The sequence below is a fragment of the Oreochromis niloticus genome, linkage group LG3 (assembly GCF_001858045.2).
Source record: "Oreochromis niloticus isolate F11D_XX linkage group LG3, O_niloticus_UMD_NMBU, whole genome shotgun sequence".
In the NCBI taxonomy this organism is placed as follows: Eukaryota; Metazoa; Chordata; class Actinopteri; order Cichliformes; family Cichlidae; genus Oreochromis; species Oreochromis niloticus.
In genome coordinates, this window is record NC_031967.2 from 78,845,793 (window position 1) to 78,917,881 (window position 72,089).

Sequence of the window (72,089 nt, forward strand, 5' to 3'; positions counted from 1 at the left end):
GGACAACTGCTGCCCAGGCGAAAACCTGTAGTGATCCCCATATGTGTCAGGAGTATCAGAACAGTTGAGACGCATTTTTTTCTAAACACCGGGTCTCTGTGGCTTTTAAACCCTGAGCTCCGACAGGTCAAGAAGACGCAGCTGAGTTTCCGCGGACATAAGGCGAGGTGGCCCGAGTTGGAGGAAAGACTCGAGCAGTGGATCATCGACCAAAGAACGAGTGGGAGAAGCGTTTCGATGGTCACCATTCGACTAAAAGCAGTAACGCTAGCAGAAGAAATGAAAATTGAACATTTCCAAGGAGGTCTGTCTTGGTGCTTTCGTTTCATGAAACGGTGCCATTTTTCCATCCGGACCAGGACTATGGTAGCGCAGCAACTTCCAGCGGATTATAATGAAAAGCTGGCCATCTTCCGCTCCTACTTTTTTTTTTTTTTTTTTTTTTTTTTTTTAAAAGCCTTTATTTTCAAAATTCATGGCAAATTTCACAAGCAAACAACACTTAAAACCTTTGCAAACAAATATATAGCAATACACATAGTAATTTACAATAGATACATAGATATAAAATTTAAATAAACTCCGCCCTCAAAAAAAAAAGAAAAAAAAAAGAAAAAAAAAGAAGGTATTCAAGACATTGAACATTAGTTATATCTTCAAAAGATCCCAAGGTAAAGGGCTATTCTTTTTTTGTTCTAAAGTTTTCCTCCTTCTCAGGTCTGTAAGGATATTCTTGCACACAGCCACACTATCTATCATTTTTTGCTCGATGACCACTTTGGCTCTGGTTTTCCAAATGTGAGTGTTAATGACACACATGATAAGCCAAAAGAGGCGTCTTTTACTGTCGTACATTTTTTCTTTAAACAGACCATATTTTATAGCTTGTATGTTGTTATCAATTTCAAACCCTACTTTAGTCATTTGTCGTCTGATCTCTACTGTTCTATAACAGGATAACAGTAGATGTTCAAGGGTTTCGTCTTCGGCACACCGTGACATAGGACATTCTTTGGTGGTAACATAACAGCTCCACTGAACCACGGCTCTAACAGGGAGACGTCCAACAGAAATTAACCAGACCGTATCTCTCATATTTTCAGAGATTAATTTGTCATAAACATTTTTAACTATTAACGGGTATTCTTCTACGCCCACGCCCTTATATTTTATCTCTCCTTCCGCTCCTACTGCAGCAAACACATCGCCGACAAACACATCCAGCCCAGCCACATCACTAACATGGACGAGGTGCCGCTCACTTTCGACATCCCGGTGAGTCACACTGTGGAGAAGAAGGGGACCAGCACGGTAGCGATACGCACAACGGGGTACGAAAAGTCTTCTTTTACTGTTGTGCTTGGCTGCCATGCTAATGGACAGAAACTGCCGCCTATGGTGATTTTTAAGAGAAAGACTTTGCCTAAAGAGAAGTTTCCAGCAGGAATCATCATTAAGGCAAATGAAAAGGGCTGGATGGATGAGGAAATGATGAAAGAGTGGCTGAGGGAGGTGTATGTAAGGAGACCAGGTGGTTTTTTCCACGCATCACCATCGCTGTTGATTTGTGACTCTATGCGTGCCCATCTCACAGCCGATGTGAAAAAACAAGTGAAGCAAATGAACTGTGAACTTGCTGTCATTCCGGAGGCCTGACAAAGGAACTCCAACCGCTGGACATCGGTGTGAACCGGCCGTTCAAAGTAAGGCTGCGAGCGGTGTGGGAGCGATGGATGACTAATGGAGACCACAGTTTCACTAAGAGTGGAAGGCAGCGCCGGGCAAGTTACGCCACAATTTGCAAATGGATTGTAGATGCTTGGGCTAACATGTCTGCTGGCACTGTTATTCGAGCTTTCGCAAAAGCTGGCATCATTTCCGAGGAGCCACACGGCACGGAAAGTGACTCTGACAGTGAAGAAAGTGAACCTGGAATGTTTGATGGAGATTTAGCGCAGCTGTTCAATTCAGAAACAGAGGATGAGGACTTCGATGGGTTTGATTGATGACGATTACCGGTAATAAAAATGTGAATACCAAACTCTGTTTTGCTCCCACTTTATTTTTAAATACGCATACTTGTATGCTTGTGTGTGTTGTTGTTGTAAGGCGGACGTAGCAGAGGACACCATGAGAACGTTAAAGGGGGTGAAAAGTGTGGGCGTAGATTGTATATAAAACCCGCGCCCTATAATCAGGTGCGCCTTATGTGTGTGTTAAATACAGTAATGGCACACATAACTGAGACTGCGCCTTTTAGTATGGTGCGTCTTATGGTCGTGAAAATACGGTATTAAGTGACCCCTCTTCAAATACTTAGACACAAGACAAAGATCATCTTTCATAGCAACTCTGCATTGATTTTATGACTCCTTTCCCTTTGACAAGTGGACCCTAACGTGGCAGCAAAGTGCAACGTCTCTCTGTTTAGGGGGTCAAGATTTTAGGGTATGCCTTTAATTTCTTGCCTGTCTGTAAATGACAGTGTAATGGTATGAATAATCCTTCAAATTTTAGCAGTAAAAAGACAAAACAATTACATCATCTCATTGGTGCAACCTAAAACACTCCTCTTATGGCTAGACTTTGCACATCATAACAACACAGAACAAAAGAAAGCAATTCATTCTCAATATCTGTTAATTTCAGGCAATTTTTTAAACATGTTTTAGTTCAAATGAGCCAAAGGAAAACCTCATCAACGTTGGAGTAAAAACTTGATGCTTTTATTGTATATACACTGATAATGCTTAATGTCGTGTAACTGTAAACCAGTAAAAATAAATAAATAACACTTTGGGATTCTGCTGAAGACCATAGTCAACAGCTGAGGCATCAGGTTTGGAGGCAAAGGGGCTGGAAAAATCACCTGATAAAGAAAAGACACAACAGACTGAATGAAAATCAGAAGTCTCCTTCATTGCACATTTTAGACCAATCACAAATCTCTTTTATTCACGCTAGACTTTTGACCAATCACCATTTAGGATGAACTGCATATATGGTTCATACTGCAGATGGACCATATGGTCCATCCCCTTTCACCAGCTTGCCTTCTTTCAGTAGTGTATTCTGGTGCCAGTAGTTCCCAAGGTAAGCGATGCCCACACACTTGAATATCCACTTCCTGCAAAAGAAACAAGAAGCATTCATCAGACCTCTCAGAAAGTTGATTCTATTCACTCTGGACATAGCGTTTTCAGTGGGAGAAACGTTTCATCTCTCATCCAAGTAACTTCTTCAGTGTCAGCTGACTACAGGTTTCCCCAACCATATAAACAGTACATTTACACAATGACTTAAACTAGCCCACTGAAGAAACAATGGGCTTTGAGGTCAGTTCCTTGATCATTAATATGCAAATTGTTATGACCACTGATGAACAACCACTGATCGAAGACCACTGATCAATGGCCATGAGTACCATTCACAGAGAGCTGGGAAATGGCTGCAATCACAGCAAGTAAGTGAGATGATGAAAGATGTACCCTTAGGCTTGATTCAGAGATGGTCTTTCCCTTTTCACGTAAATGGCCTCCTTGACTCTGTGCTCAAACCAGCCTTCCTCCCTATCCAGGATGTGTACATCCTAATCATTGAAAGAGTGTCCACTGGCCTGTAGGTGTAAATAGACTGCAGAGTCCTGGCCTGACGAGTTAGCTCTTTTAGAAGAGAACCTGGAGGATTGAGCATGCATCAAGACATTCATCAGACCTGACCACTTTCTTCTACTACTCCGTGGTCCAGTTCTCTAATTGCCCTTGGTAGTGGGCAAAGGTCAGCATGGAAACCCTAAATCGTCCACAAGTATGCAGCCCATATAAAACTTACTGCAATGCATGTTGGTGCAGTGATTAGCATGTGTGAGTCACAGAAAGAGGGTCCTGCATTTGACTCAACAATCTGGACGGGGCGTTTCTGTGTGGAGTTTGGGCTGTGGGAGGAAGCTGGAGTGACCAGAAAGAACATCCATAGGCATGCAGTTAATGGGGTTAGGTCAACTGTTGAATCTACATTTCCCATAGGTGTGAATGTAAGTGGCCTGGGAGCTTGAGGGTCCTGCGCAGTATCTTAGCTGTTTATAGGACTGCGCTGTTCAGGTCAGATATCTCGGATCTGGTCTTTGGGATCTGCTGGAGCCACTCGACTGGCTTGGGAGTCACTGCACCTAGTGCTCTGATTACAAATGGGACCACTGTTACCTTCACCCTCCACATCTTCTTGAGCTGTTCTCTGAATCATTGGCACTTCTTCAGCTTCTTGCGTACCTTCTTCCTAATGTTGTCGTCATTTGGTATCGCTACGTCTATCACTACAGCCATCTTACTCTACTTGCATGTAGTTAAGGACGCCATGTGAAAAGGGAACAATCATACCAAGGAAGAGGGCTTGCAGACATTCCCCAACACTCCTGGCCAATTATCAGTGGTCCTAACAGTTTCCATATTCATGATCATGAAATTGATCTTACAGCCCAATGTAAGTCAATGGTGCTTGTGACAAAAGGACCCAAAGCACACAGCGTTGAAAGTCGAATGATATTTTATTTACAGTGTACTTCAACTGATGAAACCACGCCACAGTGCTAAATGTATTGTCTAGCATTTATGTGTATTACATTGCATCCTACAATCACACAACAATTAGGAAATTGCATTCAGACTTACAGATCAAAAGTTGCACTATCAAACTCTAAAGAAAAAAAAAGGGAAAAAATTTGAGGCAACAATACAGGAGAACTAAACATTAAACCAGAACAGCGTGCACATTTGTAACATCAAATATTAACTCAAAATAATATTTATTAGAATTCTGAAATACATTTTCTTTAAATGCCGATGTTCTTTTCACATGCTGTATACCCATGATATAGTACAGACTCACAATGGAAATAAAAGATTGCAACAGTTATGTAAGTTAGAGAAATTATGTTTTAGTAGTGTTTTTCTGTTATACATCAAATGAAATTGCTCATAAACTGACCCTGTGAATAACCAGTACTTACATTATTAAATTATTTGAAAGTTGTTTTCATGGTATTCAACTAGTGATTAGTCCTGTTGTGGATGGATCTTCTAAAAAGGTTTTTTTTAAAAAACATTTTTCATTTCCATTTCATAAAATGTAAGAAACCAGTCCATCACAATCACCCCGAGCTTAGAGCAAAGCCTTCGGACAACAGTCCAAATTTCTTATTGGCATTTCTGGTTTGAGTGCTTCAAAGCACTTCGAGTGCTCAAGTAGGGCAGAAAAGTGCTATATAAGAAACTTTTACCATTTGTGTAAGTTAAAAAAAACAATGACTACATAAAACACATCTTCACAATGTATTTTTACTAACTATCTTTGGTAAATGACTAATCAAGAGACTGACATAATTTATTAATGAATTAATTGCTATTATGGTTTTACATGCCAGAACTAGCATCTATAGTACTAAGATAAATGTATTACAGTAAAAAGTATTTTCATGCTCAGTGGTAGATATAATATAATTTTTGTATGATCACTTAGGAATGTCTATTTTCTGGAAGAATTGCATGTTTGTTTTTGTTTGTATTTAATATAATTAAACAAATTAAAAAGGTTCATTCATTGTCATTTTAGCTCCTGTTAAATCAAGGTACAAGTACAGTTTCCTCAAATCTAAAGTACTGTACTTGAGGGAATTGAATGAGTTTAAAACCTTTTGTAACAGAATAAGTTCCTTCGTAGTTTGCAGTCTGTTATTTGGAAAGATGTTGTGCCTCTTTTCTCCAGGATGCCACAGAAGCCATTAGTCGGGCAGGTTGGAATATTCTTATATTGCATCTGTTTTCCACTCACCCACAGCCACTCACCAGCTGGGCTACACAAGCCTCTCCACACCTGCCAACATTGAAAAGATATTTACATATAATCACAATTATTAGTCTCTCACCAACACAAATACACTGTAGACAACTGCCCAACCTCATCAGTGGTAGCCTCTTGTGCTCTGTCTTGTGCATACGTGTGGTCATATGGAGTGATCAGGGTTGCCAGGTCACCTTCACCAAAATCAGCTCATCATAACACATGAAAGAGTGATTGACATCACAACTGTCTGTCTCCCATTTGTCATAAAACTTCCATGCACAGTGTTTATCTGTCTGTGGTTCTGCAAGAAGCAAGATAAAAAGAGCCCAGATGACACCTGGACGATTTTCAAATAAAGCCTGCAATTATAACCTACTGTCCTGCAACTGGGAGCATAATGTTGGTGCCTACAGTGTTTAAATTTAATCCACGTCTGACATAAATTTCTTATTTTCAGGATAATGTGAACCAGGACACATCTAGCAAAACTTCCCTTCTAAAGTTGCAGTCAGATGCAACTTACCTTTAGTGTCCCAGTTGGTGTAGTTAGCCAGCTCGTTTCCTCTGGACCATTTCCATATACTTGATCCACTTGCGCGATGTAGTCCAAGCCAGCCATAGCCACTGAAAATCCCATTCTCTTGTTCATTTCTAATTGTGGCCAGGTCAGTGTGGTGGTCTCTACAGAATGCCTGTGCATTTTCCCAGGTTGTCATCTCAGAGTCAGTGTAAAGTGTATACCTCAGCAGATACCTATACGCAGGAGAAAGGAAAAGCAGCAGGGGGATGAGAATGCACATCTTCCTCATTATATCTTCCACAGGTGGAGACTGAAACAAAAGAGCCTGAAGACAAAGAATCGAGATGGAAAGAAATCATCATTGTATTGAGCCTGCTGTGCTGGTATAATGGTAAAACACAAAATGCAAGTTTGTACATGTTTATGAGAGTCCAGGCATGCGAGAGCAAGATTTAATAAAACACAGTTTTTGCTCAGCCCAGTACTGTACTCTCTTTACTCTTATGACTCTACACCAGTCTGTACTGTCAACTTCCTTATCAAGTTTTCACACACTGTGGTGGGACTCAACTCAGGAGGAGATGAGGGTGCTTACAGAGAAGAGGTCAAGAAACTGACATGATCAGAATCTTTATTGTCATTGTGCTTTAAGATCAATGAAAATTATCTGCAAGCCCGTTCAGTGCAAGGAAAAAGGCACGTTATTAAGAGAAAAAAAAGAATACATATACAATAAATTAAAAAATAAAATAAATAAAAATACTATATAGAAGATTCTATAAGAGTGAACAGTGAAAAATACGTTTGTCACACAGTAAAATAGTCTTTAGAATTATTGCACAGTTAAAAGAACATTACTCAGTTTTTTTTAACTGTGTAATGTTCTTACACATATAAGTTTAAACAGTTAAGTTTGTATTTTCACCGTCCTTTATCCCCCGAATGTGCAGGGTGGGATGTGTCCTTCAGGATGCTCCAGGCTTTTCTGTGGCAGCGGGACCTGTACAGCTCCTGTAGGGAGACAAGAGCGCAGCTGATGATTCTCTGTGCTGTGTTACTGACCCTCTGGAGTGATGCTCTTTCCTGAGCAGTACTGCTGGCAAACCACACTGGGATGCAGTATGTCAAGGTACTTTCAATGGAGCACCTGTAGGACACTAGCAGCTCCTTGGGTAAAGCGTTGTTCTTCAGGAGTGGAGTCGCTGCTGTGCCTTCTTGATCACAGCTGTGGTTTGTTTTACCACCATAGGTTACCATCCAGGTGCAGGCCCAGGAACTTGAGGTCAGAGACCCTCTCCACACATTCCCCACTAATGTGTATGGGCTGAGGGTCAGATTTGTTCCTTCTGAATCAACAAATATTTCTTTGTTTTTTGTGCTGTTGAGAACCAGGTTGTTTCGGCTGGACCGTGATGACAGTTTTTCCTCGTAGTCCCTGTATGCAGACTCATCTCCCCCGGTGATGAGCTCGATCACAGTTGTGTCATCAGCAAACTTCACAATGGTGTTGGACAGGTGGGTGGCGGTGCAGTCGTGAGTGTACAGCAGGGGACTCAGCGCAAATCCCAGAGTGGAGCTGGTGTTGAGGCTGAGTGTAATGAGTAGAGGCCTCTGACTGGTTGGGGGGAAGAAGCTCTTGCAGTGTCTGGTTTATGGTTTTGATGCTGCGAAACCGTCTGCCAGATGGAAGAAGGCAGAGCAGTGCATGTGAGGGGTGGAAAGTGTCCTTCACTATGTTGTTCGCATGTCAAATATCTGCTGAAGAGACTTCTTTTCAGCAAAAGTGCAGTTCCCGTACCAGATAGTGATGTAGCAGCAGAGAACGCTCTCAGTGGTTTCCTGGCAAAATGATGTGAGGCTGGAAGGAGGGAGACTGGCTTTCTTCAGTTTCCAAAGAAAGTGAAGATGTTGTTGGGCTTTCTTCATGATGGTGGTGGTGTTCAGGTTCCAGGAGAGGTCGTCTGATATGTGCACACCCAGGAACTTCACACTTTTGACCATCCCATCAGCAGACCCGTTGATGTGCAGTGGGGTGTGGGCCATTGAGCTCTACCTGAAGTTAACAACCATCTCTTTAGTCTTCTGAACATTTATAGACTGTTTATGGACTGTTATTCTGACAACAGTCCATGAGGTGCTGTACCTCTCCTCTGTATTCAGACTCATCGTTGTTGTTGATGAGACCCACCACTGTTGTGCCATTTGCAAACATGATGATGTGATTTGAGCTGTACTGTGCAGTACAGACATGTGATATCAGGGTGAACAGCAGTGGGCTAAGCCCTGCGGTGATCCTGTACTCAGTCTGAGAACTTTGGAGGTTTTATTTCCTATGGAGACAGACTGGGGCCTGTCAGTTAGGAAGTCCAAGATCCAGTTGCAGAGAGTGGTGTTTATTCCTAGGATGTCCAACTTCTTTACCAGCTCCTGGGGAATGACTGTATTGAATGCTAAGCTGAAGTCAGTAAACAGCATTCTAAGTGTCCTTTTTGTCGAGATGGGAGAGAGAAATGGTAAATGGCCTGTATTTATATAGCGCTTTTATGGTCCCTAAGGACCCCAAAGCGCTTTACATATCCAGTCATTCACCCATTCATACACTGGTGATAGCAAGCTACGTTGTAGCCACAGCCACCCTGGGGCGCACTGACAGAGGCGAGGCTGCCGGACACTGGCGCCACCGGGCCCTCTGACCACCACCAGTAGGCAACGGGTGAAGTGTCTTGCCCAAGGACACAACGACCGAGACTGTCCGAGCCGGGGCTCGAACCGGTAACCTTCCGATTACAAGGCGAACTCCCAACTCTTGAGCCACGATCGCCCCGAGGTGATCGCTCCAAGAAAGGTGAAGAGCAGATGAGTTGACATCATCTGTGGAGCAGTTTGGGTGGTAAGCAAAGTGTTAACTTACCAGGATACTCACCGCCCCTCCCTCAAAGCCAAACTCCACTCCAGCTACAAGTAAGCAAAATACCGGTTATACTCACCTCTCCGCTCCACCATCCTAACACCGTTTTCCTCTTTCTCAGATCAACCCTCAGACGTGTCTGCCACACTCTAGTTTCTTCTGTTAAGCCCTTTCCCCTTCTACACCCATCACCTTGCCACACTCTAGCATATTCTGTCTCAATATGACACGTCTGTATTTCCTCAATGAACACTGTTAAACATGCTTGTCATCTCTGCCGTGGTTCTCTACGTTTGAGTCCAGTTTTGACTCAATATCAATTTTTAAAAAGAGGAGTAGTAGTAGTAAATTATTAGTAAAAGTAAATCAACTCTAGGTTAATTTTATACCACAGTTCTTACCTTTGCTAATGGTAGCAGGGAACCTTTTAAACTCAGGACTGTGATGATGCTTCTCTATCTAATCTGTAAAGTAACCATGTCAAGTAACCATGTCAAACCCCTCATCTGTTCCATTTACTAAATTTCTTAACAGTTCTGCTCCTTTCCCTTAGCGCAGTCATTCTCAAACTGTGGTACTTGTACTCCCTCTAGTGGTATGCATGAAGTCTCAAAAAACTTTTTTCTTTAAAGATTAAATAATATACCGGTGGTCCCCAACCTTTTTTGCGCCACAGACCGGTTTATGTCTGACAATATTTTCACAGACCAGCGTTTCAGGTGTCGCAGATAAATATGACAAAGTAAAATCAGTACCAAGAAAAGGAAGATTTATTCATAACACACAGGAAAAGACCCAGAAAAACCGAGTAAACGATAAAAAAAGAAAAAAAAAGAAAAAGAAAAGATAAAACCCTAAACCATAAATTTCACACCCGAGCCTCAACTCTCGCGGCCCAGTACCAAACAACTCACAGACCGGTACTGGTCCGTGGGCCGGGGGTTGGGGACTGCTGTAATATACCATGTTCTGACTGAGGGATTTCTGAAAAATGTAAACATACAGCTCTCACTTCTGGCATAAATGAATCTGGAAAACTAAACAGCAGTGATGTTTTCAGGGTTACTGAAGTAGGGCTAGCTGGTATATAATGATGTACTACGTGGTGGCTAGCTACACAGCTGTGGTTAGCATAATACTGTATAGACAGTGAAGCTGGGGTATGAACTTTATTCCACTCGATGAGCAACACGTTCTCACTCCCAACTCGTCAAATGTGTGACGCATGGTCAGGCTCCCTCTGTTTCACTTATCGACGCGCAGGGTACCCCCCTCGCGTCGAGAATTGACGTGCAGGGTCCTCCTATTGAATACTATGCTGCTCCCTAATCGTTGTTTATTGACGACAAGAGATTTCCGCGGAAGAGCCTGTTGTTCGTATATTTATATATTTCCGAAATCACATTGTAGTGACGTATACTGAACAGAATATATTATATAATGTAAACAACTACCTGAGAAACAGCAGATACAGCAGATAAATTAATTATAGGCCATTACTTTTGCATTTATGGAGGGAGAGGTGTATGCTGGGTAATGGCACAGCTAGCGACCGGGTGACTATTCACCCGCTTCGGCTGTTATCAGTCCATCAGGCGTTATTAGCACAAATCAGTCCCATAGATGTGGGCCATCTCCACCTGCTAGATTGTTCAGAAGGTTGTTATCATCCATCCAGATGGAGGATCAGTAACAGGAGCGTGGAAGACTCCAGAATCCACTCTGGCTGGAATCCGGTGGATACAGCAGTGTTACAGGTGAGACCATTTAAACGGACGGCATTTATAGAATGACTATTAAAAGTCAGCGAGGGTCAATAATGTTAATGTGCTTATGTTAGTAATACACCGAGTGCTAATATAACAGCTTTAAGATGCATTTGTAGATATTATTACGTGTTTTACCGTCTTTATGGTGCTAGCTTAAAGTTACGGTGTAAACGTTAGCTTATATTGTAGTAAAGCTGTTACTGTTTAAACGATGTTAGCACAGAAATATTAGCTTCTGTCATGACTGATGAAGTTACTAGTTAATAAAGTTTCCAGTAAAGTGATTAATCGCAGCCACAGATTGACAGTAAATATCCCGATTAGCTTCAATGCATCTGTTATAAATATGTGCAAGTTTCAGTGCTTCGTTTAAACTGTATGATACTTATACTGACCCAGGGTCAGTGTAAAATACAATCCTAGCTGTGTGAACAAAGCCTGGCTCCTTTAATCCTGCATGACAAACCTCAGGATGCAGGTTATTATTACTCTTTCCTGCTGGCACACCTGTCACACCTGAGAGTCAGCTAAAACTTACAGTGACGTGGACATCATGCAAAGACTGCCAGACTCTGTAATACTGTAAATGATCAGTGACTCAGGTTAACACTAAACTTTAAACAGTCCCTCTGTGTCTCTGTGTGTGCTGAACATCTGGAATCAGATTGAGTCAGGCTGCATCAGCTGAATCTGTTATTTGTAAATATCAATATTTTTTATTCAGGTGTGGGGATAATATGTAAGACTGCAGTGAAGCGATGTACCAGATTAATCCCTGGCCAAAGGTAACGTACTTAAATCAGACTACTGATCCAGCCACATCAGCCTTTTGTCTGTTTAAAGTAGACTTAAAATGAACTGCAGGTTCCTGAGAGGTGGACTGTGAGCACAGGAACACATGTTCATACATACAGCTGCAGCAAGCTTACATTAATTTTAAATAGATTTGTTACTCTGATGTCTGTCTCTCTGTTAGTCCTCTGACAGACTGGTACCTGTCCAGGTGTGCTCTACCTATGACTACTGGGACAGGCTCTAATAGAAAGTTTCTATTATTCTCATTTAAAGTATTTAAGTGCTTATGCATATGCTTAGTTGTGACACTGTTATAGACTGATCAGTGAAAGTTTCTAAAACTAGATGAACTTACTTCAGCATCAGCAGTTTGAGAAAACAACTCCCTTTACAGGTGCTGATAAGGCCAAGGGCACAAAACAGCATAACCATTGATCCGTTAGGTTTCATAGCGAGACGTGTGAAGTGTGGTAGGATCAGTTTGTAACTTCCTCTCTCTTCCTTGGAATGCATAAAGGAGTAGGAGCACGACTTCTGTGGCAGAGCTGACATGACTGTGAACTGTGATGTTTGATGTGTGTTGGCTCTCCTGCACGCAGTAATAAATAGCTTGATCACAGCTCTTTCTGTGTTGCAGACTTTATTTACAAACTTCCACAACACCCCCACCCCCACCCTCCCACTGTGAACCTGAATTGAATATTCAGAAGAAAATGAATGGATAGACTGACATTTGTTTAAATAGTTCTAGAAATCTGAGCTGTTGGTGTGGTAATAATATTAGAGCTGGCAATCTTTCTTACTGAATCTCTACTCTGAGTCATGTTACCTGAGATTAATTCTATGTTTACCTGACAGCCTGGACAAATGTGCTGTGTGAAGGATGTAAATCAAATCAGATCTTAACTGCTTACATTTAAGGAGCCTGGTCATATTTAATTGTAATATGAACCAATGATTTTCTGATTGTTGATTCTAAGAGAGTCTTTGTGGAAATTTGGCTTTTTGTCATTTTAATTCTCTTTTCTGTTTTCCAGAACAGTTCTCCACAGTCGCTGTCCACATGGGTCAGTGGGACCAAGAAGCACTCTGCTAATGTGAGACTCTGACCAGCAACATCCAGCAAGACCCAGACAGCGTTTTCTATCTCCCAGCTGGAGTTTTTTGTTTGTCTGTGACTGGAGAGTCAGATTTTTGTTGACGCTGGAGGAACAGAGAGGTAAGTCAGTTTGTAGAGATCCCTCCCACCCTGGCTTTTATGTGGCAGATTCCTTATCTGAAACAGTAATATTTCAGTGACTGCTGCTTATACCACAGGTTAATACATGCTACTGATCCCTGATGGGAGAATCATCACCTCTGCCAACAAAGAAGCCTGGTGGATGTTTGTTTGCAGTCTGATGATGGGACATCATGCTCTGCATCTTCAAAGTTTGTCTCTTGATTATTATTCATACACAGTAATGTGAAGTATGCTCATATCTAGTATAACTGGACCAACCTGGTGCTCTTCATTTATGGAGGCTGTTGAGTCTGAATGTTGGATGTTGTGTATCTCGTGTTCTCTGGGCTTTGTTGTCCTCAGTCTTTTTGCAGGATCAGAAAACAAAACCAGGAGGCGCATAAATGTTTCTTCTCCAATTGGATGATGATAAGACTGTGACACGGGATGCCACCTTTAGTCTTGTGATGAAGCAAAGCTCAGGAAGAAGTGTGATTAAATGGTACCCACATGTCGGCACCTGCAGCCAAATCCAAGCCTCCTCAGGTTAGTTGTAGTTGCAGAATGCTTTAGGACCGAGACAGCTGAGGCATCAAATGTTTGATTAAACGGATGAAAAAGAGAAGTTTCTTCCCTGTAATTATCGCTTTTTAAAATCTGTAGCAACTTCAGGTCTGTCAGCGTGCTGAGGTCAGAGAAACAAGAAAAGAAGCTTCAGAGTGTTGTTTACAGTTTTCTGACATCATGATCTCCCCTGAAGTTTATCACTATTATACAAGCAGTAAGTCCACAATACTGTAATGATGATTCTGACTTTGGTCACGGTTGCATAATATTTTAATAATATACAATTATTTTTTGTAATTCATATTTTTTCTGTTAATCAAAAATTTACTTTGTGAAATTTGTATTTGAGAATGCAGAATGTGACAATATATTATTGTTCAATATTTAATTTCTTTCAGTTGCAATTGTTAAATCAAAAATAAATAAAAATATATTCTAATTTAGCAAACTAATTTATCAAATATATATATACATATATCTGTATTAGTTTTTATACATTAATTTGACACCTGTATTGAAAATACCATATTGTATTCATACAGAATCAGTTTGGTATCATTGTTTGTCTGATTGCTGAAACTAAGAGCTAGTTTTGGTCTAAAGTATCCAAAGTTGAGCTCTAATGTTTCTTCACCCTTGTGTGTGTGATATGTGATTTCCTACATGCTGACAGAGCAGAGCAGCAGTTTGTGCTCACAGATGGTGACGGTGTGGAGAGACGGTGGTGTTTCCTCAGAAGAACTAGCAGAGTCACAAAGGACATGAGTCCATCTCACCACCTTGACTTGTTGATCAGTGGATACACTTGTCTCCCCTTTAAAGGAGACACTCTTAGAGAGAGACGATCCGAGTCATCCTTAAATGTTAGTGCTTTCAAATACACAAACATTTTTAAAGGACAAAAACGAACATCCAACTTTGACTGTAACACAATTAAATCTTTGCATGTATGTTTTCAAACTCTCAGATGGGCAGGATATCACTATTGGACTGTCTAACCTGCTGGAGCAGCACTGAATAACCACCACACATGATCAGTTCCTGCAACATTCAGCAGCTCTGCTTTTGGTAAGTAGAGTTACCTAACTACAGTAACTATAAACACATGCCATCCATTTCTAACAGCCTGGTTACTTCCTGTCAGTTATTTTAGAAACCATGTGGTCACCTGACCTAACACTGTTTCTTCTTCTTCCCCTTAATGTTGAAGTGTCAAATGTCAACCAGCTGGAGAGGAAACTACACCAGTGTACTGGGATGTTTCATCAACACGTGCCAGACGCTGTTCCTTCATGGTGACATCACCAGAGACGGCCCCGCCCACCTCATGACCTCGCCATTGATCATGATGATTTTAATGATGACAGCGAGCGGAACTAAGACTGTAAAAATCAGAATGTTTAGATGCTTTCTATTTATTCATGAATACTGAGAGCCTCTTTCTGTGTTTTGTCTGTTTTGTTTTTTTTTACCTCATTTGTTACTAACAAAGTTCACCAAACTCACACAGTTTACATTCTGTATGTTTCCATCTTTACCAGCCACACTCTTAACTGCAATTAAGCAAATAATCCTTAGAAATCGTCGTTTTTCTCTTTTGTAATTGATGATAATTCAGTGAATATACTGCGCTGCTTCCTTTAATTGCGTCACACATTGCTTTAAGTTTTTCCAGTGTCCAGTTATTTTTTACTGTTGTTTGAATTCTCTGCATGTTTGACCCTGTAGACTGTTTGATGGACTGCTTGTCTTCCTGTTTGTAACCGCTGCCTGTTTTTGACTAAAGATTTGGATTTCTGACTTTAACACAGCCTCTGCGTGTCCTTCCTTTGTGTCCTCTTCCTCTGTGAATGTGTTGCATGTGTCACAGATTCATTTTATTAACAGCTTTCCCACAGTGAGTTGCATCAGCATTCATTCACAGCACATTTCAGAAGGATTCAGATTAACACAGTGATCTTATAGTCAGAATTATCCTGACAGACTGCCACTGTAAATTATCTTTCATCAGGTCAATTTTAAAGTTCAGTATTTCAAAGCAGGCGTTATGAAGAATCATATTGGCATTAGGACTGTAACAATATGTACTAACAAAGTCAAAGTTTTTAATTATGCTAGAATATTGGAAGACAATCAACTTTTAGTGTTTTCTGCATATTAATTATAGTGAAATAGAGATGGTGACCATAACTGTACAGAAGCACTAAACAACTGACAATCTAACAAACATTATTGGCCTGAGCCATCATGCACAGTGAGTCTGATCCTGTGCTGTGAGAGTCTGACAAGCATGTTTCTGGTCAGTTTGGAAGAAATAACATCACAATCTTGATCTTTTTTTAATATTCCTTTTACAACATAAACTGTGATCAAAGCTACTTATGTTCACAGCATGTAATAATACTGACAGTCCAGGGCATTGTGGTCTGTTGAGCTAGGGTTAGGGTTAGCAATTCAGACATATGTAATCAATCTCTTGCTGGATATAACAAACACCTAGGAATTCATATTATAATTTGATTTTCATGAAATATTTATATTCAGTATCAGTCATTTTATATTATAACCATGTATCCACCCAGGCTCATGGTGGGGCAGGGCTCTGTCCTGGGATTCTTGAGTGAAAGGTAATGTACACCCTGACCAGGTATCCAGTCTGTCAGAATTGTTTTCAATATTTGGTTCTAAAATATGAGTGAAAACAAAAATCCAACTAGGATTCTTGCGTATGACGAATGAAGTCTGTCTTTGATTGTATTGTCCAGCTGATCCATCAAACCCCCAGCAGGTGAACCTTATCATGACACAACACAGTAACAATGTAAAAAATTAAACAGCAACAGTCTAAATGTAAAGTGCATTCTAAACTCCTCTTCAATAAATTATATGGATGTGCAGAGAGTCATTCAGGACTGTAAAACGTGAACTACAGAACCCAGAGTCTTCATCATTAAATCTCTGGTTGCTTCATTTTTCTATCCTATCTCAGATACTTTAAAGGTTTTAGTAAAGTTGCATTCTCATGGTGAGGCAAAGTGCTTTATGTGTGTGTGCGTGTGTGTCATGAACGGCTGTAAAAGCCCTTTAATTACAGAACAAAGCGGGGTTTGAGTTCGAGTTACGGCAGACTGGCGCTACTTCTAAACGGAACGCAGCCTTCCTACGGCGGACAGCTAATAACAGGAATCGGACGCGCGGTCCACCCTAGTCCACAGCAACCACCATAGCAACAGCCTAGCATGTCTTTAAAAACATATTCTGTCTTCATAACTATCAAAAACGTGAAATGATTTGCAAAGCATGAAAGTGTTACAGCTGCAGAGAGCTATGGCGGTATCTTTGGAAGCTGTTTGCACAGCTAATAATATACGATGTAACCATGGAGACAGTCAGTCACGTGAGCTAGCGGTGCATGTTTACTACAGTGAATAAGGTGATTGTGTGCACAGCGTCCACACGCTGCAGAGGGTAAAGACATTACTTCAGTATTGTTTTCTATTTATATATGTTTGCCTTCTGCTGACCATCACCTCAGGTTCACCATTACAGTTTCAGCATACAAATGTACACTGTTAAATATGAACACATTCAAAAAAAATCATGTCTCATAAATAACCACAGCTGTTCATGTTTGTCATTATAGTTTTATTTGTAAGAAAATTGTGAACTTCATATTGTGTATCAAGTCAAAGAACATTTGACAAGTCTGAGTCATTCCTTTGTCCTATGAGAGCTGGAATAAATATATATCCTGACAGTTACAGTTGAAACAGTAGAGACAGGTAGAAATGGGCTCAGATTAATCTTTGCTTAGTCAGACACGTCCTGTGTTGGCCTTAACCCAAATTTCCCTCGGGGTCAACCTTCAGGATCAATAAAGTTTTATTGAATTGAATTGAATCATATTAAAAAACAAACAATAGCACGATTTTGCATCCATTTCCAAATTGTAGTCAAGCAGCCCAGTCTCATAAATAGGTAACAGAAATGTCTCTAATGTAGACGTGTACAGTCTAGTGTAAGCATTAAAAGACCATAAAGGAAACACTAACATTTATGTGAAACTAATTGTAATAAAAAATGAGCAGGTGATTTACAGATTTATAAGAAAGAATCTGAAAACAACACTTTTTTGGTCTAAGTGGTCAAAGTAGAAAACAGAACTGATGTTCAAGAACAAACCGTAGCTGCACTGATATTACACATCTCCATTGTTGTGGTGAACAGATATGTTGCTTTTAAAACCACATGCAGTGTGTGACCATGACTGTCCACTGAGACCATGAACGCCACTTCGCTGAAGTCTTCTTCTTCTTCTTCTTCTTGCCATCAGAATGGAAGCAGACAGAGCACGAGCTGCTTTGATCTACTGAAAGGAAAAAGCAGAACATCTGAGCTGAAACTATTAAGATAGAAACAATCATTCAATGCAGTGTCTCAGGTAGCTTAGCCTGTTACAACTGTTGATACAAGCTCAGTACAGTTAACACAGTGTCGGGGAACTCCAGTGTGGGAACGAGTGGCTTTAGGTTTGTAGTCATTTAACTTTCATCCGTTCATTCATTTAATTCAGGAGGAAGAAATGTTAGGTTGGTGCAGGCTGGTTACATGCATTTGGTCCCATGCTGTCTTTAACTAAATGACTTGGTTCACTTTATGGCTGGGCTGTATGTGGGGTTATATCATGTTATTTGGGCAGGAGTACCTGTCCCCTGTTAGGCTTAGAAAGTTTCTCCAAGGGTTTCTCCATAAGCAGAGCTTCTAACTCTTATAGCTTTTAGCACATCTGTAGCTGTGCAGGCCGACAGGTTTTTGGTGGCTCTTTCTACCCCACACTGATTGTGAGTGTGTAAATAGCCCCACTAGTTCTTTTGGGTTGCAGTTTACTTGGGAGGAAGGGGTGGGTCTGCCAGGACTAGATGAATAAAAATGATCTGGGATACATAAATTTCATAATGCATGCATATATCTCTATCAATTAAACCTGGCCTGAGTGCTGCCATTTTTTACATTCAGTTATTTCTCTTAGAAACGTTGGATCTAAATAATGAATGTGTTACAGTTAAAGTGACACTGGTCAGTGTAAATGGCTCATTGGGACATAGAAACCTTTATATTAGATACCATCACCTGATATCGAGTGTCAAACAATATCAAAGCTGTAAAAGCTGTTTACAGTCAGAATTTATAAAAACTATGATTGTAAATAAATTCAAACAAGTGAGCTTTTCTCTTTGTGCTGAATATCAACACTGTCATTTCTCAGACTGTAAGATAGAATTTACTAAATGGTTGAAAACATGAAAAATATGTCCATAATCACAAATGACCAGGAGAGCCAGTAGAATTAATTCAACTGGACACTCAAAAGACGTCCTTAAATGCTCTTTAAGTGGCAGAACAAATGAACAAACAGTTAATCGCTTACTTGAGATGAAATCTGCTCAGCTACTTTGAAAACAGCTTCTAACTGGTTCCTCCTTTAACAGGATGACTGCTCAGGGGTAAGGCCATCATGCAGTCCAGCAACCTTTATGGTTCTGCTTTGATTCACCAGGAACTATTAGGGAAACCTTTCAGCGCCTCCTGTGAAAGACACAGGCATAAACACAAACATTTATTAACATGTTCCACAGTCTTCCAGTTTGATTTTCTCATCCTGTGGACAACAACGTACAGAGATGCAGGTTTATGTTAACTTTTGTAAGGTTTCTTTACTGAACACATCCAGCTGCAGCTCCACTGTGATCCTGAACTGGATAAGCACTTAAGAAAATATGTCAATAAATGGACAAACATCAACTTACTATATTTATCCAAACAGACGGGACCAATAATGCTTCACTGAGTTAGAGACTTTAACAGTCTCTTCTATGTAAGAATGTCTCGTGATAGACCTGCAAACTTGACAACAAAGGTTTTTCAGACTACATGTAGCTGTCCTCTATGTCAGCTCACACATTTACATTCATGTCACACTTATTTCTGCTTTCTCATTTTTATCATTATTACTTACATTTTGATTGGATACCTTGAGTTTGTAAAAGATCAGATTACATAATTGGGATACAATTCAATAAAATTCATGTATCCAATTCAGGGTTGCGGGAGGATGAAGCCTATCCCAGCTGATACAGGACAAAGACAGGCTGCCAGTTATCGCAGGGCTAAGACAATACGTGTAACAGAAAATCCACTTAGATGTTTGATATTTCTAATAATAATCATAATTATGACTATTATTTGAAATATTATTTAAAGGTTTCTCTATAAATACATTTGAATTTTTTATAACCCCTAGAATATAAACCTGAGCTGTTTCAGATTCTGACCTCTGACCTCAGTGACCAGGCTGTGTCCTCACTGCAGCTCCCTCTTGGAAGTACGTCTGCTTCTTGTCTTCCCCCAGTGATGACCGCCTGCCCTTAATATCACGTACAGTACCTGAGGAACAAAACAGGACAAACACTTGCCTTCATTTAAGAAGTACATTCATACAGAGGTAATCTATGGAAACACACTAGTTCACCCTTTGGGAGGAATCAGTTCCTGTGAAACATTTCTGTAAATCAACATCATGGAGAATGAAATGAGTTCTTCAGGTGACTCAGCAGTCCCACACTGACAAATGAAACTTCTGTGGAAGAAGAATCAGGATTTTTTTGATTTCCAATCAGGTTAAACTATTAAGGATGAAGTAGGAGTCCTCATCTTTGCTCTTCTGAAATCTTTGTTAAACAACAACAAACATAAATTAGTAACAAAAATACAGCTGAGTAGAGGCTTTACAAATCACCAGCAGCCATAAATTAATTAATTAATAAATAAATGTAAATTTTAATCGTCAAATGTTTCTGAGCCGTCTTCAACCTGCTTTTAACACATTAAAGTCCCACAGTCAATGCAGCCTGACTCAATCCTAAATGTTCAGCACACACAGAGGGACCGTTTAAAGTTTAGTGTTAACCTGAGTCACTGATCATTTACAGTATTACAGAGTCTGGCAGTCTTTGCATGATGTCCACGTCACTGTAAGTTTCTAGCTGACTCTCAGGTGTGACAGGTGTGCCAGCAGGAAAGAGTAATAATAACCTGCATCCTGAGGTTTGTCATGCAGGATTAAAGGAGCCAGGCTTTGTTCACACAGCTAGGATTGTATTTTACACTGACCCTGGGTCAGTATAAGTATCATACAGTTTAAACGAAGCACTGAAACTTGCACATATTTATTACAGATGCATTGAAGCTAATCGAGATATTTACTGTCAATCTGTGGCTGCGATTAATCACTTTACTGGAAACTTTATTAACTAGTAAGTTCATCAGTCATGACAGAAGCTAATATTTCTGTGCTAACATCGTTTAAACAGTAACAGCTTTACTACAATATAAGCTAACGTTTACACCCTAACTTTAAGCTAGCACCATAAAGACGGTAAAACACGTAATAATATCTACAAATGCATCTTAAAGCTGTTATATTAGCACTCGGTGTATTACTAACATAAGCACATTAACATTATTGACACTCGCTGACTTTTAATAGTCATTCTATAAATGCTGTCCGTTTAAATGGTCTTACCTGTAACACTGCTGTATCCACCGGATTCCAGCCAGAGTGGATTCTGGAGTCTTCCCACGCTCCTGTTAGTGATCCTCCATCTGGATGGATGAGAACAAGCTTCTGAACAATCTAGCAGGTGGAGATGGCCCATATCTATGGGACTGATTTCTGCTAATAACGCCCATTGTATGGACTGATAACAGCCGAAGCGGGTGAATAAAGTCACCCAGTCGCTAGCTGTGCCATTACCCAGCATACACTTCTCCCTCCATAAATGCAAAAGTAATAGCCTATAATTAATTTATCTGCTGTATCTGCTGTTTCTCAGGTAGTTGTTTACATTATATAATATATTCTGTTCAGTACACGTCACTACAATGTGATTTCGGAAATATATAAATATACGAACAACAGGCTCTTGCGCGGAAATCTCTTGTCGTCAATAAACAACGATTAGGGAGCTCTATAGTATTCAATAGGAGGACCCTGCACAATAGGAGGACCCTGCACGTCAATTCTCGACGCGAGGGGGGTACCCTGCGCGTCGATAAGTGAAGCAGAGGGAGCCTGACCATGCGTCACACATTTGACGAGTTGGGAGTGAGAACGTGTTGCGATGAGAGCTCGCCATGGTTAGGGACTAACTAGGGCATGCAAAATGGCTGTAAACAGACCAAATTTCAGTCAGGAGAACAATTGAGGTAATCCATCCACAATACGATGTTAGTCATTAACCCTTTAAGACCTACCATAGAACCAAGTCCGCCAGAGCTTATATTATATTTTTACATGTTGTAGTGCTCTTTTGGGAGCATTTCAAGTTGATATACATCAATACAACCATTATAAGCCAAATTTTAATAATATGTATGCATTAAGTGCATAGTAAGTACATAAATGGCAAAAAAGTGCAATAAACTACAAAAAAATTGAAAATCATTTTTGTTTTTTTAAACATATATTTCTAGTTAAAGAAATTTAAGAGGCTTATCCCTCAAAACTGTAAACACAAAAAAGTTGCACAAACTAGTTTTCCACCACAGGAAATTTATTTTAAGTGTCTTCATAGTTTTATTTTTGAAATACACCAATTTTCATATACTGCAGGAAAAACAAAAAAATAAATATTATAATGCAAATTTGCAGCGTTTTGTGTTCTGGTGATATTGGTTCTGTTCCTTCTGTTTAGTGTTTATTCTGTTCTGCCCATCTATTCCTGTGTTAAGTCTGCGTTTCCTAGTCTGTGTCCTTGTGTATGTGTTTCCTGTTTTATTGTGAAGGTCTGCGTCTTATGTGAATGTTTTCAGTTGCCTCCCTTGTCTCGTCACGTTAATCACTCCCAGCTGTGTCCCCCACCTGCGTGTAATCTTCCTGTGTTCTCTGAGTGTATTTTAGTCGTGTCTTTGTCGTTGCTGGTTCGTCTGTGTTGTTTCCCCTTGGTCTCCCTGCGTCTCTCCATGTGTATTTCCCCGGACCTCCCTGCGTCTTCGTTTCTGGTTTGTTTTGTTAGTTTTACCCAGTTTAGGTTTTCCTGTTCATATCACCCACCATTTCTGTTGATTTGTACTCCTGTCAATACTCACCTGCACCTGAGCTGCTGCTTCTGGTCCTAAATAATTCTACACGGCTTGCACCGGCAAACCGTGTAGAATTATATAGAATTATATATATGAAATATATAGAATTTTAATAAACCATGTAACTTGGATGGATTCGATGCCGGCGTGACCACAGTGCACACGTCTGATGTCGCTCACAGTGGTCCAAGGGATCGCTCAGGGAGTTTGTGTGTTCGCTCAGACACATGAAACATTAGAGGGAACATTGGTAATCATGCAAACAAAAATCCCCGGTTAGTCATAGTCATGTGACCTGAGCGCTTTCAAGTATTATTGGAATAAGTGTTTAGAAACATCTCAGGTCGACACAGTGTAGAAACGTCTGTTTCAAGCTTCCTGACTCTAGTTTTTTGTTGTTTTATCTCTTGGAAAACAGGAGCAGCAGAGAATTCCTGTTTCTGTGTTGTTAGACTAAAAAAGTTTGTACACCCCTCCAATAACCAAACCCATCTGTTCTCTGATTGGATTGTTAAATTTGTGATTGACGTGACATTGACCAATCAGATGAAAGGATGAAAAATGGGGTCAAAATTCCTACTTGTAACTTGAAACTTGAGTGCAGAGTGTCACACAAATCTTTTTTTACGCACACACAAATTCTTTTTACACGTACAAAACTGATTTACAAGTACAAAATATTTATGACCACAATTTGAACCCATAATGGCGCACCTCGCAAACGGAGGGGCGCTCTTATTCCCAGCAAATGGGCGGCAGAAAACCAACTAGTGACTGTGCTGTCCCCAAAATGCGCTGGCATGATGTCGGGGCAGCATGAGTATGAGCAACTTTTTTTTTTTTTTCCCCCCCCCCAATGCCTGTGATACCCCCGCACCACGATGCCACCCTGGGCAACTGCCCATGTCGCCCATATCAAAAACCGCTACTGCTTTTAATAGTGTGTAATATCTTTGTGTTTCATAGCTGAGCATCAGTAATTCTTCTAAGATTGATTATTAGACACATTTGTTTTGTTGTTGCTGTTTTGCAGCACCTTTCTTCTGAAACACCTGCCCTGTTCCTGCTGACCTCAGATCATTTTTACATGTAGACTGAGCTAATGTTTTCATATTTACTCTCTGACCCTGCTCCAGCGTGTCTTAGTGATGGAGAGTATGAACAGAACACACCTGAACACCTGGGCCCTGTTTCAGAAAGCCGGTTTAGAAATCTCAGAGTTAAAAATGATACTCAGGGTTGAGTAACCCCTAACTGTCCAACTCGGAATATTCGGTTTCAGAAAGGCTGATAACAATTAGTTCAATCAACGCGGAGTTGCTTTAACCCCAAGTTAAGCACGCGCATAAAGCCCTGATTAAGCACAGATTAAGCGAGTCACCATGGAGACGGAGGGAAAGAAGGCGCGGCCAATGTGTTTTACAGCGCTTGAGGCCGAAATTCTGATGGCAGCATATGCCGATAACATGCAAATTTTGCGGAAAAAAAGTAACACAGCCTCAGCTGCAAAAGAAAGGGAGCATGCATGGCAAAACATAGCCGACAGAGTCAATGCGTGAGTGTTAATTTAAACATTGATCGAGGGATTTCCACCCATTTAACACGTTATTTTATTATATTTCATTTTATTTTATACATTTTATTTTGTGATGTGATGTGAGCGCATGTGCAACCCAACAGGCCCCAAACGTTCCTGGCAGCAAGTAAAAATGAAATATAAAAAATGTAGAGGAAGAGGGTCCAGCCACTTCTCCAACAAACCTTTCCTCAGTAAGATGTTCAGCACTGATTTACAACCAACCTAAGTAGGCATGTACTATGAATGTCAATGCTATTTTCTGTGTTTCAATAGCTCCCTGTAAAGCAGCTGTACAAGACCTGTTTGATCAAGAAAATAAAAAAATGCTTTTTGGAAATGGAACACTTCGAGCAGCAGAATGGAATGTGAGTGCCATCTATACAGCCAATCACGCCTGGGAACCCTGAAAATAAATGTAAAATCTAAGTAGTAGTTCAAGTATCACCACATCATGAATTAAGTTTTGTTCATCCTGATACCTGCAATTTTGTGGAATCCCTCTTTGATAAATCTTGTGGGTCTATGACCGGGGAACACCACAAACGAGTACAGGAGACGTTTCAGTGCAACTGTAACATTCCTGACTGCCCGACAGACGGTAGCCTTGGAAACGTGCTCAGCGTCACCAGTATTATACAGAAAGCTCCCGTTTGCAAAAAAACGAAGTGCAATACAAATAATATGTACAGAACTGAGAGAATGTCCGCGATGTGTCACATGAGCAATATAAGGCCTGAGGATGTTATTCAAATAAATTATGGATTGTGCTGAAAAACAGTAACGTTCACACAGAAAATCATCAGGAAATGATAAAATGTCCAAACGCGCTCTAATCACTCTCTCCCGGTGGAGAGCTCTGCGGAGAATTTGGGCTTCAACATCTACTGGCTCTTCAAGGAAGGGGCACGCCATGTCTGACACTTCCTACAGTCAGGTTTCCGACAAAGAGGCGGAGAAGTTCAGGGTTAGTTGAAGTAAACCTGCTAGGGGGCAGGTTAGCTTCACGGAGTGTGTCGTCATAGTAACTCACTCAGAATTAATCTAAACTCGCTTTGTGAAACCGAAAACCCAGAGTTTTCGTTAACTCAGGGTATACTTACTCAGAGTTTGCACTAAACCGGCTTTCTGAAACAGGGCCCTGTTCAACCAACTCAGATTGTTTACTGTCAGATTTTGATGTTTTCATAGATTTTTAGTCAATGTCTGATTACATCTCTGAGGTTGGCACTCATAGCGATCATGTTCTGTGGGAGAAGAGTCACATGACCCATGAACTTCATACAAACTAACCTGTGTAGTGTCTTCAGATGTCCACTAGATGGAATCAGTCCTCAGAATACAGAAACAAAACCACGGCACTCCGGCTGCAGAAGGACAATAAAAACTGACACTAAACCTCTTTATCTTGGACAACATCCTCCTCTCTGACAGCACCTTAAAAGAGTCCAGCTCCATCCCCACAATATTACTGTCCTTGCGGATCAGTTTATTGAGTCTTTTGGCATCAGCAACCCCCAATCTGCTCCCCCAGGATGCAACAGCATAGAAGATTGCACTGGCCACAACAGACTCGTAGAAAATCCTGAGCATTGTCCGGCAGTTTTTTAAGGACCTCAGTCGCCTCAAAAGATAGAGGCGACTCTGGCCCTTCCTGTAAAGTGCTGTGGTTTTTTTTTTTTATCATCCCAGTCCAGTTTATTGTAAATGTATACTCTGAGGTATTTATAGTCACACACAATGTCTACATTACCGCCTGCATTGAAACAGGGGTCAAGTGTTTCTGAATTATATTCAAAGATCAGTAAATCTGCTGTAGACATAAAACCAGTTAAACTGTTATTTTAGTTTAATATTTTTGAATTATTTTAATTTTGTTTAGATTTGACCTTTCATTACTTTCCAGACTGGATTTTTTTGTTTTAGTTTAGTTTTTATTAGTGTCAGTGTTTTACTCTTTTTAATAGTTAGGATATTAGGATTTTGAAGATCTGTACGTATATTCCAATGAAAAGGGAACTCTTTGAAAGCACCGACTTACAGTGTAGTGGACAGAAAACACGTCCATCTAAAAGCCTGATGGTGTATTGTCACTACCCTCCTGGGCAGTCAGGGCACACGAACACCTAATGTTGTGAATGTGGAGTCAAGGAAAGACCCCACTCAGCCTCCGCCAGCGTCTAGCTGGACAATCAGACCTGCACTGATGCTGTGTTACTCCGCCTCCATTGTTAAAATTAGTTGGCTGCAACTTTGCTCACAAAGCAACGCGTCAACAGAAGGTTGGTGTTTTTGAAGTGTTTTCAGCTGTAACCTACAGCTGATATAGGTGAACTGAACTTTTAAGGGTCACTTCACTCAAAATAAAAAACTGTATTTCCTTTGAAATTTCCACTCCCCCAGTCAGGAGGGACTACATTAAAAGTGTGCATTAGAATGAGTGATACGACACACTGATATAAGGTGAGTATTCAAATCAGAGACACAAGTATGACAGAGAAACAGAAGCTTTATTCAGGGCAGACACATTTCATTGGTTCTCAGATTGCTGTATGAAGTCTTTCAGTTTGGCAGATGAGCACAAACTTTATCTTAATTTCATTCATGTGAGTTTAACACACAGATTTGGACTCTGAGAAATGCTTCACTGTTGTTCAGAGGTTCACACATTATCAGCTGCTGCTCAAAGAAACATGAACAGCAGAAACTCTCATGAAGTGAACGTGAGCTCGTACACTGACTTTGGTTGTTTGAAGGGAACAATGTTCAGAGGAGGTTCAAACCAATCAGAGCCCACTCTGGTGTTTTTTTAACCGCCTGTGTTTACATGAAATCAGCTTTAGCCTTAGTGACGGTGAGCACATCAGCCACAAACATGTGATCCAAACAGATTGAGGCACTGGGAATGCAGCAGTGGATTAGTGTTAGTCGCATTCACAAATGTGGTTTTGGTTTCTTAGATACTTTAAGTCTGAGGAAAAAGATGATTTAGCGAATGTTTCAGTGTCATTTTAGAGAAGAAGCTCATGTCACTTCATGAAGTCTGTTCTGCTGTCTCAGTTCTTGTTTCGCCTCCTCTTGTCTGTCACTGTTGGTTTATTTTTCTGTGTCCCTGCTTCTTTCTCTAATTCTATACCATAATCATTTATGTCATTCTCACAGTGAAGCCCATAGTATGGATAAATACACTGGCAAATTCCAAGGAACATGTCTTTCATTGGAACACAGCTTCCTCTGCCTTTTCCTTGCCCACAGTCCTGTTTGGCACACGGATCTTTTTCCATCATTTCTTCGTCACTTTTGATCAGAACCACAAACTTTCCATGCTTCACACCTGGAGATTTCTCACACTCCCCTGTGTAAATGTAAGGAGTCTGACCTGAAGGGTTTTCAGGAGCAGCATTGCTTTCATCTTCATCATCAGCTTGGTCTTCAACTTTAGCTTTAGGGTTAGCTTCCTTTGCCTCAATGCTTTGGTGAGCTTTTCTAGTATAGGCGTGGACTGCTGTGTAAGTCTGAGACATTGGAATTCCTGCCACCTTTTCCCCACATGTGCTGAGTGTCTTTGCCACCTTGTAACACAAAACCTTCTTATTAATACACTTCTCAATGGCTTTGCTGACCTCCTGTACTTTGCTGTGAGTCCCTTTCACCTGTCTGGATACGGCCACAGTAATGCGCTCTGTTGGCACATCCTGGAATCCTGTCAGCACGTGTTTGTTCAGGGTTTTAATTGTTTCATGGCTGGATTTTTTGGCTATAAATCCAACAACCATCCAGTCATACCTGTCATATGTCTTCTGCAGAAAATTCCAGACTTCCTTTGCCAAGTCATCACGTTTTTTAGATTTATCAATAAGTGGTTTCACGTCCTGTTTAACATAAGTCATACTGTTATCAATGCATTGTTTTTGGATTTCAAACATTGCTGTCATTGCTTCATATACATTCTTCTTCATCTCATCATCTCTCGCTTTAGACTGTATGTTCTTCAGTCTGTAGTAGAATTGATTCATCGTGTTGCCCTTGAAGATAAGTGTAAGAATGAGATAAGTATATTCTATGATTTCCTTCTCGTGACATTTAACATGTTCAGCCAGTTCATCCCCGAGGTTATTAATGAAGCTCTTTCCTGTTTTTTTCAGCAACTCTCCCATTTCCCGAGGAGCTTTCTCATATTTTGAGTAGGCTTCTATAAAGCTTTGTTCATGTCTTTTCTTTTCATCCTCATCTTTTGCCCCAGCGAGACTGCCCAGCAGTGTTTTGTATTCAGTCCAGGCAGTCCTAATTTTCATCTCTGGCTTAGAATAAGATGCAGCTGCCCAGATGTTCCACTTTAGTTCCCGATGATGCTTCTCAAGCTTAAGATCGATTTTTTCAAATTCTTCCTTGATATCTTTCAGTAATGATTTGTCATTAACATGTTCGACTATCACTATCACTATTGTCATTAGTAAGGAAAATGCAGTACCTACCACTGGCACAACATTAGCCACAGACATAGCAGATTTAAGAATATCATGATCAGTGCCTTTTACCGCCCTCCCAATGCCTGCGATTAAAGTTAGAAAAAGTTCACCAATTTTTTTGATGTCCTCCTTATTTTTTAAACCAGCCTTTAGTGCACTTTTGGCTATTTCTTTGCCTTGTTTTAGTTTCTCGAGAAGGGCTTTCTCATGTTCGCTTTGGTCAGCAGATGGAGATGTGGTCACACTGGAGATGATGAAAAAGGCTGACATCATCAGCAGGAGCAGCGGACCAACAGATGCCATGTCTGAAAATACACAAGACCAAAACACAAAGAGTTACATCATACTTTTTAAATGTAGTCATTTATTAGAGCTTTTATTAACACGTAACATAAAACAGTCAGGCTCTTAATTGAAAATGACCCTCCATGCACTCAAGATTAAAGTACTAACATTAAAGTCTGATTAAAGTCTGGACTCTACTTTGTCTACATTGCTGTTAAACTTGCTATGTACTGCTTTTTAAGGAGCTATCTGTATTCGGAATTTGCTAAATTTGTATTTAAATTTTCACCAATAGGTGGCAGTGTTTGACAGGAATGTGTAGCTGCTTCTGTAGAAAGAAACAAGAAATGCAGTATTTGGGCTGAGGTCCAACGTCTTTGTCAGCTGGAGGCTTTCTGAGTTTGTGTTCTACGGTTGTAAAAGACAAGCTTGTTATGCAAACTGGTGCCTTCAAATTGGCTGTAGCTATGAACATGATAGCAAAAAAATAGTTTACAGATTCTCTGAGAGCCTCCAGACAACAGTTCAATAGGTTTAAAGTGCTGACCACAGACAGCTGTTTGTACTGTGAGGTGCCACAGTAGCAAGGCACCTTTAATAAAAAGCTGCTATTAAACAAACGGGTCTGTAGTCGAGTGACTTGGTGTTTAAGTTTTGTTTATTCAGTGTTCTGGGATTTTGTGGGTTTTTCATGGTTTTGTCTTTTGTATTTCATGTTCGTTAGTTATTCTTTAGCACCTCTGTGATTTTTCAGCATTTAGGTTTTGTCTCTGTGCCTCCCTTGTGTTCCCCGTGTTGTGTCTTGTGTCCCTGGTTCGATGTTCATGTTATTTCCTGTTTTACTTTGACAGTCCTGTGTCCTCTGTCAGTGTGTCTAGTTTTGCGTCCTCCGTGTCTGTTATGTCTAATTGATCCCAGCTGTGTTTCACTGTTTCCTATTCCCTCATTACTCCTTGTACATTTAAGCTCGGTGTTTTCCTCATCGTACCTTCTCATGTGTATAAGTCTCGCTGCGTTTCTAGTTTCCTGGTGTTTGAGTTTTCATTTCTCAGTTTCTAGGTTTAGTTTAATTTTTCGGAGCTTATGTTTTGGACAATTTTTCCCAGCAATAAAGCTGCTGCCTTAAGTTCATCTTTTGTGTTTGAGTTCTGCATTTGGGTCCACCTCCTGCCTGCCTGCCACAGCTGCGTATGCCATTATAAGCCTACTGCTGTTCTGAATTAGGCATAAAATAATATATTTCCCCTCAAAAAATAAAATAAAATGAACTTAGAAATAAATAAAATGAATAAGGATCGGACATGAAAATAACTGTTTTTGCTGTCTGTCCATGTTTAGAAATATGTATTGATTTATCACAGCTAGTTGAATAAAGCTATTCATGGTCATAGTCAGCTAATATAATAATGTGTTCATTGTCTATTTTTAATAGATATGATGCAGTCAACAATTTTTCAAAACAGTGTTATCTAAAAAAAGGAAAAGACTGAGAAGTTTTAATTTTTAAAACTAGCATCTGAAAACACAACATTTGCCTTACTGTGTGTTTGTTCTTGTTCATCAGGAAAAGTCCTTCAAGAAAATTCATATTAAAAAAATTGACTGATAATGAAATCAATCACATATTACAATTCCCCAAGAACGAAACCCAAAGCTCTGTGATTAAGACTAAAAAATGAGCTGATATTTCTATAAGTAAATCCAGCACTTTTCTCTACACCTGAATGCTTTCTCTCTAACATTCACACTCCGATGAACACATCAGAGAGCAACTTGGGGTTCAGTATTGATCACGACACAGAAGGTTGAACCACCAACCTTCTGATTAGTGGATGAACTGCTATATTTCCTGAGCTACAGCGACCCCATAAGAGTGATCTTTAGCATCCACTTCTCTCAGTCCTTTATGCTTACAATGACCTTTTCTACTCAAAAAGGCACATTTCAATTTTGTAAATTAAATTTTGTAAATTGTTTTGAACAGAAAATGCAGACCTGTATGAGGTTTGGACAGGTGAAGATCCTGACACTGGGTTCAGAGAGAGGAGCTGTCAGCTTGGACCGTTGTTTTCTGGATGTGATGATGGAGTCTGAGGCGGCGGTCTGGATGCTCGTGTGTGTCAGAGAGAAGCAGACATTTTTATAAGACCCTGGAAAGCCACACCTCTGCTGCGATATTCATCCATATTTACTTTGCAGGAACATCAGAGAGTTTCACCTTTGGAGTCCAGGTGAGGGAGGGCTGATACCTTTGCATGTTGTCTTTGTGTGGATTCTCTTGTCCCCCTCCAACTCTAAAGATGTGCTGGTGCGCAGCATTGGTGGCTCTGAACTGGTTTTAGTGTGGAGTGAAAAAGGTTCTTAAAGCTCTGAATGCACAAACCATCAGCCCTGCTGTGTTCATTCAGCTGAGGGAATAATCTTTGTGTGTTTGTGTATGCGTGTGTATGTGTGCGTGTGTGCGTGTGTGCGTGTGTGTATGTGTGTGAATGTGTGTGTGTGTGTGTGTGTGTGCATGTTTAAGTAGGTAAATGTGACGGAGTCTCCTACACTAACAGCTGCTGTGGCTCTGATGAAGCTTCTGGGGGTGTCACTTTCAGAAATTTGAATCCTGAGAGAAATTGGACTAACGTTCAGCAGAATGACTAGAAATAATAATTCTGGCCTGTAATGTAATACTACTGCGACTTGTGCCACTACAGAGTAGAGTATTTATACAGTGAGAATAATCAGATTACAATAAAGACGGGAATGTAGAAAGAATACGTTACACACTGCGATATGCACAGAGCTCTGTGCTCAGAGCACTTTGAGTCTTTTTCACCCTCTTTTTTAAAAATGTTTTATTTTAAAGTTTTATAATTATGACAATCATCCACATATAAAACAAAAATCAACAACAAAAACAAACAAACAAAAAACAAACATAATACACACTGGCAATAACATGTTGGCACAGTGAAACCCTCAGATCTGCCCGGTCTGGGGGAGCTCCCGTCCACCTCTTTTCAGGTCCCATGTCGTCAGGTTTTTGCTACAGTCCATGCAGCTCCTGGTGATATTTCCAGTCTATTTTATGAGCTGTCTTCTGAAAACAGTGGTCACGGCCTTAGCGGGCTTTCCTTCTACCAGTGGTTGCGTGAAAATACTTAGCTAAGCTCTGGTTATATAACCCACCACCCCTCATCCCACATTACCACCTTCAACAAATCTCTCCCACTTCTTCCAGTTTTTATGAAATTGGTCCATTTTGAGGTTCAAAAAAGATGTAAGTTTTTCCATTCTATAAATTTCTTCCATTATTCCTATCCAATCTTCCTTTGTTGGGGGCTCTTTCTCCAGCCACCTCCTGGTAAGCGCTTTTTTGCCCGCTCCCAACAGGATGTTTATCAGATATTTGTCCCTTAAGGAGACTGTTGATGGGATATCGCCCAAATACACAGTAGAGAAATCCAAATTTAATTTGAGACCAGTCATCAAGTAAATTTGATTCGACCATTTCACTCCAATATGGTTGGATTATTGGGCATTTCCAAAATATGTGAAAATGATCTGTCATATTTTCCCCACAGTTTCTCCAGCAGTATCCATCTGTCGGTTGACCTTTTTGTTTGTATTTTATTTTGGGGGTTATAAAAAACCTAATAAAATTTTTCCATGTGAATTCCCTCCAATAACCCGAACTAATGGTTTCCATCTGTGTTCTACATATATTTAACCAACTGTCCACTGATATGTTGATTTTAGCCTCCATAAAAAAGTAATCTAAGCTGGAGTGTACTTACAGGGGTATGAGAAAAACATATAGCCCCTTTCCTTGGGCTGTAACTCCCTTCAAACATCTATTATATTTCCTTCTACAAGAAGCTTTTTAACTGTTTTGGTCTCTCGAGTCGTCTTTTTAGTTTTGTTGTTGGAATCTAAGTGGGGCTGTAGTTGTATATTCCAATCCCCACCACAGATAAGGGTTCCCTTAGTTCCGCGATCAGATGAAATAATTTCTTAATAAATTCCTGATCATTGCCTGGCGGCCTGTAAATATTTAACAGAGTCACTGGTTTATGATCAATTTGACTCACTACCATAACATATCGTCCTTTTCTATCCCCTATTTGTTGAATTAATTGAAAATTTATTTTATTGACAATCAGTATTGTAACCCCTCTTGCACACTTCTGTCTATATGATGAATAGTATAGGTGTTTGAACCCCAAGAGTTTTAACTGCTCATGGTCTGTATTGTTTAAATGGGTCTCCTGCCAAAATATCATGCCTTTTCTTTTTCCTCTTAATGGGGTTTTGAAGACCGTTAACATTCAATGATATTATCCTATACTCCTGGAATGACATGGTTTCTTCCTAAAATGCCATCTATGCGATAAACCCTTCACGCCCCGAGCGATCAGTCCTGAAAAAACCAACCTATGTCTTGAAAACCAACAGTTGAATTTACAAACTGAATATGACTTCCAAATAAGAAGTAAAAAACGAACTTTTACATCAGAGTCTTTTTCACCCCCACAGCTGGATGTGTCACTGATTTCCGAGCCGATTCCTGTCTCGAAATGACCTTTGACCTATTAATGGTCCTGAATCAGTCTGTGACTGGCTGAAATAAGCATGGAGGTCAAACTGAGTAAAGCGCAAAAGGACTCGTCTGCTGAGTGAAGATGGAACAAAGGCGAGTTGTGATAACAGAACATCCTGCTGGTGTATTTTAATAAAATCTACACTCGACAGCTGCAGCTTTGTCTTCATGTTTGAGCAGACAATCATATCTGATCTACAACAACTGCTGTGTGCCTGTGAGTATTACATAAGTGTGTCAGTGAGAGTTTTACTGTTTTACATAAGGATAAGCTTTTTAGTCCATTGCAGTTGCCTACACCCGAGATGACAGACCTAGATTACCATACATACAATATGCAAACTTACACTGGGGAGACAAGTCAGGCTCAACAAGTGAGTCATCATGAGGAGAAAGCACAAAAAACTCCATAGCACATGAAGAGCACAGATATCATCACACTATACGTGATGGGGGTATGTGGCGGGGTGTGTTCTGCGATGGAGCTGCAGCTTTGGTGGTGGTGATGTGTACGGCTGCCAGCGGGGGAGCTGCAGTCATTGAATGTACTGTTACAGCAACAGTGTGATTATTGTAAGAATAAATGATGCTGCGAAGCATGAAAATGCCATCGGGTCTGCCATGGTGGTTTATTTTTATTTTTTTGAAAAGTCTTAAGTACACGCAAACCAGTAAACAAATTAAAACAAACACTGTAACTATAATACAAAAATTACAATTAAAATTCTCAACAACAAAAACAACTGGTAAAAATATAATTAATATGTAAACAACTTAACAACCCCCAAAGTGTCTAAGTCATGTGACGTGACAGCGAGGAGGACACAGGAGCGGCGAGTGGCTGTTTCGTCTTTGCCGGAACCACAGCGTTGTAAACAAGCAAAACTCAAAGTAAAGAATCGATCTCACCAGGCTAGTATTGATCTTATACCAATGTCGACTTGGCATCGATACTATCGATACTTGGATCGATCCGCCCACCACTAGCTGACGTCACTGCTGTCTAAAAGAATGAAAGACCAAGGTTAATATTACTTTAATTATCCATAAAATCATCAGATTCTCTGTAAGATTAAGGTCGACTATTGAACGGCGTATATTTTACAGTAAAGGCTTTAAAACCAAGTTAACGCTGAAAGTACAAACATCACTAATGTCACATAACTTTGCAGACATGTGGCCAACACTAATGTTCTTCATTATTAAACATCAGAATCAATCAGAATCAGAATACTTTATTAATCCCGAAGAAAATTAATTAATAAACATATCATGGTCCTGTGTCGGTGACCCAGTGTTTTGAGTTTTGTATCATTATTGAATTTTGATTTTGTCATAGTTTATCTTTTCTAGTCTTTTGGTTTCAGTCTCTGTGTTCTATGGTCTGCTGTATTCCCTAGGCCAGTCCGTGTCTGTTATGTTTCCTGTCTTACTTTGAAAGTCTGTGTTTAATGTCAGTGTATTGAGTTTGGCTTCCCCTAGGTCTTGTGATGGCAGATTACTCCCAGCTGTGCTGTCCTTCTGTGTCTCATTTCCCTCGTTATCCCTCAGCGTATTTAAGCCCCGTGTTTCTCTTTGTCAGTGTCGCTTCGTCTGTGTTCCACACCCTATGTCATGTCAGGTTTCAAGTCTCTGTGACTCATGTTGCTTATTCTTATATTTCATAGTTCCTCCATGTTCTGGCACAGTCGTGTTCATGGTCTCACTGTTCTTAGTTTCTTCCCAGTTTAGGTTCCTGTTTAGTTGTTGTCCCTGATGGGCTCTCGTTTAGTTTAGTTCATGCACTCCAGCCTCAAATAAAGGCTCGCCTTTTGTCTAAAGTTAATTTTTGTCTGCTCATCTGTGTCCACACCTGGGTCCTCCAAACACTCTCCACACGGTCTGCCCCGCTGACAAAACATTTGCACATACAAAAGTGACTTAATATTCCAAACGGACTTTAACGTGTGTTTGAACGAGCTGACGGTTCACTCGTTAAGCTGAAAGAAAGATGCTTTAATCACAGGAGTCACACATGTGTCCACTGGACCATCTGGAACTCTTCTTGTTTAGCACTCGTAATAACACAAACACTAAATCCTCCTTCTCTTGTGCTGTTTTGTAGCAGTGTGTACACCTGAGACTGTCACCTGTCTGTCTGTCCTGCACTCTCTCTCTGTTTCTTTCTCTCTGATTGTGGAATAAAAGTATGAACATGTATTTATAAGTTACACTTGTGTTTGAATCCTGCAGCTTATCACACATTTGATTTCCATGTGTGACAACTGCAAGTGTCCAGAGTGAGGACAGACTGAGGGACCCACTGCTGCACATCATCTGTGAGGCTTTGCACCCCTGATGATCCACCAGGACAAACTCAGCAGTGTGTGAGGAAGAGGAGGAGGAAGAGCCAGCAGCAGCTGAGATGGAGAGAATAGACAGACTGTTCCCTGTTTGTGAAGGACTGCTAGGAAAGTTTAACATAACTAATTATCTGTTCTGAATCAGTCTTATTAGGTAATGTTCAAATAATGTTATCATCCCAGTGTTTTCAGTGTGGGAGAAAGTACTCAGGGCCTTCAAGTTACACACTATGAAAGGCAGCAACAAGTTTAATATTCAGAAACCTAAAGTATGTATCAGCAGCAGAATGGAGCTAAAAATAAATGTTTGTTTCAGTTCTATGAAGCTTTGAGTATTTTGGATTAGTAGCACTGCTGTGTTTGTTGCATCATGTTGCTGTAATTGTTTATATGCTTTATATATTCTGAGGTAAGTTGATCTATAGTGTTACATCATATTCTATAAGGATGTCATGTGTTTGTATACTTTCTGCCCAGTTTGACCCATTTAGCAGAAGTCAGCCTGTTTAAGGCTCTGATATCTATTCTGTATGACTTAAAGCAGTTATGACATGGTCTGATTTTCTCACCCAATAAAGGAATATTTAATATATCAGTCTACTCTTCATTGTATCAGAAACAGTTATCACAGCTCGTGCACCTGCAGCAACATTTCAACATTAAATACTTTTTATTCCAGCAGTGTGATCTTCAGAGTTCAGCTGTGAGTTTAACAAACTGCTGTTAAAAACTATAAATATAACAGGAGGTTATGGATGAAATGAAAAACATGATCTTCACAACTTAAAACTGTTTACATGAATGTTAGAAAGCCCACTGTTTATACGTTATTTGCTTGGTTGAAGTGTTGTGGTTTGTTTATAGATAGTGTTTGCGCTGTGGAAATTGATATGTCCTACGTCATTGAACTCACCATATCTATGCTTACGCTCCTTGAATGCACCACTCTGTGCCGTGTGCTGCTAGTCTGCCTTTGTAGCTGCTAATAGCCAGCTTTTTTCCTTGTGTCCTCTCACCAGCATCTCGTGGTTTTGGTTTATTGCTGTGTGTGAATGCCAGAAGGTGAGTTCTGTTTACATGATGTTGAGGATGTCAGCTGCTATTGTGTGTATTTGTTACCTCGTGACTATGCTAATGTTATTCTATGCTAATACGCTATGTAAGCTACTAAGCTAGTTAATGCTAATTATAATTCTTGTGTAATTGTTGAAGTTGTTATAGACGTGAGTGTTGAATACAGTTCCTTGTGCTATCTATGTGCTAGAATTATGTCTGGGCATGTTTAATGTTTTATGTGTGCTAAACTGATAGTTGCTTTATGTATGTTACTACAGACCACAGCTGAATAAATCACCTAAACTTGGAAGCTGCCTCCGTGTTCTTTAACGGGAACACATCCACCATACCTTGCCGCTCTAAATCAGCTAAACTCCTGGAGACAACATTCTCTCCATTTTAATGAATGGTTGAATGGTCCATCACAATGAATTGTGTGACAGTTTTATTCTACCCTCTTAAAAAGGATGGTCCAGTGATCTGTTACAAGATGCAGAAATGAGGCATAGAAGCTCATTTCTTTTTTTTTTAATATATATATTTATTGAGATTTTTTGATATAAGAAAAAACAAACAAACAAAACAAACGAAAAAACAACAGACAACACAACAGCAAGGGCTAAAACACACAAATAAGACAAAAGTTTACACTGCAACAACGAAAATATTGCTTCAACACTGGCAATAAACAAAAATAAAACGCTAAGGTGGAAGGCTAAGTTATTGGTAATCGATCAAATAGGACTTTGTTTTAATACATGATCTAAAAATGGTTGCCACACATCAAAGAAATTACTAAGTTTGTCTGCTAATATATACCTAATTCTCTCCATATGTAGTAGAGCAGTCAGTTCTGTGAGCCACATTTTGAATTGAGGTACAATATCCGTCTTCCAAAGAGTCAAAATAATTTTTTTAGCAATTACCATTCCGAACAAAACACTAAAGCTCATTTCTTTAGTGTTTGGAAAGTTATAACAGGTCTTATTAATGCCGCCACGCAGATACGCTTGGGTCACGTCTCTTGGTTAGGAAACAGAAAAAAATTAATATTGTGCTCTATGCTGCCACCTGCTGGCACTGCTTATTCAAAATCATAACAGTTTTCATCTGATTCACACTCACAAAGCGGACAAGGTGAGGAAGAGAGGAGTCAAGGGAACAACAAGTACCACATACATACCATAGTGTTACAAGGTTATAATAATAGCCTTGTATATAATAATAATAATAATAATAATAATGATGATGATAATAATAATAATGAGGAGGAGAAGGAGATGTTCACAGTTTTTCCATGTTTGTATATTTCAGCTGTGGCATCTTTTTATCTTTTAAAGGTTAAAACACTTTCAAAGGACACACCTGTGCATCCTCCTTCAGCCTTCTCTTTTGAAGCAAAGCTGCAAAACCAAACAGCAAGTAATGACCAAGATACAGAAAATTGATTTTTTAAAGGCAAAATTAAGTAATAAGGTTCATATTATTTTTAGTTTAAGAGTTTGAACACTGGTTTCTGTAGAATATTTATTAAAGTTCATCAATTTACGAGAATAAAAAATACAAATCTAACGTCCTCTTTCATCACAGATCCATTGACACACTACAGCCAGTAGGTGGCAGCACATCTCCTTTCTACTTCAACACTTCATCACAGTCACATCACTACTTACCTTAAAGCCTGTTTCAGGTTTTCATTTTAAAGAACAGGGGGAAGAAACAGGTTTTCAGGGGCCAATCTTCAGCTAGTGAAAACCTGAGATGAATGAACTGTTTGCATAACAAACACCAAAACCAAAAAACAGAACAGACAACTTTCATGAGTGCTGCTGACACAATCCTCCTCCACTGCCTGCAAAGGTGAGGAGTTCAAAACTGTAGCGAAGAATGAAAGATGTTTGATGAAGACAAAAAACACAGAAAACAAAACATCAATGCAGAGTTCAGTGTTAGCAAAGGTGAATATGAAGTTGAAAATTCTGGTGTGATTATCTAGACGAGGATAATTACAAAGGAATAAACACACAACAGCCTTCAGCCAACTTGTAGCAGGTTGCAGCTCATAACTTGCTGGTTGTTTCATGCGCAGACACTAAAGCAGTCTAAAGCAGAATGTCATGCTAAAAAAGGATGATTCTTTTAAATACAAGGGGGAGCAAGTGAGTCAGATACCAAGGCACAGAGATGAAACAGGTCTGATTGGAAATACTTTATGAACATGTAGTATACTCACTGATGTGAGTAGACCACATGTTCATTATGGGTCCACCAGCAGTCCAGGAATTCCTTCTTTAGAGCAGAGTCTATGCCAGCCTTGAGGCTCCTCCTCAAGGTAGATGAAGAGGAGCCTCTTGTCCTTCCACTGGGCCCATCACATCCCTGCCCAGCTTGCGTTCTGCATCCGAGTCCATCCTGCGATGCCACCACAGCTCCCATTGCGTCGGCGCCCTGTAAAATAACAAATAGGGGCCAGAACAATGGTCCCAGAAGCAGCCCTGGCTTATAGCCTTAGCCACGTGTATACCTCTGCCACGTGTTGTCTCCTACTGTCACCCTTCCTTGCTGTCAGGACTGGGTCATCACATCACGCACACACAAACTCTTTTTACACATACAAATCCTGATTTACAAGTACAAAATATTTATGACCACAATTTGAGCCCATATGTGAAGCCCAACAAGTAAGATCAGGAGACCCAACGACTGTGCATAGAGAAAACCTCCTGCAGGAAATGAGTGAAAAGCACCTTCATCTGACATGTTAAAATGTTGCTTTTGTTAAGCAATACTTTTGATACAAAGCCATTTTCTGAATGGTTTATTGGTGAAGAAACTCAAGACTACCACTAAGATTTTAACACTTAAAAATCTGTGTTACATTTGTCTATCTCTCACTTTGCCTTCCTGCGACAGTTCAAAGAAAAGAACAATCATATTAATTATGACTATTTGCACTGTGCAATTATGGCAATGCAAACTCCATTTGGAGAAAGATTCAGCGAGTTCAGAAAGGAAAAATAAACCCACTGTGGCCATCCTTGTCACACTGCTGGACATTGACCCATCCCTGCTTAATACATCTGTATTCACTGGGATAAGTCAGTCTGGGTTAAGTGATCTGATCATTGAACTAGTCGACATAGCGGATAAAGAGATGTGGGTGTCCAAGTTCAAAAGCCTGAGAGCAGATCTCGAAGAGTTCGTCCGTCAGACGACCAATCTCGCTAAAGAGCACAAACTTGACACACTTGTTTTCCCCGACACAAACTCATGAACACGACAAAGTATGCGCGTGGATTTGGTTAGTTATTTGTAACATAACTTTACTGTATGTAAATGGTAAATGGTCTGTATTTGTATAGCGCTTTACTTAGTCCCTAAGAACCCCAAAGCGCTTTACACATTCAGTCATCCACACATTCACACACACATTCACACACTGGTGATGGCAAACTACATTGTAGCCACAGCCGCCCTGGGGCGCTGTTACGGCCCTAGCTGGGCCTCCTGAAACTGCCCTTGTGTGGGCGTGGTGGTTTTCTCCGCCTCCTCCTCTCTTGCCACTCCCACCTCCTCTGTTTCTCTCACTCTCCTCTCTCCCCAGGACACAGCTCCTCTTGGTTAGCCTCGTTTGCCACCTGAATCCAGTCAGCAATCACCTCTGAGGCTATTTAAGCTGCGGATGAGCTGTGAGCAGGGTGGCTTTCTCTGGTGTCTCTGCTTTGTGTTCTTGGTGTGTGGTTATCCTGCCTGAAGTGTGGAGTTGTGGAAGCAGTATAGCTGCTTTACGTGAGTAGTGTGGGCTTGTGGGCCTCGGCAGCAGTACAGCTAGCTGCTGCTAGTGACAGGGTGAGCTTGTGGGCCCCTGGAAGTGCCTCCTCGTGGTGTGGAGTTTTTGTTTGGTTGAGTGTTCTTTGTTGTAACCTTTTTGTTTTCCTTTTTCCAAGGGTTATTGGTAGAACAGCGTTGCCGGCTCTTTATGTTAAGGTTATTTATAATAAAGGCTATTTTATTTACTAAAAACACCTGTCTGTTTTCCTTTCATTCTGTTCTGGACCCATTTGTTACTGGTCCCCTCACTCGCACGCCTAGACCCCTTCGGGGGGACGTAACAATGTGGGGGCTCGTCCGGGATATGAATGGAAGGAACGGCAATTGATTATTAGTGAGCTGTTTGCCGGTGGCTTTTTTTTTAGTTGTATTGTATCTGCTGCGCTCTCTCTCCAGTTAGCAAGGGGGAGTGTCTAGCTGAGCGTAAGCTCCTCCTTCGGGCACTCATTTTTTATTTTGCCTTTTTTATTTTCGGAGTAATCCCGGGTGGGGATTAGTTCCCTGTCGGGGGTAGGCTTGTCAGTGCTTTGTGTACTTGATGCTTTTGCCTTTAAAGTTGCCTCGAGCCTGGTACGCTCCAGAAGCTAACTAGGCTAAGTTTTTAGTAGGTAGGTCTGGGGAGAGGGTCGGTGGTATTTTTATTTATTGGTTAACCTGTGGCCACACAGATATTTCCCACCTGTTTTTCATTTGTGTATGGGAGGTGGTGCTTCTTTGTTGTTATTGTTAGCCTCAGGTTAGTTTTTTGTTTTAGTTCTGATGGCTACCTTTGATATTGTCTCATTTAAGGAAAACCCTTCGCTTGTCCAGCTGAATGCCTGTAGGAAGAGGGATTTCCATGAGGTGGCATCGTTTTATGGCATTTGTGTCTCCACAGCTCTGCGTAAGACTGAGCTGAAAGCTGCTCTTGTGTCTGGCTTGGTGGAGAAAAGGATAGTGGCCTTGCCAGTGTCTGCCAGTCCACTTGAGCATGGCGTAGCATCTCAGCCTGTTCCGCAGGTGCCAGCTCAAGCTGTAGGTCCATCGGTGTCTACACCTATTGCTCAGGGGCTGCCTGAGGACCCATCAATGACATTGCCTCGCTTCGAACCCCTCTCCATTGAATCAAGTGTAGGCTCGAAGCAGGATGCTAAGCTCCGTGTACGCCTGGCTCGTCTCCAGTTGGAAAAGGAGGAACGTGAGAGGGAGTTCCAGTTAAGGAAGGAGTTGGAGCTTAGGCGTTTAGATGCAGAGCTTGCTAGAGCCAGGGAGGTAGAACTGAAAAAGGTGGAGGCGGAGACAGCTGTTAAGTTGCGACAGCTGGAACTCCAGCAGGTTTCCCTTCCTCCGACTGCCTCCATTCGCCAGGCAGACACACCGTTTGATGTAGGAAAAAACAGTCGTCTGGTTCCGGTGTTCCGTGACACTGAGGTTGATAGCTACTTCGAATCATTTGAACGGATAGCCACAGCCTTGCACTGGCCACGGGATTCGTGGGGCCTTTTGTTACAATGTAAGCTGGTAGGTAAAGCTCAGGAAGTTTGTTCCTCGTTGTCAGCTGAGGACAGCTTGGGCTATGTCAAGCTGAAAAGTGCCATCCTGCTAGCTTATGAGTTAGTCCCAGAAGCCTATAGGCAGCGTTTCCGGGGATTAAAAAGGGGACAGGGTCAATCCTACCGAGATTTTGCGAGGAAGAAAAGTGTTCTTTTTGATCGGTGGTGTGTGTCCAGTAAAGTTACTGACCTGGCGTCGATGCGTGAATTAATGCTGATAGAGGAGTTTAAGAGCTGCGTTTCCGAGCGCATCGCAGTGCACCTTAGTGAACAGAAGGTGTCCTCATTACAGCAGGCTGCAACAATGGTTGATGAGTTTGCTCTCATCCATAAAACCATTGTTATTAAGCACGACAGATGCGATGCCCCAGTGAAGGTTAGCAATGTGCCAGCTGTGAAGTACCCGAAAAGCGAGGTACCCGTGTCCCGTCCCAAGGTGAAAAGAAAGTGTTTCTTCTGTTTCGGGTCTGGCCATTTGATAGCAAATTGTGAGGCCTACAAACAGAAACAGTCTGTCTCGAGGGCTAGGAGTGTGCCAGCTAACATAGCCGATACAGGCATGGTTTCAAGATCCAGAATAAAACTCTGTTTCTTTTGCCACAAACCTGGCCACCTGATTGCTCACTGTTTGAAAGCCTCCTTAAAGCAAAAGCGACCTGTTTTCAAAAGGGTTAACTGTGGTTCACAAACGGACAAAGTTGCCAGTCCTAGGCAACAATTGGAGGAGCATAATTGCTCAGTGGTGTCATTTGGTGAGTGTCAGAAGTCAACTAACTTTGAGATGCGACCTGTTGACTGCCTTTCAGGTCCAGATGACCTACCGTGTGATAGATTGTGTGTGACACAACGATTCCAACCTGCACCTCTGGCTAACCAACATGCCTGTCGCCATGACCTGGCAAAGAAGCTCCTGAAAAGTGTTTCAGTAAGGCCTTCTAGCTATCCGCTGGGTTCTCCTTATGTAATGCCTCGAAAAACATCTGGCTGTCACTCGAGACACTATTTTGAGGGAATTGAGCCAACCCCATTTAGTGTTTTGGACCCATCGAAAACGTCTTGGCAGATTCGGCAGGCTATACCTAACCGTTATTATGGTGCATGGTAGGTGATGTTTAAAAGTTGGGCAGGACGTTCTGTAACAAACCACTGGTTTGTATTTATGGGAGGGGGTGTTACGGCCCTAGCTGGGCCTCCTGAAACTGCCCTTGTGTGGGCGTGGTGGTTTTCTCCGCCTCCTCCTCTCTTGCCACTCCCACCTCCTCTGTTTCTCTCACTCTCCTCTCTCCCCAGGACACAGCTCCTCTTGGTTAGCCTCGTTTGCCACCTGAATCCAGTCAGCAATCACCTCTGAGGCTATTTAAGCTGCGGATGAGCTGTGAGCAGGGTGGCTTTCTCTGGTGTCTCTGCTTTGTGTTCTTGGTGTGTGGTTATCCTGCCTGAAGTGTGGAGTTGTGGAAGCAGTATAGCTGCTTTACGTGAGTAGTGTGGGCTTGTGGGCCTCGGCAGCAGTACAGCTAGCTGCTGCTAGTGACAGGGTGAGCTTGTGGGCCCCTGGAAGTGCCTCCTCGTGGTGTGGAGTTTTTGTTTGGTTGAGTGTTCTTTGTTGTAACCTTTGTTTTCCTTTTTCCAAGGGTTATTGGTAGAACGGCGTTGCCGGCTCTTTATGTTAAGGTTATTTATAATAAAGGCTATTTTATTTACTAAAAACACCTGTCTGTTTTCCTTTCATTCTGTTCTGGACCCATTTGTTACTGGTCCCCTCACTCGCACGCCTAGACCCCTTCGGGGGGACGTAACAGGCGCACTGACAGAGGCGAGGCTGCCGGACACTGGCGCCACCGGGCCCAGGGATGTAGAGCTAACATTTTCAAAAGTTCAGGAGTAATAAGTGATTATAAGAACTGTTTGTGAAATAAAAGTCAAGAATGAGGGATACAGTCCAAATATCTCTCCCACCTGTATCAGGACTCCAAGGTACATCTTACAGCTCCAACGTAGAGCAGATCAACAACTAGATTCAGAAACTAAGTCACATAAAACAGGTGAGAACACAGCATTTAATAGGCTATTATTACTCTGTGTTGCAACAGGTAACATTTAAAATAGATTAAACTTTTAAAAGTTTAAAAGCAGTTTTATGTGTTTTTGTCTCCAGATGATATTTTTTAGTGGAAGACGGAGCAAAATGCTCTTTTAATAGTAAAGCCTGCCGACCATTGAATTATACTCAAACACTTTGGATCTTTGGCATGCAAGCAAAACTTTCAAACGTTAACAATAAACTCCATAAAAGGGCTTCTACATCAGGATTGATCCTTTATTTGAACCAATAAATGATTTTAATAATTTAACCTTTAATAACACAATGATCATTGTCCAAGATGAATAAACAGAGGCTTTGCTGCAGTGAGACATTTCCAACAAACGAGCGCAATACAAATGAAACAGCTGGAGCCTCCACTGAAGGTCAAAGGTCAAATTCAAAGAATACAAGACTGCTCTTATCAACAGGATAAGAGCATCTTACCTGCAGCGCCAGAGTCAGTGATTGCTTTCTGAAAGTAACTCATGACAGCAGCAATAATCTGAGCAGTAAGCTCGTATTTATTGGCATGAAATGAAAATAAGATGAACTTTCTGTCCATGAATAATACAAATATTGTTCTACATGTCTACATATAACAGTGTTTAGTGTTGAAAAAGTTGTGCAGCATTTGTCTCTGCAGTATCAGAGTGAAGTCTTTGTCTATGATCAGTTTTGGCCCATAATATAATTTCCATGGTGGTTTTCTGATCTGGGCATTATTATCTGACATTATCTCTCTGACCACAGCTTCTTTAACCTTTCACACACTTACAAACCTGTGACACACAGCTCTGTAACAGTGTTTGTTTCTATTAGTCTCAGAAATTATATAACAGCAGCCGTGCTCATTATGTGGAGTCACTTCATTTTGTTTTACATGAATGCAGAAAGTTTCAGGTATGAGACCGAGCTGTGTAAAGCCTCCTGTGTTTATCTGTGCTGTGATTTTACAATGTGAGTTAGTGAATATTTAAATGTTCTGAGATGATGAAATTTTCTGTACATCATGTCAGGAAAAAATACTTTATAATTAGTTTGTTTTGTTTGCTTTTTTTTTTTTTTTACTACAAAAGGACTGACTAACAGTTATTATTTCATGTGCTGTCAGCATGGTTGGACTTTATTCGGTGGAAAATGGAGCAAAACTGACTCAACAATTTGAATGTATTGACATTTTAGCCAAATTACTTTAAGCAAAGCAGACATATTTCCCCCCACACTGTTCAGTTATTTAGTAAACATTTGCATAAGGTGTCACCTTTCAGTGCTTGTTCCTGATTGCACTCACTGTCAAGCAACGGGCTGTTTGTAAGAGGAAATGTTCCCAACAGTCTCTCACAGATCAGCAGCTGTCTGTTGCTCTGTTAACTTTCTCAGATTCACAAAATGCATCAAGACAAATTCAACACAGAATCCTGTCAAACAGCTTTTCACAGGAAGGTTTCCAACTCAGAAAAACTAATGTTTCCTTTAATACTTCCTTTAATGTTTCCTTTAGCAGAGGAGACACTGGAACTTTATTCATGAAAGAAAGAAACTGATGCTGGCCCACAGTTCACAGGGACTCACCGTCAGACTAAACAGTCAACATAACTGATAGTTTTATCACAATCCAATGCAATCCAACATCATACACTCAAGTATACAATGGGAGGAAATATTGTCCTCCTGGATCAAGGGTGTAAGCTGTAAATATAAATTGACAAAATAAAAATGTTATTAAATTATCTGATGTCAGAACAAGAAGCATTGAAGTGGAGCAACATGGAGAGAAAACATGAGCGTTTATTCTTGTTTAGTCTCTGTAACAATTAACACCATCGTGTTAATAAACAAATAACTATCAGAGCAGTCTGAGTCTCTGAAGGAATTATGTATTTATAATTAGTGCTCACTGATGGAGAAGAGGTTCAAAAAGAGTTAGTAATCCAGGCTCACGGTGCCCGAACAGGTTTAACATCCAGTCCAGAGTTTGTTTTACTAGTGATTAATGGATCCTGTTCACAGTCAGGATTAAGCAAACTGTGCAGCCAAGTGTGCACAGCTGTGCACAAACATGGCAAATAAAAGTTGAACAGACCAGTAAATATAAAATTGATCATTCAGTTTTGACTTGTTGAAACTTACCAGTGACGTTGAGTCTACAGCTCGCAGAGCTGAAGCCATAATCTGTGTTTACTTCACACTTGTATCGACCCGAGTCCTCAGTCCTGAGTCTGCACAGCTGGAGTCTGATTCGTCCTTCTCTGAGGGCGTCTTTGTCACCCTGAACTCGCCCTGAAAACATTTCATCCTGAGACTCTGAGACTTCAGCACCATCATGGACATGATACAGGAGTGAGGATTTATTACCAGTTATCAGTTCACAGTAGATGTTTAAATATGTGGGGGATCTGCCTGTTTCTACTGTGAACGTCCACTCCAGTGTGATGTTGTGGTTCTCCTCTGCCTGACAGGAGGTCTGAGTCACATTCACTACAAATGATCCTGTTGAGGAGACAGAGAGAGAGAGAGAGAGAGAGGAGCAGACACTCTGAGAACTGGAACCAACCTGCTGCTGTGGTTTTTGTTTTAATTTTACTTTAAATTTTATGCAATCCATGAACTTGAAAAACAGAATGTTTGTGTGCTCTCTAAATCTTCATGATGCAGATGTTTTCTGAAGTTTACATAAAGGTTGATGTGGAGTTTTACATGTGTTGCCTCAGGCTTCACCACTGTCCTCTAAGTATTGAAATCTAAGTGACCAGTAGTACACAGAGGGACTTGTAATGTAAATTATTGCTACAAAGCATCTCTCCACACAGAGATACTTCTTCACACTTTATCTTGTGCATATTTTAATCAATCAATCTTTATTGACAGACTTAATGTCCATAGTTATAAACAAAACCAAACAGAACATATACACCTTAATAAAAATATATGAAATATTTGTAAAGATATGAAACCACAATATACATAAAATACACAATTACTTAAAAGAAATCAGTAAATACACAAACACTTCAAGCAGTGCTTCCTCAGACTGGATGAGTAACGGGAACAACTCACTGTCACATCTCTGTGTTAAAGTTTTACCGTTATTAGAGCCATGCAGTCGTTCTCTAAAAGTGAACATTAACTTCCTTAAAAGTGCTTTAAAAATCCAAACACTCTCAGCTGCTGCTTGTAAGATGACCGCCGGGGTACATAGCTGTGTGCAATACACTTTAAACAGAGTCACTTTAACTGGAAGTGAAAAAAAAGCTGAATTTGCATGGAAATGTATTTGCCTGCACATCGAGCTTACAGCGTTGTATCTATATGTCATCATCATCATTTATTTGATCAGGAATAAAGTGACTGAGGTATTTCACCTTTTTATGAACCTCGAGGGTGTTTGGACAGTTTTAACACAGGAAAATTTAGCTGATTATCCTGTGTGGCTCTACATATCAACACTTTTATCAGCATTGTTCTTTATATCATATTGCACAGCATATTCAGAAGCTGCTGTAATCCTACTGGGACTAAAAACAACCAGGTCATCTGCATACATAAAATGATCACTGTGAGGAAAAAAATGAATGGATGGGATTTTAAAATCAAACTCACCTGCACAGGTAAAGCCCACGAGGGAGACAGACAGTAAAGTCCAGCAGAGCCGCGCAGATGTTACAGCAAACATGTTTCATGAAGCACACTCAAAGTTCACAAACGGAAGTTATGTTGGGTGTCGGAGGGAGTCGTGTTTTTGGTTGCTGTCCCCCCCACCGCCCATGCTTGTTATTGGATAAAGTGCTGTCGATGGTCTCGCTGGCTGTCTCCCTGGTCACACCCCCTCTTATCGCTGTGACTCGGTATGAGTTGATTCTCTTACACACAAGTGAGGTGGCTGATAGAATAGAATATTCTTTATTGTCATTGTTACAAGTACAATGAAATTGAGAGATGTCTCTGATCGATGCACATTCACAGAAATAAATACAGAAATAAATAAATAAATACTTAAAAAACTATGTTATAAAAAACTATGTTATAAATACTGTAGAAAAATAAATAAAAATAAATAAAATACAACCTACTCATACAATAAATGCACCCAAAGCGATCCAGACCTAATTAGGAGCAAAGTGCTCAAACGATGTTTTTGAGCCTGGAGAATAAATTACTCTTTAGACGCAGAGCAAAGGAAAACCGTTACCAGATCTAAACTGGCTGTGTGACTATGGGAGAGATTTAGGGACAGGGCTGTGATCAGGATGTTGCTGGTACAAAGAAAGCTACACCACGTTACTCAGCTAATCAACTAATCGATTAGTACAAACATGATCACATATTAAATGTCACATAAGTGAGCGGCATTGCGCATAAACACATCACAATATACTTTAAACACGTTATACAAAATTACAAAGAGAATGGAGAAAAATACATTTTAAATAAATTAAACGTCTTCTGCATTATTAAAAAAACATTACTGAAAAAGATGTTCATCTAATATTAAAATATCTAATATGATCTGATAAATTTGCCAAATTAACATCTGAAAAAAATATATAATTAACTGCAACGTGTGGCATTATGAATGATCCACATTCTCCCAAAATTCACGACAACCATCTTTATAAGACGTAAAATCTAAAATAATAATAACAATAATAATCAAAGGAGTTTGCAAAGAAAAGCGTCTGGACTTCTTTGAGTTGCTTGAAGACGTTTCACCTCTCATCCGAGAAGCTTCTTCAGTTCTAAGGTCAAATGGCCGAGAGTCCCAGATCTGGGACTGAAGAAGCTTCTCGGATGAGAGGTGAAACGTCTTCAAGCAACTCAAAGAAGTCCAGACGCTTTTCTTTGCAAACTCCTTTGACTACGATGACCTGGATGACTGAGAACCTTCACAGACAACAATAATAATCAGCTAACAATGCTTTGGCTACAGCGTCCTCTAGTGGCAGATGGCTGAAGTCACACCTGCATCTTCAGTGGGAAGATGCAGGTTAGATGGGGAAGCAGAAATACTGCTTCCCCATCTAACCTGCATCTTCCGATGAGCGTACCGGTAAGAGAGAATCCTCACAGTGTATCCAGGTCATGGTCGGGTTAGACTGTTATTAGACTGTTTTCCATAGTTACTGACAGACTTTAACATTATTTACCAACACTTTTACTACAGAATCTTTTCTACAGTTTCCAGATAACATAATTGTAGTTTTGTTCTTATTGAGTGAGAACTCATTTCTATCTGTTTAGTACTTTTGCAGTTATGACTGAAGGGTTTTGTTTTTAAATGAGCTCCTGTGAGTTTCCCTCTGTGGATAAATAAAGTGTTTATCTAAATACCTGCCTGTGTGTGTGCAGTATTGTCCTCTTCTCTGTCATCTTCATCAACTGAATGTATTTACATGGAAATCACATGCACAGCTACCATCAGTAACATGTACTGTACTCATTAATATGACACTGCAGTCTTGCCAATAACAATACATGATTCATTCTTTGCCCTCCCTCCTGGAGGCTGGCTTTCCACAAGTATATAAAGTGAGAGCACTCACTAAATGTTTATTCTTGCATTATATCCAGGTGGGCTCCAGCTACTAAACTGTTTCAGTTCAGCTGTCATAGATGGATCCTTTCAAAGTTCTCCTGATACTGTCTCTTGTTTTGGCGTCTACAGGTGAGTAAAACACAGCATGTATATTTATTTCTATTCTTTGAACAGTATTTGTGTGTAAAAGTTTTATCAGGATTACTGTTAAATGTTAAACTTTTCAAAAGGATGTCAGTGATTCCACAGGTTTGAATATAATTCAGATGGTAGAAATAAAAAGAAACTGTACTCGTGTTTCTGTGCTGCTATGTTTTCTGTGTTTGCAGCTACAGCAGAAAGTCAAATGTTTAATCTTCCTTAAGTCATGCAGATGAATTAATATGTTGTCATCTAAGTCCCTGACAAATAATGGGAGCAACACCACTTGAACCAAAGTTTTAGGGAAACATGTTACTCTAAGACAGTGGTTCCCAAACTTATTTTGCTAGGCCCCCCTTTGTTTTACAAGAAAAATGTTCGTTATTTGTATCCCACTGTAACTTTACTGTCCAAAATGTCAGGAGTAGTTAGTCATTACAAGAAGTGTTTGTGAATTAAAAATCAAGAATGTAGGATACTGTTTGTCCATGATTTGGAGAGTCCAGTGTGTGCTCTCCACCCAGGGAAAACCAATTCTGCAGGGGAGACCTACCGCGGCACTTGTGCAGGTGAAACCAAAGGGCAGATATGCTTCACCATATTTTCTAGTCTTTGGCTTAGAATGAAGTTGGTTTGGAAACATATTCAGCAATGCTTCATCTCCTGCTTTGCGTTTGTTTCCCTTTTCACGTCTGGGGGATGGGCCCCACACTTTGGGAAGGTCTGCTCTAAGACATGTGCTACTGAGTGTTTTCAGTGTTGCATGTGTAATTGAAAGTTAAGTATGCATATAGTTACTTTACTTTATTAATTTATATAGCACTCTTCACAGGATAAACACCACAAAGTGCTTCACAATAATATAAAAGAGGTAAATATAAAACAGTACAATCAAACATACAGCACAAATCTAGTTAAAAGCTGATCTAAATAAACGAGTCTTAAGATAACAGGTCCTCACAAAGACAGCTGACACATTTATCAGTTGTAGCAGTCTCTCTCCATCTGTCCTGTGTAATGTAAATGTAGATCATTACTGGTATGTTTTGGCTGGTTAAAAAAAGACAGGGCCTGCTTTAATTTGTGTTTGTATATGTTATTTTTGTTGTTGTTGTTGTTTGAGATGTGAAAATCTCATAAATCCCCATTTTTTTACGCAGCAGAGCATAGAAAACATGTCACATATACCAAAAATAAGAGAAAAAAAGCAGTCATTTAGAATTTGACGTCTCCAAAAAGGTGCGACAGGGCCAGGTTTACCACTGTGTAGCATCCACTGTCCTTTTAACAACAGTCTGTAAACATCTGGCAGCTGAGGAGACCAGCTGCTGACATTTAGGGGATTATTGTTGTCCCATACTTGTCTGACAGAGGATTCGAGCTGCTCAGCACTCCAGGGTCTCTGTTGTATTTTGGTTTCATGCTTTCAGTTGATGAAACATTTGGAGGCTTAAACTGCTGTTGTAATAGATGCAGTAGGTTGTTTATCCACCTTGCTTCAAGGTGTTCCCTGAAGCAAGTGTCACTCTAGAACATGTACATACTTGCACTATGCATCCACATACCATCAGAGATGCAGGCTTTTGAACTGAGCTGAATGTTCTCTCTCCTCTTTTGAAGATTTCCAAATTACTGAATTTTGTTTTTATTTACATTTTAAATAGAGCCACAACTTTTTGGTGTTGTGAAAGTGAAAGGGTTTAGTGTGAAAGAACAGTTACACAGTTTTTATAAAAGTATCTGTCATCAACATATTTCACCTGTAAATAACTGCAGTACTAGCACAAACACAGGGACACGTCTGAAGCTGAGATTTGTCGTCTGAGTTTACCTGATAATCAGAATATCAATCTGTAAAAAATCAGCCTGTTTAAACACTGAGTTTTCAAAGCCGAAGCTAAAGGTGCTCTCTCAGTGCATCAGTGCAGCAACGTGATTGGTTCATGAGTTTCTGGCTCTGTTTGATTGGGTTTTTTAGCACAGCAGTGAGAAAATGTCTGTCCCTGTTGATACTGAAACCAGTGTTTGCTGTACCTCCTCTGGTTCAGAGGACACAAGCAGTCTCTGATGGAGCTCATTTTAACTTTTAACCTTTCTGCTCTTTTTGGGATTTCTTTACCTGAATGATTGAGCATGCATCAAGACTTCCTGCTTTGTGTTGTTTCCTCTTCCAGATCAGAAAATGATCACAGCTGAGTCTGGACAGAACGTCACTCTGACATGTCGAGCTCCAAACAACAACATCTTAGTTGTGAAGTGGAGCAGAGCTGACCTGAAGGAAGAATATGTCCTTTTGTATCGAGATGAACAGTTTGTTCCAGGTGACCAGCATCCATCTTTTAAGAACTGGGTGGATCTGCAGGACAGACAGATGAAGGATGGAGACGTGTCTTTGATTCTGAACAATGTGACAATTAATGACACTGGAACATACGAGTGCCATGTCTTCATGAGCAGCCCAAACAATGAACACATTTGCAATATCTCCCTGAGTGTTGTTGTTCCTCCAGGTGAGTGAGTAGAGTTGAGTGTGTGTGTGATCAGAGGTGAAGCTGCTTCCTGGTTGTTGATGTTTGTTTCTAAAGATGTTGTTGATGAGACTTTGTAGAAAGCAGCTGGTCTGAGTGATGTGATCAGAGTGCAGTAGATAATGTCTGACAGCAGTTTGAAGAGGAAATGGATTCTGTTCTGTTCTTCACTCATCACCTACCTGACAGCTGACACCTCACACCTGTTTCTCACCTGCAGGTCAGACAGGAGGACACACAGAGGGTGGAGGGAAGGAGGATGGAGGAAAGAAGGAGGATGGAGTCAACAGACATTTTGGGCTGGTAGCTTCTGGGTTGTTACTTTTTCTTGGTCTCATTCTTGTTGTTGTGATCATTTTTCTTGTTGTTGTGATCATTTCAAAACTGTCAAACAGAAATTTATCCAGCCATCTCCCTTCTGATGAACCAGCTGCCAGCTTTTCTGAAACTATTGTGTCACTGAGATGATGAAAACAGCAGCATCGTACAACATCAAGTCTTACATGGACGCATTGGGGCAACTCAGACTTCAGTATCTGACACTGGATGACTCCAGAAGCCAAAAATCCAACGACCGACATTTCAATTTGCACAAAATCTTCTCTACCTCCTCCACAGCAGCCTGGGGGGTGGGGGGTCAGTGCAATTTCTTGAATAATCTTAAACTGTGATAATTGTATAACTTACCATTTTAAATCCATCTTTAATCTTCATCCTGGCTCTTGGTGCAGCTCCTCAGTTAATCCCGAACATGAAACTAAAGCTAAGTGTCCTCACCTCATTGTAAAACTCACTGTAAAAAGAGCCACTGTGAGAGTTTTGCAATAAGTCAACACGACTGCAGAGGTAGATACAAATCAGATCTTTGCTTCAGAGACAGTCATCTGATTGTGGGAAGTTTATTTCAGTGAGTAGAACTCATTAGAAGTAATTGAAATTGATCTATTTATGTACAGAATTCAACTTTAAGTATTTGGTGGTTAGACTTTGATGGCCTATTACTGTTAATTTCAGACCACAGACGTCATTTCTGATTTCGTTTTTCTGCCTTTAAAAACTGCAGACTTTGCTCCTCTAAGCTAACAAGTAACAACACAAATCATTATGTTTCTTACTGAGACTTTTCAAAGGTTTTTTGATGATTGGAGCCTCCTTGTTTCATCTGTGGTTGAATGTGAATCCAGCATATAGCTTTGTAATAACTGTTGTTAATAAAGGGTCAATTTTTGTTTTGCTGTTGAGACTCATATTATTATTTCAGATGTTTTGCTTTCATATTTCAAATGTTTTTTATCAGTGACATCTTTGAAAACTGAAAAAATCAAATGTTTTGCCACTTTTAACAACAATTCCCTGTTGGGAAATTCAGGCGTAGAAATCAGATGAGTGGTGAATACTGAACCCAGAGTGTGGATATTGAAGATGCAGGGAGCGAATACATTAATGAAAGGGGGAAAAAAAACACAAGATAGTTCAAGCAAAGCTTAGGAGCTTATTCACCATCTTATGATAGCAGACAATCTGGCAAAAAGTGGAGGCTTCAGCTGGCCTTTAAACCTTGCTGCTGATTGCAGACGATGGTGTGTATGTGAGATGATCCAAGAACTGGAAACAGAACTCCATCCAGGAGGGAGGAACCTAGATTTAGGGGCAGAATCAGAAAAACCCCAAAAACCCCAACTAATTCTGAACATGATGCGACGAAAGTGGGGAATTCTTTTTCAGCTTTCATGTATTATAAAAGAAGAAGCTGCTGTGTATCCAGAACCACAAAGTTCCTTTTGTTATCTAGAAAAACAAGTTCATATGCAGTGTTTGTGGTGTGAATCTGCAAATCACAGCCTGAATCAGGAAGCTGCTTTCTTCCCACAACAGCAAACTTCCTGATGGCGCTCCGAGATTTAAACCAACATATTTTTAAATATTGTGTCGCAATCTCTTTTCTCAGTTAAATTCATGCATAACTTCCTTTTGTCCTGTGGTGTCATGTTCAACCTGTGCACCATCAAACTATCAATGAGACACACCCACTCTGTGCTTAGATCAGCACATCATGACTGCCATGTATACAGTAGTAATAACATTAACATTCAAACAGTTAAATAACAGAATTTAAACATGTTTAAAGTTGAAAATAAGAATAAATAAAGTGCAGAGGGTCCTCACAGGGGAGGCAAATGGTCTTCCCCGTGTCAGAGATCTCCTCTCTGACATCAAAAGTAGAATCAAGATTTTCAGAACATGTTTCTTCTTTACTTTTAAATGTCTCAGCCCACACAGTGTCAAGCTGTCTGCAACAACAACATGGGGCCTTTACACTGGGTAACAGTCAGGCTCAATATGCACATGCTTGAATGACTTCTTCACATCAGCTTCTGTGTCTCAGTTAAACAGACAGCACTTGGTTGTAGCTGAAGAACCAAAATCTGTGTAAGAAGACTAAATATTTTTCTGTGGATATTAAACTGATGTTATAAAAGTATAATCAACTTTGTTTGTTTTTGGTATTTTAAAAAAAACAAAAAAAAAACATTTTTAATTCTATTTATATCAAACAAAATGAAGCCTGTGATGTGGAAAAACAGCTGGATCCACACTAACTCTCACTTCTGTCTCAGAATGACAGGGAAATGAGAGTCAAATCTCCTGAGGTCTGAGTTTTGATTCTCAATGAATCGAAATTAATAGCACATGAGGTGGGGAAGAAACACGAGGACAGGAGTCAAAATGAGACGTCCTTCCTTCAAATCTCACGTTAAAGTGATGTCAGTGAAATGATGTTTGACTCAATTACATAAACTGCTTTTTTGTGACTCTCTGCACTCTGTGGTCAGCAGACTGCAAACACAATCTCCAAGAGCCCTTCTTCAAATATCAGGGGACCATAACCAGGTATCACTGCACTCCACACTGTGGACCTTCACCCAACCAGAGACAATAAAACACTGGGCTTACTGTGTGCCAATGCACCTCTCCCTCCCCCCGAAGATCTGATCACAACCTGGTGCACCTGTGTAAAAGCCCTCCATGCAAAGAGCCACCAATCACCCACACAGGGCAGAGATGGTCGGAGGAGAGGAAGGAGCCTCTTAAGGACTGTTCTGAGTCTACTGTGTGGGAGGTGATCTGTGACAACCACGGGGAGGATATCAGCAGACTTGTGACCTGCATTACGGACTATATTAACTTGTGTGTGGATAACACTGCACCCACCAGGACTGTGTGGTGTTTCTCCAACAACGAACCCTGGATTACTCCAGAAATTAGGCCATCCTCAAGCAGAAAAGGACAGCCTTCAAGTGTGCAGAGAGAGCTGAGAGGTCTGATCAGGAATGGGAGGGACAGCTACAGGGAAAAGATGGAAAATCAGCTTCAGCAGAACAATGTCAGTTAAGTCTGGTAAGGCCTCAGAACCATCTCAGGCCACAAAGATCAAAACTCTCTGCCTGTGGGAGATGTGAGGTGAGCAAATGAACCGAATCTTTTATTTAACAGGTTTGATTCATCTAGGGCTACGTCCACAGTAGCCCAGATAAATTTGAAAACGGCGTATATGTCTGAAAACGCTCTGCAACCACAATTTTGTTTTCAGTCGTTTTCACAGAGTTGTTCATTCACATTGAAACGGCTGAAAACACTTCCCTTCCTCATTTCTGTATGCTGTTTATTTACTTTCCGGCTTTTTGAAAAATGTTGAGAAAAAGCACTGAGTTTTTTAAATGAACTAACAATGAGGTGGAGTTGTTGCTGCGAGTCAGTTGCAAAGCGAGTGAGAATGAAAGAATTTCAAGAAAAGCTATCGACCCAGTGGAGGTGGTGAGTGACAGGAGAATGGTGGCTAAGCTGTCATCCCTGTTGGACAACATCTCCCACCCCATGCAGGAGACTCTGACAGCACTGAGCAGCTCCTTCAGTGGGAGACTGCGGCACCCACGGTGTGGGACGGAGAGATTTCGCAGGTCTTCGCAGGTCCTCACTCCACAACAAAGACTTCACAGCTGACCAAACACACACATCCACATGTGCAATAACACTAAGTGTAATTTTTTTTCTGACAACTTAGTATTTTATTCTATAGTATAATATCTTCTTCTTATTATCTTATTCTATTACATTGTTTTTCTTAATTTTTGCTATGCAACTTTGCACTGTCTACTTTCTGCTGTAACCCAATAAATTTCCCACATGTGGGACTAATAAAGGTTATCTTATCTTATCTTTTTAAAGCTCCACTTAAGCTCGATATTCATGATCTCAGATATAACAGTGTTCATGACATGTTTTTTAAAATTTACATTTAATCAAATTCACGGCAGTGATGATGGAGCTTTTCAATTCAATTCAATTTTATTTATATAGCGCCAAATCACAACAAAAGTCGCCTCAAGGCGCTTTATATTGTACAATAGATCGCACAATAATAAATACAGAGAAAACCCCAACAATCATATCATATGACCCCCTATGAGCAAGCACTTTGGCGACAGTGGGAAGGAAAAACTCCCTTTTAACAGAAAGAAACCTCCAGCAGAACCAGGCTCAGGGAGGGGCGGGGCCATCTGCTGCGACCGGTTGGGGTGAAGAAGGAAAACAGGATAAAGACATGCTGTGGAAGAGAGACAGAGGTTAATAACAGATATGATTCGATGCAGAGAGGTCTATTAACACATAGTGAGTGGCTGGAAAGGAAAAACTCACTGCATCATGGGAATCCCCGGCAGCCTACGTCTATTGCAGCATAACTAAGGGAGGATTCAGGGTCACCTGGTCCAGCCCTAACTATATGCTTTAGCAAAAAGGAAAGTTTTAAGCCTAATCTTGAAAGTAGAGATAGTGTCTGTCTCCCGAATCCAAACTGGAAGCTGGTTCCACAGAAGAGGGGCCTGAAAACTGAAGGCTCTGCCTCCCATTCTACTTTTAAATACTCTAGGAACAACAAGTAAGCCTGCAGAGCGAGAGCGAAGTGCTCTAATAGCTTGTTTTCACTTCTAACCTTATATCTACAGCAGGGGTCGGCAACCCTGGGCACAGCTGGCCCACGAAGGTTTAACTGATGGAGTGAATTAATCTTAGAAGAGAAAATAAATGGCCAGCGGTGCACATCACAAATTAGCTCGCATAGACACATTAGTTGTGCAGTTTCTTAATGACAGTATCTTAATTAACAACCCCAACTACCAGATTCAACTTGTAATTGACTAAAAAATAACGTAGCCTACCGGTGAGAGGGACGTAGCTAGCTGGCAGTTTTTCAAGCGATGTTGAAATTTCCACATTCTGACACTTCAAATGCTTCAGGAGCTGTCCGCTCAGCGCAGCATCAGCACCACGGAAATACACGGATACATCCGAAGACTCGAGACAGAATTCACAATGCGTTTTCGGGACTTTCAGGTGGACCAATGTTTTCTTTTCTGATCAAACCAGAAAGCTTTAATGAACAGCTGGATTTGTCTCGCATTAACTGACTGAGTTAATGCCAGTTAATGTGACATCGAAATGCAGCTGATTGAATTGAAAAGCTCGACTCTGTGGGGGTCAAAGTTTGCAGAACTACGAACGCAGCTGGAATCCATAGATGTGCGTGTTCATGGAGCTGCATTTTCACCTGCTGCTTTCACTACCTGACAAGTTTAACTGTCTTCAGAACATTGCAGAGGCCTTGTTGACAGTATTTGGCTCTACATATCTGTGTGAGCAGATTTTCTCTCACATGAGTGTCCTCAGGTAGAAGTCTGAATGCTGGACACTCGGAGACCTGTGTCTCTGAGTGGGAGAACAGAGATCACATTAACATATAAATCCCTGTATTAACAAACATGTCATGGGGCGCTATGGAGCCGCGGACCAAGATGGCAGCTTAAAATGGTTGCTCCGTGTAACCTGCATTAAAATCCCAGAACAACCCAAAACTAGAAACTTAATTGCTATTGGAAAATGTCAAAAACGACTAATCTCAAGGACTGTGATATTTTCACCCGAAAACGCGGTTCCCAAAAAGCAGTTAGAACCGATATTTTGGTAACGCCTGAAAACAGCGAGGGAGCTGCTAGCGCTAGTAGCATGGTTGACCTTAGCACGGTGTTAGCTGAACTTCGGTCATTGCGCTCAGAGTTTAGTGGATTCGGAACTAAACTGGACAGCATAGACAACCGTATGGGCGAAATGACGAAGTCAGTTGCTGCTTTGGAGAAAAACATGACGGAGATAAAGCAAAATGTTGCTGCAAATGCTACACGAGTGGCGGAAGCTGAAAACAGAATAATGTCGGCAGAGGAGCGCCTGGAAAAGAGCGTGGCCGATCTCAGCAATGCCATGAAGCGTATATCCTACCTGGAGGCAAAAACCGACGACCTGGAGAACCGGGGCCGAAGGAAGAACCTGCGGCTGTTTGGCCTCCGGGAGGGCGCCGAGGGTCAGCGGCCACTGCTGGAGTTTATAAGGGAGATGTTACCGCGCTGGCTTGAGACCGACAGATCGTTCATTATTGAGAGGGCTCACCGCACCCTAGCACCTCCAAAGCCAAACCAACACAGAGCTGTCCTTATCCGATTCCTGAACTTCCAAGATCGGGAGTTTGTTTTCCGCTCCACAAAACACAGTAACATCGAGCACGACGGAAACAAACTCTTTTTTGCCCAGGATCTCTCAGCTGAGACCATCCGGCAGCGAACCGAGTTCAACGCGATCAGAAAAGTGTTTTCCGACGAAGGAGTTTTCCGCGGTTTTCAATATAATCCATGCAAGATGAGGATCCTCCACGATGGGAAGATACGCCTGTTTTCATCTCCAAAGGAGGCCAAGGATTTCCACCGTAGACACACTGGACAGGACTAACTGTAGCGGTGAGCGTTTCACTCCCTGAACTGCAGAATCAGCTGCTCATAACTAATAGACGAGCTGTAAAAATCTGTGTTTTCGCTCAGTTATAATATTTGGCTTTTTGCTACTCATTGACTTGCCATGTTATTGGACACAGGAAGTTTTGGGGTTTTTTTTTTTTCTCTTTTCTACAGCTTGAAAATTTTCCATTACGTTTTAATAACGCTACTACAAACGTAATTTTTTGTTGTTGTTTTTTTTGGTTGTTTTTTTTGTTGTTTTTCCTTTTTCTCTCTCTCTCTCCCTCTTGAACACAACAATGTTACCTACTTTGGTTGAACTTTTATCCTTTCAAGAGGGATTCTGTAAGTCACAAAAAATATTCTAATTTAGTAGCTAGTCTGATATGTTAACACGTATGGGTTTGTTATGTTTATGTTTTTGAATATGGTGTATGCATGGTTGACGGACACCACTGTTGCTTTTATTGGGTTGGGTTCTTATAGTTCAGCTATTCCCCTTTATAGTGGAATAGCACAGCCCCTATTTAACTACTCTGAGTAAAGGAAGGGGGGGGGACTTTTAAGTGTTATGGGTCAATGCCAGGGTTTTTCTTCTTTTTTTATGTCTCTATTTTATTTTATTCAAAGCTTACTTGTCACTTTGTTTACTCAGCATCAGCATCACATGTTGTTATCTTAATGTTACAGAATAAAAACTCCAAGTATGGACCAACTAAACACCTGCAATATCTCTGACATAAAAGTCACTAGTTGGAATGTCCGGGGTCTCAGGAAACTAATCAAACTGAAACAGGTTATAAGCAGGATCAAGCAACTGAAATCAAAGATAGTTTTTCTTCAAGAAACACATCTGACAGACTGTGAACTAAAGTCTGTGAGGAACAGATGGCCTGGCCAGGTGATCCACGCATCATACAATAACTATGCGAGAGGTGTAATTATTTTGATTCATAGAAGCATACCATTCCAAATGACGAAAATAATAAAAGACCCTGCTGGTAGGTACGTAATCACTCAGGGTACCATCCTTTCTATTACTTTAAACTTGGTGAGTCTCTATGGCCCAAATGAAAATAAACCCAAATTTTTTGAAGATCTGTTTCTTACTGTATCTGCTTTGCAAGGACTGTATATAATTGGAGGAGACTTTAACTGTACTCTCAATCTGAGTATAGATCGCTCAGCGGGCTCAGATACATATAAAGCACAAACTAGACGACTAATAAATCAATTTATATTAGATATTAATTTGGTAGAAGTGTGGAGAGAACAAAATCCTGATAAAATAGAATTTTCCTGTCATTCAAGTATACATAAATCCCGCTCACATATAGATTATATTCTTGTCTCAAGAGAACTTTTATCAAGGGTCAAACAGTGTCAGTATGATAGCATAGTGATTAGTGATCATGCAGCTATCTCACTGAGTATCCATCTAGGAAAGTTTATCCATAACCCACCGAACTGGCGGCTTCAAACGAAATGGCTGCAGAATCCAGAATTTGTTAAATTTATAGAGGAGAAAATAGAAATTTACTTTGAATTAAACACAGATCAAACTTGTGCCTCAGTGAGATGGGAAGGATTCAAAGCATATATTAGAGGTGAAATTCTTAGCTTTACGAGTACAAAGAATAAACAGCAAAGAAAGCGAATGGAAACCCTGGATAGACAGATTAAATCTTTGGAATTAGACTTAAACGTTAGCGACGACTCAACAAAACAAAGTGAGTTGCTACGTCTGAGAACTGAATATAATAAATTGTCATCTGATGCAGCAGCAAAAAGTCTAATGTGGCTGAGGCAATCTTATTATGACCAAGGAGAGAAAGCAGGAAGACTTTTGGCATGGAGAATTAAGAAAATGCAGAGTGAAAGAGCAATTAATAGTATAAAGACCTCTTCAGGGAATGTAACAGTAGATCCATTGGAAATTAATGACAGCTTTAGGGAATTTTATGAAAAATTGTATAAATCAGAATGTGCTCAAGCCTCAGAAGAACAGGACATATTCTTAGATCAACTTCAGTTTCAGACACTAACAGAAAACACAAAGCAGGAATTAGACAGACGTCTAACTATTGAAGAGATATCACAGGCTATCAAAAGCATTAACAGTGGTAAAGCACCTGGGCCAGATGGCTTTCTGATTGAATTTTATAAAACTTTTCAAGACAAATTATTAATTCCACTTTTTAACATGTATGAAGAAGCGTATCAAAATGAAGCTCTCCCACCCACTCTGAGACAGGCAATGATTACTTTGATACTGAAACCTGGCAAACCCCCTGCAGAGTGTTCATCATTTAGACCAATAAGTCTGATGGGTGTTGACACTAAAATACTTTGTAAAGTTTTAGCAAGAAGATTAGACCCCTATATATCACATTTAGTTCATAATGATCAAAATGGCTTTGTGCCAAAACGTCAAGGGTTTCACAATATAAGAAGGGTTCTAAATATAATTCATGAGAAATTCGATGCTAAAGATACAGCTTTATTATCACTTGACGCTCGTCAAGCTTTTGATAGAATAGAGTGGTCATATTTATTTACTGTTCTCCCAAGATATGGATTTGGAAATAATTTTCTCAAATGGGTTAAACTTTTGTATACAGATCCCAAAGCTAGTGTTTTAACAAATAACATAGTTTCTAACCCTATCACATTGGAGCGTTCCACTCGCCAGGGATGCCCATTATCTCCAATGCTATTTATCTTAGCTATAGAACCCCTGGCGATGACAATTAGAATGAGAACTGACATATTTGGTGTCCAGTTAGGAGATCAGGAGCATAGATTGGCTCTGTATGCTGATGACCTGATAGTGTTTCTGACTAGGCTGTCCATTAGTATACCAAAATTAATGCAACAAATGGAGTTATTCGGACGATTCTCTGGCTATAATATAAATGATTCAAAATCCTCAATCCTATTTCTGAACAAGGATGAAAGGCTAAATCCTATCATACAAACCCCGTTTATTAATGCAAAAGAAGGATTTGTGTATCTTGGAGTTAAAATCACCCCAGACATTGATACTATTGTAGCAACAAACTATGATCCTCTGATTAGTGAAGTGGAGGAATCTCTAAATAAATGGATGACAATGCCCATATCAGTGATTGGCCGTATAAACATGATTAAAATGAATATATTACCCAAATTTTTATATCTCTTCCAGTCACTTCCTCTGCCTCTTCCAAAAGAATTCTTTGATAAACTAAACGGTATCTTTAATAGATTTATTTGGAATAACAAAAAACCTAGACTATGACTTCGCTTGTTGTACCTGCCATATGAAAGAGGGGGGTTACAACTCCCTAATCTTAGACTGTATTACTGGTCTGCACAACTGCGCTCAGCCATGTTCTACTTTTCCACTGCGACGCCCCCAGCCTGGGTACAAATTGAACAAACATCAGTAACAAATCTTCAGCTAAATCTGTATTTATATTCTGCAAGCCTGAAAAAATTTAAAAAAATGACAAATAACCCTCTTTTAAAAAACACAATAGATGTTTGGTATAGGGCTCATCAGTTTATGGGAGATAAGTCTTCTATCTCTCGTTTTTCACCTATTTGGGGCAACATGTTTTAAAGCAGGAAGAGCAGATGGGGGTTTCAAAATCTGGGCAGATAAAGGTGTACAGAAGGTGGCAGATCTTTATAAGGATGGCAACCTTCTTACATTTGATCAGCTATGCCAAATATACAGCATCCCCAAAAACCATTTTTTTTAAATACCTACAAGTTAAACATTTCATTATGTCAAAATATAAAATGATTGTATCTGAGCCACCGTTATCACACTTGGAGAATGTCATACTTCAAAGGCCAGTGAGTAGAGGTCATATCTCTTTAGTTTATACAGCTCTATTAACATAGGATAAGGAATCTGCCACTGACAAGTTGGATGCATGGAGGGCTGACATCCAAGAGGAGATACAGGAGGTGGACTGGGAAACTGCATGTTTAAAAGCCCAAAGACAATCAATTAATACAAGGATGAAACTCCTCCAATATAAGTGGTTGATGAGAACTTACATAACCCCAGTCAAACTGAATCGCTGGTCGCCTGTCATCCCAGATAGTTGCAGTAAATGTTTAGACGAGAAGGGCACTCTGTATCACTGTGTATGGAGCTGTCCAAAATTACAGCAGTACTGGAAATCAATCACGCAAACTTTATCTAAGATTATTGGAGTAAATATACCTGTTGAAGCAAAAATGTGTGTGTTGGGTATATACCCCAAAAATTGTGACTTTAGCACCAGACAGCTAGAGTTAATTGACTTTGGACTCCTGCAAGCTAGGCGGTTAATATCTTTGTATTGGAAGAAAATGGATGTACCCTCAAGTCATATGTGGGTGAAGAAGATGGCATCATGTATTGTATTGGAACGACTTACTTATATTGTCAGAGGAAAGGGAGTAGATTTTGAAGAAATATGGTTACCTTTAACTGAGTTTCTGAGACATTATGAAGGGAATTAATTTAGAAAATGATAGTTGGTGCTGAGTTTTTTTGTTTTGTAATTTTATTATTATTATTATTGTTATTATTATTGTTTCTTTTAATTTGTATTTGTTTGTTTTGGGGACTGTGTTCTTTAATATAACTCTAATGTTAACTGTACTATTATTCTTCGCTTGTTCTGTAATATAAAACTCAATAAACATACTGTTTAAAAAAAAAACATGTCATATTGGCTCAGTTTATTTTTCTTATCATTGTTGTGAGGAGAACATAAATAGTATTTGTATTCTCTGTTGTACAGTTCATTTGCTGTTGCTGGATGCAAAATGTATTTTATTTTGTTTTAAAAAAGCTGATAACTATTTGCTGATAGCTGCCAACATCTGCGAACAAATATAATTCTATAAAGTTGTTCTATATAGTGTGTAACTGTTGATATAGAGTGTTATTAAATTTATTGCTAATCAGAGATAGGCAGTAACACGTTACTTGTAATGCATCACAAGTAACTGATTACTTTTTTCAAGTAACGAGTAATGTAAGGGATTACTATTGCAAAAACGGTAATTAGATTACCGTTACTTTCCTGTGAGCACGCTGCGTTACTGCGTTACTAAAACCGTGATTTTTTGCAAGAGTGTCTCATGACAGTGACGTAAGCGAGTGCGACGTTCGTGACAACAGCTGTGTGCAGATCAACAATGGATAATATATCAGTGCGGGAGAGAGTATGACCGTGCAGCGTTTAAAGCGTGGAAGTACTGACCTTATGTTGAGTTTGATTCCATAAAAAGTGACAAAAACATTAGCGTCCGTTGTGCGTGGGAAGAAAACTTCTTTTTACAGCGAAAAAAAAAACGCTAACCAAGCACCGAGTGTACTACGACTGTAATGGGAAATTCACAGAGAAACTCGCGGAGTCTTCCACTGACCGCTGCGGCACACCTGCACCAGGGTAAACCTCCGCCTACCCCAGTCCTGCTTTACAGGTGAAAATAGAGCAACAGGACCGCTAGTCTTTGATTTTATTTATTTTCTGCTGTATTTTACTTGCATTTATTTGAAAGAGTGAGTGTAAACACAAAAAAATATTTTATTTTATGTGCTGGAATGTGCAGAAAATAGGTTTAAATGTTAAACAAATTTCTTCCAGTCAGAGAATGTTGCATATAATTAATTCTTTGCTTGATGCATAAAGTTAAAAGATTAAAACTAATAAAACAAGTTTCAAAAAGAGACGTTTCCATTTGATTACATTTTGTATGATGGATTATGCAGAAAAAGTAGAATTGGGCTGAAAGATCTATCGCTTTATTACCTATTCAGGTTGTAAATCGTGTTTTTAAAAAGTAACTAAGTAATTAATTACTTTTGAAAATAAGTAATCAGTAAAGTAACGGGATTACTTCTTTGGGGAAGTAATCAGTAATTAGTTACTGATTACTTTTTTCAAGTAACTGGGTCCAGAGAGCATCTGAATTGTCGGAGTCCAGTCCAGTTTACCAACTCTGTTGCTAATGGAATCATATGGCACATCTGAGGAAAATTTAGATGGCACTCATCATCAGAAAGGCTGCCGACCTCTGATCTACAGTTTTTGTGCTCCTGTGACATTTAAGGTCAAAGGTCAGATGAAAACCATCTGTGTTTGGCAAATTGTTGCTCCTCTGCTGCCACCTACTGGCTGTTAGCTTTCTGTGCGCAATGTCAGTGATGTGCAATGCATACACTAACTGGTCACTTTATTAGGTACACTTTGCTAATGCTGGATTCACCCCCCTTTTCCTTCAGAACAGGCCTAATTCTTCATGGAATACATTCAACACGGTTCTGAAACAGTCACAGTTAAGTTCATGTTTTAAAAGACTGAAAGTTGAACACTGAAATGAACATCAAACATGCAGAGGACAGTGTAAGTAGTGACCGACAACAATAGAAATCTAGTTCACTGAAGTTTACTGATTTACAGTCTGAGGGTCAGTGAAGGGAAATCCAGAAGTGAGAAAACTGTTCTTATATATGAAACCTTTAAGTCTGATACTCGCGTTTCAAAGTGCATTGTTAATTTTAGCCCATAGCCCATCTTTCTGCTTTGTTTTGAAGATACGATAAGATAAGATAACCTTTATTAGTCCCACACGTGAGAAATTTGTGATGTCACAGCAGGAAGTGGACAGTGCAAATGTTATATAGCAAAAATTAGAATACAATAAGAATAACATACTGTACACAACTGTACAGAATAGAATAAAATAAAATACTATATACAGTAGAATAAAATAGAATAAAATATGCAATAGGATAAAAATAGAATACAAATGAGGCCACCACAGAGTCATAGAAGGTCTTCAGGAGTGGGCCCTCCACTCCAAACGACCTGAGTCTCCGCAGCAGGTACAGTCTGCTCTGCCCTTTCCTGTAGAGGGCGTCTGAGTTATGAGTCCAGTCCAGTTTGTTATTCAGATAAACACCAAGGTACCTGTAGCTGTCCACAGCCTCAATGTCCATACCTTGGATGTTCAGTGGTTGCAGAGGAGGATGTTTGTGCCTGCAGAAGTCTACCACCAGCTCCTTGGTTTTACTGGCGTTGATCTGGAAGCACCCTGACCACCACTTTACTATAAACAGATGCTGCTCTCAGATGTTTGTTGAGAGATTAGATGTATTCTTATTGGCTACTCAAATGTTTTCCTTTACTTGATAAAAAACCTTAATATTTATTTCCATCATCTCACCTCATCATCGCCCAGCCACAACTGAAATTCCTTCTTCCATCTCATTCTCCAGCTGCTGCAAGGCCTGTTTAGTCTCTTTAGTCTCTGTTGTATTTCCTGTCCTTGGGCGCACACCATTCTGCATGACTCAAAAAGTTTTGTCGGGGAAGTAAAAGAAATTCACAAAACGCTACTAGAGGAAGTGACACACAGACTCATATGACACAAAACATTGCAGTCCAGTTTGTTAATAAATTAAAAACCAAAGAAGAAAATCAAAACCTTATTTTACAGATAAGCCTTAAATATCAAAGTTCATAAAAAAGGGCAAAAAGTATGCCAGGTATCGAGCCAAGCTACCGTAGTTATGCCCAACAGACTGTCTTTCCCCTGCTTCAGGAGCACACACCAGACTATCCAATAATGAACAAACAATCCCCATCACTGAACCAGACACGCACCACCTTTGGGTCCCCCTGTTTTATATGGTAAATGGTAAATGGCCTGTATTTATATAGCGCCTTCTAGTCCCTAAGGACCCCAAAGCGCTTTACATATCCAGACATCCACCCATTCACACACACATTCACAATGACAGCCAATAGAAAAAAAAAAAAATCAAATTCTGTGATTTCACTCCTGGATTCTCTTTGTTGTGCTCAGTTTTTGTTTACTCTTAACCAGAGAGACTTTCTAAAGTCCCTCTGGTTTTCCACTTCTTTGTACATGGTAGTTTCAAATGTTCTTGTATTTATGCTATGATTATTATTCTTTATATTGACACAATTATTATTCAGCTCTCTGTGATAATTTCAAAAAGTAGCTGGAAGTCCACGAGAGAGATCAACGTTATGAACGGATGAAATCAAATGAAATGAAATGAATGGTCAATCAATAATGGACAGTCTGTGTTGACCCAACATGTAGCTGGGTTTCTCTGGAGGTGCATGTCTGGTTACATAGATGGTGACCCAGGGAGCCACTGGTGTTTGGGCTGTTTGATACTTCCGAAGTTCAAGGAGTTGGTGAAATGTGTGCACAGCTTTGGTTAACACTGAATACTTGCATGCAGCTTATTTATTTGATTTGTTGTTGTTGTTGTTAAATGTCCTGGACCAGTCTCTCCTAACAGAGACCATAAATGTTAATCATGTTTTCTGTGCTGCTCTGATGTCTGGTTGGGTGTTTTCAGTTACAGCAAACTCACAAGTGTTTAAAACCATGCAGATGAATTATGTTGTAGCCACAGTCTGGCTACAACATAGAGAGACACCACTAGAACCAACATGTACTTTGTCTGCTGACTTCTTCTTTTAAATGTCAGGACAAAGTTCTACTCAGATCATCAAACATTCACACACTACAGGAGGAACTTTACATTTTTCACACTCCTTCTGATCCCTATTGTGTGTATGATTTCCTTTCTGTTACGTCTCCTCCACCACAGTCTGAGTCACGAAGCGGCTTTTTGCACTGAATGAATCAGAGGTCACACAGCTCCAGAAGTCAAATGATATTTTTAAAAATAGTTCATTTTTGTTCCTGAAATTAAGAGCATTTCTTTAACTCATAACTTAAAACATAAAGGGTTAAGATAACACAAATTTATCGTGTTACAGGGTTAGTGTTAGTCTCACGTCTCTTAGCCTCAAACCATCCAGACAATTGAGTTACTTTGTATCAAAGCCAATATGATGCTAAATGAAAGAAACATTTGTACCATGTTAGATGAGGACACTTTGCTTATTTCCTGCAGTAAGTTTCCTCTGTACCCTCTGGTGGTAACTGAAGACCTGACACATGTAAGAGTGACTCATTGTCTGTTAGCTGCCAACTAATAGCTGGCAGCTAAAATAAAAAAAAAACCTTTAACCCTGAAAAAACTTTCCTTTTTGGCCTAAAAACAAAATGACGTAACAAACAGCCTGTGTGGATAAACCCACACTGAAAGTTTCGCAGACATTTTTTTATTATTATCAGTAAAAACTGACTGACAGCCGCATGGGCTCAGCAGTACTTCAGACATTCAATTCAACATTTCAAAGAAGAAAAAGCTCCACGCTGTTATCAAAGAAAGGTGCAAAGACCAGCCTCTGTGATGGTGTGGGGGATTTGCACATATGCAAAGACACCATCAGTTGAGGCTCCCATCGCCCTCATGAAAAGAATCAGGAAGAATTTCCACTTGTAAAATTGTAAAAATGACGTGAAATTAAACGTGAAATTAAAAGAAAAGGTGAAATTTACTTTTTGGAGAGTGTTGCAGGCATCAATTTCTAAATGTGTTTATCAAATAGAAATAAGTTTGTTATTGAAAACACTTAAAATCTGTATTCTGTTAATTTGCCTGTTAAATTAAAGTTAAAGTGAATGACCACATTTGAGTTTTTATTGCAGTTTTAAAAAGTTTCCCAATGTTTTTGAAAATGGGGTTTGTAAAACATAGAGCATTATTAATATCTACATATATTTCTATCTATTCGTGTATCTTGGTTGAGTGACTCTGTCCCTGAGAGTTTATGGATGTTTACAGCTGTACAGAAGTTTAGCACTTTTTTCTACACACAGACCAAAGTAAAGCGCACATCAGCAGAGCTACTAATGCTGCTGCTGCTGTCAGGACAATTATAATAATCTTCCAGTCTCTCTCTTCTTGTGAAGCAGCTGCTGTAACAGACAAATAAAATGAAACCATCAGGATGTTTCACATGAACAACACATCATGTTTTTCAGTTGTTAATCACAATCATTGCACATAAAAGTTTAACAGACCAGTAAATATACAAGTGATCATTCAGTTTTGACTTGTTGAAACTTACCAGTGACGGTGAGTCTACAGTTTGCAGAGCTGAGACCATAATCTGTGTTTACTTCACATCTGTATTGTCCCGAGTCCTCAGTCCTGAGTCTGCACAGCTGGAGTCTGATTCGTCCTTCTCTGAGGGCGTCTCTGTCACTCTGAACTCGTCCTGAAAACTTTTCATCCTGAGACTCTGAGACTTCAGCACCATTATGGACATGATACAGGAGTGAGGATTTATTACCAGTTACCAGGTCACAGTAAATTATTAGATATGTGGGGGATCTGCCTGTTTCTACTGTGAACGTCCACTCCAGTGTGATGTTGTGGTTCTCCTCTGCCTGACAGGAGGTCTGAGTCACATTCACTACAAATGATCCTGTTGAGGAGACAGAGACAGAGAGAGAGAGAGGAGCAGACACTCTGAGAACTGGAACAAACCTGTTGTTGTGGTTTTACTTTGAATTTTATGCAATCCATGAACTTGAAAAACAGAATGTTTGTGTGCTCTCTAAATCTTCATGATGCAGATGTTTTCTGAAGTTTACATAAAGGTTGATGTGAAGTTTTACATGTGTTGCCTCAGGCTTCACCACTGTCCTCTAAGTATTGAAATCTAAGTGACCAGTAGTACACGGCTTTTGCATGCTGCCTTGTTTGTAGCAAGATGACCACAGGGGGCAGTATATATCGGTGTGCATTATGCTTTAAACAAAGCCACTTTAACAGAATCTGAAAAAAGCTGAATTTGTGTGCAAATGTATTTGTCTGCACATAGAACTTACAGTGTTGTCTGTATATGTCATCATCCTTCATTTGATCAGTATTAAAGTGACTGAGGTGTTTCACCTTTTTGTGAACCTCAAGAGTATGTCAGTTCAAATTGTCTGACACCACTGCTAACACCAGAGGAAGCAGAAATACTGCTTCCCCATCTAACCTGCATCTTCCGATGAGTGTATCGGTAAGAGAGAATCCTCACAGTGTGTCCAGGTGATGGTCATGTTTATATTTGACTATTTTCCATAGTTACTGACAGACTTTAACATTATTTACCAACAATTTTACTACAGAATCTTTTCTACAGTTTCCAGATAACATAATTGTAGTTTTGTTCCTATTGAGTGAGAACTCATTTCTATCTGTTTAGTACTTTTACAGTTATGACTGAAGGGTTTTGTTTTTAAAAGAGCTCCTGTGAGTTTCCCTCTGTGGATAAATACAGTATTTATCTAAATACCTGCCTGTGGGATTTACATGGGAATCACATGCACAGCTACCATCAGTAGCATGTACTGTATTCATTAATATGACACTGCAGTCTTGCCAATAACACAGAAAACAGCTGCATTAACATGAACGTCTTACATCTTAATTCTGCTGCGAACACAAAAGATTATTCTGATTCATCATCTCCAAATTGCAGATAAATAATCACTGACATGAATTTAGAGTCATATCTACAAAGAATAAGGAACCTTTGCTTTCGGTGGTTCACCCAGGTTCCTGCTTTTTTTGGAAAAAGGGGATCCAGCTACTACACAGAGGGACATCAGGGAGTCATGTTAACAGAACAGAGCTGAGGGGATGTAAAGAGTAATGGTTGAAGTAAATGTAGATTTTCTATTATCACAAGTGTCTGAAGGATAAATCAATAATAATAAACCTTTACAGCAGTTTGTTCATGTTTACCTGACACTACTTTAAAGTCTTTTACAGCAGACTCTTCTCTTCACAGCTTCATTATACAAACTGTTATGTAAACGTGTGTGAGTACATTTAAAAACTAACATCCACTTTCTCACATGACAGAAGAGGTTTGTTGACAGGAGACCTGAGTCCTCTCTGTGAGCGGCCCAACCAAAAGCATCTCTAACATCTAACAGTGTGTAAGAAATAAATCGATAGGATTTTAAAATAAAACTCACCTGCACAGGTAAACCCCACGAGGGAGACAGACAGTAAAGTCCAGCAGAGCCACGGAGATGTTACAGCAAACATGTTTCATTAGGCACACTCAGACTGCATGATTCCCGTTATGTGGATTGTTAGTGAGGTTACTAACCTCAGGTTAGTCTATCTTCTAAAACCTTTACTACGCCCATTCTTGTTTTTGGATAAGGATGCAGTCAATCATTTGTGCCGCTGACACTGGCTGTGCCGACCGGGGGGAGGAGTTCTGTTGCTTCTCCCTCAGTACCTCGCTTGTAATTGGAGAAGGGAACTTTTGCGTTATCCCGGTTGGCACAGCCAGTGTCAATGCTTGGCAGCAGGGGCGGATCTAGAGAACTTTTCTTAGGGTGGCAAGGAAACCAAATGGGGTGGCAAAATCAAAGCCAAACACTGTGTAATATATTCAGTTTTAGAATTCATATTCACTGTTAACTGTAACTATGCTCAAAGTGTTAATGCTAAGTTATTGTATTAAACAACTCTGTCATATGCAAAACCAGAGTGGCACTTGGGGTGGCAAGAGATCATTTTAGGGTGGCACTGGCCACCCCATCCCACCCTTCTAGATCTGCC

General features: G+C 40.2%; 2 protein-coding genes and 3 long non-coding RNA genes across 16 annotated transcripts; 2 read left to right on the top strand and 3 right to left on the bottom strand.

Annotated features, from left to right (window-relative positions):
- The first annotated feature begins 10,957 nt into the window (after window positions 1-10,957).
- On the top strand, window positions 10,958-15,419 carry LOC109201131 (uncharacterized). Of its 11 annotated transcripts, XR_003218952.1 has the most exons (9): window positions 11,000-11,023; window positions 11,760-11,820; window positions 12,012-12,080; window positions 12,868-13,049; window positions 13,148-13,598; window positions 13,716-13,833; window positions 14,293-14,482; window positions 14,587-14,687; window positions 14,830-15,419. It is a non-coding gene; the product is annotated as an uncharacterized LOC109201131 (long non-coding RNA). The 11 variants fall into 11 exon arrangements; XR_003218949.1 differs by lacking the exon at window positions 12,012-12,080 and having other exon boundaries at window positions 10,979-11,023; XR_003218951.1 differs by lacking the exon at window positions 11,000-11,023 and having other exon boundaries at window positions 11,663-11,820; window positions 12,012-12,102.
- Window positions 15,420-17,243: 1,824 nt separating this feature from the next.
- LOC109201132 (uncharacterized) lies at window positions 17,244-20,163 on the bottom strand. Of its 2 annotated transcripts, none has more exons than XR_002061137.2 (4): window positions 20,149-20,163; window positions 19,952-20,063; window positions 19,048-19,205; window positions 17,244-17,985 (listed from the first exon to the last, which is right to left on the bottom strand). It is a non-coding gene; the product is annotated as an uncharacterized LOC109201132 (long non-coding RNA). The 2 variants fall into 2 exon arrangements; XR_002061136.2 differs by having other exon boundaries at window positions 17,244-17,988.
- A 6,664-nt stretch (window positions 20,164-26,827) lies between these two features.
- LOC106096977 (uncharacterized) lies at window positions 26,828-31,200 on the bottom strand. The gene is made up of 2 exons (XM_013266298.3): window positions 31,086-31,200; window positions 26,828-29,110 (listed from the first exon to the last, which is right to left on the bottom strand). The coding sequence occupies exon 2, from the start codon at window positions 29,106-29,108 to the stop codon at window positions 27,393-27,395; it is 1,716 nt and encodes a 571-aa protein (XP_013121752.1). The 5' UTR covers window positions 29,109-29,110; window positions 31,086-31,200; the 3' UTR covers window positions 26,828-27,392.
- A 5,638-nt stretch (window positions 31,201-36,838) lies between these two features.
- On the top strand, window positions 36,839-52,769 carry LOC112846134 (uncharacterized). Its single transcript, XR_003218975.1, has 3 exons — window positions 36,839-37,082; window positions 50,091-50,184; window positions 52,371-52,769. It is a non-coding gene; the product is annotated as an uncharacterized LOC112846134 (long non-coding RNA).
- A 15,558-nt stretch (window positions 52,770-68,327) lies between these two features.
- Window positions 68,328-71,740, bottom strand: LOC112841649 (programmed cell death 1 ligand 1-like). Its single transcript, XM_005463498.4, has 3 exons — window positions 71,492-71,740; window positions 69,583-69,942; window positions 68,328-69,430 (listed from the first exon to the last, which is right to left on the bottom strand). Exons 1-3 carry the CDS (start codon window positions 71,562-71,564, stop codon window positions 69,309-69,311), a joined length of 555 nt encoding a protein of 184 aa, XP_005463555.1. The 5' UTR covers window positions 71,565-71,740; the 3' UTR covers window positions 68,328-69,308.
- Between the last annotated feature and the right edge of the window lie 349 nt (window positions 71,741-72,089).

Bases quoted from the DNA above. Each gene is read 5' to 3' on its own strand.
- LOC106096977 (XM_013266298.3), bottom strand. From the start codon at position 29,108: ATGGCATCTGTTGGTCCGCTGCTCCTGCTGATGATGTCAGCCTTTTTC.
- LOC112841649 (XM_005463498.4), bottom strand. From the start codon at position 71,564: ATGTTTGCTGTAACATCTCCGTGGCTCTGCTGGACTTTACTGTCTGTC. The intron at 69,943-71,491 runs GTGAGTTTTATT...TCTCCTCAACAG, and splicing joins CGTGGGGTTTACCTGTGCAG to GATCATTTGTAGTGAATGTG. The intron at 69,431-69,582 runs GTAAGTTTCAAC...TGTCTGTTACAG, and splicing joins CTGTAGACTCACCGTCACTG to CAGCTGCTTCACAAGAAGAG.